The sequence below is a fragment of the Rattus rattus genome, chromosome 4 (genome assembly GCF_011064425.1).
Source record: "Rattus rattus isolate New Zealand chromosome 4, Rrattus_CSIRO_v1, whole genome shotgun sequence".
Classification (NCBI taxonomy): domain Eukaryota; kingdom Metazoa; phylum Chordata; class Mammalia; order Rodentia; family Muridae; genus Rattus; species Rattus rattus.
The window spans coordinates 86864811-86925758 of NC_046157.1; the positions used below are offsets into that span (position 1 = coordinate 86864811).

The window sequence follows — 60948 nt, forward strand, 5'->3', positions numbered from 1 at the left end:
TTGTAAAATTTAAGGGTTAGTAGTATCTAAAAAAAAAAAAGGAAAACTTTTTAATCAATTGTGAAACTACAAGCCACACATTGGCTATCAGTATATGAATTGAAAGCTTGATTTTTTAACATTTTAAAAACAGTGGCTACAGCATGTAATTTAATAGTCTGTGTTGAAGCAGGGGAAACTCAAGAGAATAAACAAGTGATCCAATCATACATGTAGCCTTTTCATTAGATGAACCACCTATAGATACAGTAAGCGCATTTCCTATGGGTTGCATGCACAAATATACAGGAAGTACAAAAGCATGCAAAGAGTAAAATTATCAATTTTGCCTGAAAAATTTGTATATGTAATAGGCCAAATATCAGTATTTTGTAATAACCAATTTGATTGCTGTTTGGAATAAGGTATGTTTCATCAGGTTTCTTTTTAAAATACTTCCATGACTCTAGCCTACAATTCTGTATTAACACAACTGAAGCTTTATCTCCAATGAGGATAACAAAGGCTTAAGTCCTCTGGTAAGGTGAGGTATTTTGGCAATTAACATATCCTCAGAAGCTTAAAATTAGTTTCAAATATTCTTTTCTGGAGTAGTGTAACAGCTACTCCCCAAATATTAAAGCTCATTTTGAGAGCAAAGATTTGTAGTAAAAATTTCCATATACACTGAAAGATTCAAAGTTCTAACTCCTTACATTGAAGAAGCAGCAAAATTACATAATATAAGGCTATTAGCCATTCTTTTGTAAAATTTTTAATGATATCACTTCATGGGCTCTCTAAAATTATAAGCAAGCTCATGAAATGAAAACTCACAATTGCTATGACATAAACAAATTGCATAAAATCAATCCTCTAAATCTGTCTTGAAATGGCAGTTGGAGTAAGGAAACTGGCTGTAATGCTCTCACAAGTTCTAAAACCTCATCAATCCTTTGTAAATCCTGTAACAATCTCTACCTGTTTGATTTTTCCTCAATTATAAATAAGTTTGAGTTAGTCAATGTAACACTGGCAATCCTTAATCAAATCCTTAAGTTCTCCTTGTAACACCAGAGCACAACCACAAGGTCACCTGAGTTCTGAGTAGTGACTAGGCAGCTGTCCTTGGGGCACTGGAATTAGCATTAAAATACAGATAACTTCAGGGCAAACCACAACTTTGGAAAGCAAAACTCAACCTCCAACAAACAATCTAGTCTCCAAAATCCAGTCTCCAAAACGCCGAGTCTATCCCTTCATGCTACAAAGTTTGACTGCCAATTCCTACATATCAACGCATGATGGTGCGGTCTCCAATACCTCAACAAAGAGACATTGTCCTAAATTCTTTTAGAAGCCTGGTTTCTAGGATAAGAGTTCCATAAAAATATTATCTCAATTTAGACCTGTTTCCCTAGGTTGGCTCATGCCACATGTTGTCTAGAATGACTTCATCCAAATTACAATTTTAAGCCACCTTTCTGTTACCAATGTTACACCTTTTTAACCATATCTAATAACTTAAAAGCCAATAGTACATAACCAAGGCGTGTAGAGCATATTTATAGTTCTGACTGGTCCCAGTGTAAAATACAACTCTGAAGACAAAAGTTTAGAATTGAGATATCCTTTTGTTTGATTCTCCTGAATAAATTTTTCAGGCGGTCTACCTCTATCAAATCTGATCAGTATGACCCTGTGAAATTTCCAGAGCCTAATCACACCTTTTACAAGCACAAAGACAAAAATTTTCTCCCAAAATACTGTGTTCCTTTTATCTCCTCCCTTTTTCTCTCCCAGGGCGTCCTTTCCCTTCTCTCGCTTCCTCGGATCTAAAGTCCTTGGAAGGGCCTTTTTCTTAGGTGCACCTTTTCTCTTTGAGCTCTTTAATCTTTCATTCCACTCTGTTTCTGACATGCTGTCCTGTAACTCCCCTAGTGCTCCCTTTCTTGCTATTACTGTTGGAAGGCATTTCTCATCTTCTAGGCACGATTTGTGACTGTGCCTAGAGGCAGCCACAAAATCAAAAACCAAAAGAGAAAGAATGAGCGCTGCCAAAACAATAACAAAAGCTTCCACCGCATCTTTTAATGGGGGAGAGAGATGAGAGAGATCAAGACCAAACATGTCTCTCAGAGCTTACCTTTCGACCTGCAGTTCTGGACCCTCTCCGCAAACGGAGGCTCTCCTCGGCGCCGGCGATGGTGAGGCGTTTGTCCCAGATTTCGGCACCAAATGTCGCGCGCCCAACGTCTCGCCAGCAAGAACGACGCGCAGACATCAGGATCCTTCTGCAGCAAAGCGTTTATTGCATCTTGAAGAGGAGAGAGGAGAGACCGGGGCCCAGAAAGGCGCTGCTTATAAAACCCTAGCACGGCCCGTCCACGCCTGATTGGTCGCTTACCCATGATCTCACTGGCACGCCCCGGGGTGGGCAAAGACTTGGCGTGAACACACTCTTGCACATGCGCACACAGCTAGTTTCCTGAAAGGAAGTCGGGCTGGCGCAGCGGAAGCCAGCGACATCTTGTAATGGCGAATGCTATCACAGCTTTCCACACTGAATGACTTTAATTACTGACCATGGATGCACGCAGGTTTTTTTTTTGTTTCCTAAGACATCGTGATAGAAAGATTTTGCAGAGAACGTTGCCTTTCCTGGGCAAAAGAACTGTTGTTCTCCTCCCAAGCTGAGTACGGTGGGTTGGTGCTATGATCTCTGTGTCATTAATAGTGTTCCCCTTTTTTTGGAAACTAATTAATTGAAAGGTGGGGAAAGTGTGGGTGAATAAAGGGAAAATGTTTTCACAGAGTTGTTCAGTAACTCGGGAAGCACCACCAATCTACTTAGCTCTCCCTGGTCAGAGGAGAAGGCTGGGTTGACTTTCTTTGGACATCCTCCTGCTTCTGAACCCCAAAGGTCTACCACCTACCTCCTCTAGTCACAGTCCTACAGAGCAGGCACCAGGCCTTCTTCATCTGATTTCGAAAGCCTCTCACAAGGCCCGGCACACTACAGGGCCTCGTCACTTGCTTCTTGTGACTGAATCTGTCACTTTCCTTTCCTGTGCCTCATATTCCCCTTCTCTCCTATTATAGCAAGAATCAAACATTGGCATTATTGTCTCTCGATTCTGTCCTACAGTCCCAAAATCAGGTTCATAAATCATCCCCCTCTTCTGTGGCTGCAGGGCACACATGCATGATCTGTTTCTCTCCATTGATGATGTCTCTGAGGTGAACCAGTTGGTTGATTCGCTCTGTAATTATTTCCATCCACATTCCAAGTGGGTCTTTCTTCCTCTTAGCTTTGGAACTGACTGAACTCTAAATGCTAGCCCTTATCCTTCACCTAACCCTAAGCAGGTTAGCTCACCCTGTGTCTCTCAGTTCCTTTCTCTTAACTATATGGCTAATAAGAGATGGTGTCTACTTTACTGCACTGTCAGGAGAACAGGATGATAAGTGGAAAAGTGCTTGAGATACCGTAAACACCCAACAAGCAACGATGACTAGCTAGCGGCCCCTGGCTAGAGTTAGACCCTCTCCCCACAAAGTCAATGTTAAATGACTAATTCACACTTGTGTTAGAAACCAGATTGTCTCGGGCTAATATGTAATATCCAGAATCCTGCTAAAGTTCATAGTTCGGGCCAGTAAGATGCCTCTGCGGGTAAAGGAGCTTGCTGCCTCCTCTGATGGCATGAGTTCAATCCCTGAAACCCACAATACGGAAGGACAGAAATGACTCTGGAACTTGTCCTCTGACACCTTGTGTGGGCTGCAGCACCTGCGCACCTCTCTTCCCCACAGATAAATGACTAAATGCAATACACTGATTTTTTTTTTTAAGTTCAAAGAAGTCAGGCTCAGCATGGTGGCACAGGCATTTATTCCCAGCACTCAGGAGGCAGAGGCTGTCAGATCTGTGAGTTTTAGACCAGCCTTGTCCTAGGCTAGCCGAGGCTGTATAATGAAACACTGCCCTCTTCTCCCCTTTACCTCCCCCTCCCCCCAAAAACATAGAGTTCAAAACTTTGAGAAGTTTTAAAGCAGAACGAGGCAGTCTATTCTGGGGGACTCTCTTATCGGCTGCTAATCCATGGGTCTATTTTTATGAAGATGCCAGATCTTGGGGACTCACTGTGCCCCTCAGAGCTGATGGGTCAGCAGAAAGGTAGCTTTTTAAAGGTCATTCGTAGCAGGGGGAGTATCCCTAAGTGTCTTAGTCAGGGTTTCTATTCCTGTACAAATATCATGACCAAGAAGCAAGTTGGGGAGGATAGGGTTTATTCAGCTTACATTTCCACGTTGCTGTTCATCACCAAAGGAGGTCAGGACTGAAACACACAGGTCAGGAAGCAGGAGCTGATGCAGAGGCCATGGAGGGATGTTACTTACTGGCTTACTTCCCCTGGCTTGCTCAGCTTGCTTTCTTTTAGAATCCATGACTACCAGTCCAGAGACAGCACCACCCACAATGGGCTGGGTCCTCCCCCCTTGATCACTAATTGAGAAAATGCCTTACAGCTGGGACTCATGGAGGCATTTCCACAACTGAGGCTCCTTTTCTGTGATAACTCCAGCTTGTGTCAAGTTGACACACAAAACCAGCCAGTACACGAAGAAAATAACTTAATCTTTAAGATAATCTTGGATGTTTCTATGTCCCCAGAATTTCTTATCCGATTTAAGCTCCTCAGTAAATCAAAATATTTGTTTTAAGGTTGACAGCAAGCTTGGGAGGTTTTGACAGGAAATGGGATCTTAAGTAGATGGAATGAGATGCTTCAGATTATGGGAAACAAAACAAACTGAAAACTAAGCACATCGTCCCCAGGGCTTCGAAACGATAAAATGAGCTGTTATTTGTGTAGATACACAGTGGCTTGCCAAAGGCCACTCAGGGAAGAAAGGGTTTGTTTATTTACATTTATTTATTATTTGTGTGGGGGGAGAGAGAGTTATGTAACCTAGGCTGGCTTCGAACTTACTATGCAGCTGATGCTTCTGCCTCCACCCGCTCGAAATACTAAGAGAGTGGGGACCCAGCTTCACATGAGTCACAAACACAGTCAGACCGTGGCACTCCTGTGTCTTATCTTAGATGTCGATTACCAGCCCTCTAGCCTCCTTTTCTCTCTAAAGAGATGTAGAAAGTGGTTTTCTTATCTTAGCAGATGATGCGGCCATCCATTCAAACCTAAATGTCTATTTCTCCAAGCCAATATGAGGCTTGACTTCTCATTATGAGTAATGATGACAACCTCACCCTGTGCACACATTCATACATATTCGCTGTCTTCTTTAATACACAGAAAATGTGCTTAACTCTGCAATCTTCCTTTGCTTTGTCTTCTAAATCTAGTGCTGGGAATGGAATCCAAAGCCTTGTGCATGTTAAGCAAGTCCCCAACCTCTGTTACATCCCTGGTCTTTTTCCTCCCTCTTTTCTTTTTTTCATTCCATTCTCTCCTGCCTGCCTTCATTTCTTTTTTTCTCCTTTCCTTCATCCCTTCTCGATTCCTCCTCCTTCTTCTCTCCCTTATATTCTTTTTGGTTTGCCTTTTGGAGACAAAGCCGAACTCTGAAGCCCAGGCTGGAATCCACTAGGTAGCCAAGGCTTTCCTGACCTTTCAACAATCCCCCTGCTTCAGTTTTTTAAAGTCCTGGGATTGTAGGTGTACTCTACATGCACAACTCAGATATGCCTTTTAAAAAAAATAATATTTATTGGACTGGAGAGGTGGTTTAGAGGTTAAGAGCATTTGTGTGTCCTTCCAGAGTTCAATTCCCAGGAATCACATGCTGGCTCACAACCATCTATAATAGGATCTAATGCCCCCTTCTGGTATGCAGATGTACAGACAGACAGAGCACCCATATACATAAAATAGATAAATCATCTTTTAAAAATTATTTATTTGCTTTGTCGTGGAGGAGCATTCCTGCAATTGCAATCAAGCTTGTGGAGGTTGGAGCACAAGTCTGTGGAATGGATTCTCTCCCCGCACCTTTACCTAAGCTCCAGGATTAAGCTCAGGTCACTGGGTTTGCACAGCAAACCTTTGCCTGCTGTCTAAGGTACTTTATGTTGCCAACCTGACACAATCTAGAGTTGTCTGGGCAGAGACCTTCACTGAGACACTACCTAGATCACACTGACCTGTGGCTATATCTGCAAGAGATTTTCTTGATTGATGATTGATACGCAAGGGTCAAGGCCACCATGGGCAAGGAGCATCCCTAGGAATTTGGGTGTGCACTGTATACAGGCTGAAGAGATGGCTCAGCAGTTAAGAGCACTGACTGCTCTTCCGGAGGTCCTGAGTTCAATTCCCAGCAACCACATGGTCGCTCACAGCCATCTGTAATGGATCTGATGCCCTCTTCTGGTGTGTCTGAGATTGCTACAGTGTACTACTCATAGACAGAAAATAAAGAGTTCTTTTAAAAAAAATAGAAAGGAAGGAAGGGAGGAAGGAAGGAAGGAAGGAAGGAAGGAAGGAAGGAAGGAAGGAAGGAAGGAAGGAAGCTGGCTGAGTGCGTACTTGAGAACATGCCAATAAGCAGGATTCTTCCACGTGTTCTCCTTCAGCTCCTGCCTATGTTCTTGCCTTGACTTCCCTCAATAATCAAATATGATCTAACAGTATAAGGTGAGGCAAACCCATTGTTCCCATAAGTCACTTATGGCCGTGGTGTTCATCACAGCAACCGCATGGCAAACCAGAATACCCACTGAGCCACATCAGCCCAGATCTTTCTAAGACACAGAACGCATCTCTCCCTGCTCTAGCTCAGAACCCTTTACTTACAGTTCTCTAAATAAATATCGACTTTGGACTCCGAAATGCTCCTTAACCCTGCATATTCCTCACCCCTGCCTTAGCATTCAGACTCCTCCCTCCTTCCTCCCGGCTCACTCCAATAGAAATTGAAGTTTGGTATTTATCACCTCCTTTCGAAACCAGCTGTTAACGCTATTCTCAGTTGTCAACTTGACCCTATCTGGAATGAGCTATGGTCCAGGAATGGAGGGCATCCCCATGACCCAGACTGTGGAGGAAGAAGGTAACATGCCTTCAATCTGGATCTTGAGGCTGGAAGACACAGGTTTTTGATCAAGATCTTGAAAGGGGTTGACACCAGGCCTTTCATCCAGATCCTGAGGCACACCTTCTGCTGGAGGACAAATTAAGGACAATGGAAAGGGAATGTTTGTTCATTTCTTCACCTGCTTGCACTCGCTTGGCTAGTACATCCATTGGAGGGTACGTCAGCCTACTTCTTCAGTACTCCAGCTTATTCAGAAGACCAGTTGAAATACCCAGTCTCATGGGACCGAGCAACCTACTATATTCTGGGACTTTCCATTCACAGATGGCCAGTGTTAGGTTAGTTGGACTCATAAATTCCATAGACAGACAGACAGACAAATTCCATAATTTCTGAGACACTAGAGAATCCTCACTAATATAGCAGTCCAGAATTCTTCAGCCTGAGTTGCTCTTCTCTCCCCACAGCTCGTGGAACCTGCTCGCTCCAGCGCTTACTCAACTCACTCAACCATTCCTACTCAGTCTTCTCCATGCAAGGCAGGTGTTTCCCCACGGGGATCTGTGCCTGGCTTCAACATCATGACATGAGTCCCTAGTACATGTTCTAAAAGGAGAAAGGAAAATCAGTCAGTCATGGTAGCATGTCCCTTTGATTCCAGGTCTCAAGAAGCAGAAGCAACGGGACTTCTGTGAACTCAAGGCCAAGCTGGACTACACGGTCCAGGCCAGCCAAGAACGGTGAGAGCTTGACTCAAGAGAGAAGGCTCAGAGAGAGAGAGAGAGAGAGAGAGAGAGAGAGAGAGAGAGAGAGAGACTGAAAGATGATTCCGTGGTTAAGAGAGCTTGCTGTTCTTCCAGAGGATTCAAGTTCAGTACCCACACCCCAGATCCCTCATCAACCAATTACTGTTGCTAACTCAGGCTGCAAGGTATCCGATACTATCTCTGGTTTCTATGGGTACCCACACACTTGGCAGACTTTCACACAGACACACACTCATACATGTGCATAAAAATAAATCTTAGTGGGGCTAGAGAGATGGCTCAGTGGTTAAGAGTGGTGACTGTTCATCCAGAGAGGTCCTGTGTTCAATTCCCAGCAACAACCATCTGTAATGGGATCTGATGTCCTCTATTGGTGTGCCTGAAAACAGCTACAGTGTACTCATAGGCATTACATAAACACATAAACACATAAATAAATAAGGCTTGCTAGCACATGCCTCTAATCTCAGCTCTCAGAGAAGCAGAGGCAGGCAGATCTCTGTTAAGTTCAGGACTAGTTTGGTTTATAGAGTTCTAGGCCAGCCAGAGCTATACAATGAGACTGTGTCTGAAAATAAACAAACAAACAAACAAACAAAAACAAACAAAACTACTAAATAAATCTTTAAAACAGAAATAAGAGGGGCTGGAGAGATGGTTCAGTGGTTAAGAGCACCGACTGCTCTTCCAGAGGCCCTGAGTTCAAATCCCAACAACCACATGGTGGCTCACAACTATCTGTAATGGGAACCGATGCCCCATGTATCTGAAGACAGCTACAGTGTACTCATGTACGTAAATAAATAAATAAATAAATAAATAAGACAGAAAGAAGAGCAAGCTAAGCCAGCGTTCATCTCTATCTGCTTCCTGACTGCAGATGCCATGTGAAGAGCTGTCTCGAGCTCCCACATAGTTAAAAGCATTTCTGCCACCATGTCTTTTCCCTGCACGGTGGACTGTACTTTAGGACTATGAGTCACAAAAACCCCTTTCTTCCTTCAGATGCCTTTGTCGGATGTTTTGTCAGGAATAAGAAAAGTAAGCAATGTGGGTAAAACCAAGGACAACTAAGAGTTCTGACTGAGGGGAGAAAGGTCATCTTCCAGCACCTCCCGCAGAATGGAGATAGGCTGCTCCCTGCACCAGGGCAAAAGTCTGAGGAGAGAGAGAGCCCTCGGAGTCTCTGTGGAGAGACCATCGTGATGAACTTTGAGATAAATATTAGCAGGCATCGGTTCACAGTGGTTCCATCTTCTCTCCACTTGGGCTTTTTAGCTACATGTGGGCGGCCCTGCAAATGCCCCAGTTAGCAGAGATGTACCTCAAAAGGCAAGAGGGAAACACAGCTCAGCAGAACTTAGCCAGGCTGGTCCAAACTTCTGCTGTCTGACCCTAAGAAGTTTACTGTACGAATATTTAAACACAGTCGCAGTGGTTTGAATATGCTTGACCCAGGGAGTGACACTATTAAGAGGTGTGACCTTGTGGAGTAGGTGTGGCCTTGTTGGAGGCAGTGTGTCACTGTGGGGGTGGGCTTTGAGACCTTTCTCTTAGCTTCCTGGAAGTTAGTCTTCTCCTAGCTACCTTCTTCGAAACAAAAGGTAGAACTCTCAGCTCCTGCAGTGCCATACTTACCTGGATGCTACCATGCTTCCCGCCATGATGATAATGGACTGAACCTCTGAACCTATAAGCCAGCCCCGATTAAATGTTGTCCTTATAAGAGTTGCCTTGGTCATGGTGCCCACAGCAGTAAAACCCCTAACCAAAACAACAGTATAATTTGGGAAGACAAAATTTCCTGATGGAATACAATTCCAGGTGCACAAGGACGCATAATGACATTGAAACTCAACTCAAGTACATGTTACTTCTTCCAAGAAAATGAGTTCTAGAGATAGGCTACACGTATTAGCTTAAGTTCCTAGGGTTGAGTCTGGCATGGTCTCAGTCATGTACATAGCAGAGGTCATTTGAGCTATTAGCCATCTCTGGTCCTGCTTCGGGAAGCCCCTGGTCAGATCTAAAGTAAGAGCCATCTAGACTATAATGCATCTCCAGGTCTGTGACGGTTTGGTTAGGTTTGGTCCATAGATTCATGTGTTTGAGTACGGCACCATTAAGAGGCGTGGCCTTGTTCAAATAGATATGACCTCGATGGAGGAAGTGTTTCACTGAAGGGGTGGGGTTTTAAGTCACCCATGCCCAAACTCTACCCAGTGTGGAATGAGAGCCTCCTCCTGGCTGCCCACAAGAGGCAGTCTCCTGTGGATCCAGATGTACAATTCTCAGCCCCTTCTCCAGCCCCACGACTGCCTGCATGCCGCCATGTTTCCCGCCTTGATGACGAAGGAGCAAACCTTTGAAACTGCCAACCAGCCTCAATTAAATGTCTGCCTCTGTAAGAGTTGCCTTGGTCATGGTGTCTCTTCATAGCAGTGGAAACCCTAACTAAGACAGGGCCCTTGTGTGGGAGCCTTATATGACCTGACCCTTCAGCTAATGCAGATCACCAAACCATTAATCACCTCTACCTCCCAGCCTTCTGGGTGGAAGAACAGGTTTTACAACTTTTTCTTTGAAAACACAACTCCACATGTTTAACATTCCTGGTTGCCCGAGCAATCTGTAGGCACAAGGAAAGGACCTTTGTGCTCCCAACCTCTTGAAAGATAACTTTTCTTTTTTCTTTTCGTTCCTTTTTTCTTCTCTTTTCTTTTTTCTTTTCTTTCCTTTTTTCTTCTCTTTTCTTTTTTCTTTTCTTTTCTTTTTTCTCTTCTTTTTCCCTGACACAGGGTTTTTCTGTGTAATAGCCTTGGTTTCCCAGAACTCACTTTGTGACCAGGCTGGCCTTGAACACACAGAGATACACCAGCCTTTGCTCCTGAGTGTTGGGACTAAAGGCCCGCACCACACCCAGCTGAAAGATAACTTAAGGGCTGCTCTCTTTACTGTTCTACATCACAACTCCCTCTCTTCAAACAAGACATTACCCCTTATTGAATAAGGAAACTCTTAACTCTCTTCTGCTTTCTTCCTCCTAACTCTCCCTGTACCTGCCCTTCCAATTACCATTAACCTCAGCTAGGAGCAGAACTTCCATTCCTCTGTACATAATAAATACGTCTTGCATTTTCCATAGTGACCACAAGATGGCAACACTAACCCAAGACGGTTCTCTTCTTGGCAGGGGAGACCTGGCAGGGAAATAAATCTTCGATTGCTGCTTGACAAGGCGCTACGCTTTCAAGTCAAGCACTCTTAACCCCTGGAGAGAGCAAATTCATACACGTGTAAATGCCTAAGTATCTAAAATAATACAAGCCAAGTCAATAAGTGGAGAGGACAAAACCTTTCAGGGTTTGGTGGCCCAAGTCTGAAATTCCAGCGCAAGTTCAAGGACAGCTTGGTGAACACAGCAAGTTCCATGTTCCACATCTAGCCATGGTTGCATAGTGATTCTCAGTATATGAGAGGAAAAAAGGGATGGAGAGGGGAGGGAGGGAGGAAGAGGCAGAAGAGGGAGAGAGAGAAGAAACAGAAAAAGATCGGCATCCAACACAGAGACTCTTCCCGATGGCTAACGTTAACTTTTATTCTTACAAGGAGGAATTTTCTGATATTTGCATATCATTAGGAAATCGGGGAGGGGACCAGGCTGGAGAAACGGTTCAGCGGTTGAGCGGCAATTCCTGCGCTTGTAAACAACCAGGTTTCATTTCCCAGCACCCGCATGGCAACTCCCAATCTATTCCCAGCACCCGCACGGCAACTCCCAATCTGTAACTACAGTTTCAGAAAAATCTCTTCTCTGGCCTCTGAGGGCTTTGCACATACATGCATACATGCAGGTAAACACTCCTACAACGAATAAATAAGTAAATAAATAAAGTATACCCGGGTGGCTGAAATGACTGTGTGGGTAAAGATGATTGCTTGCCAAGCCTGACAACCTTACCTGCTTCCACCTCTTTGAGCCACAAGAAAGAGAGAAAGTTATTCTTTGCCCTACACACACACACACACACACACACATACACACACACACACACACACACACACACACACACACACACACCCATCGGACGTGTGCGTACATACACTGCACCATAAATAAAAAACTTGTCATTTCAAAATTAATCAGTTTGGGCTGGAGAGATGGCTCAGTGGTTAAGAGCACTGACTGCTCGTTCAGAGGTCCTGAGTTCAAATCCCAGCAACCACATAGTGACTCACAACTATTGTAATGTGATCGGATGCCCTCTTCTGGTGTCTTTGAAGACAGCTACAGTGTAGTTATTTATAATAGATAGATAGATAGATAGATAGATAGATAGATAGATAGATAGATAGATAGACAGATCTTTGAAAAAATTTAGTCAGTTTGGCTTCCAAAGTGACAAACAGTAATGGTGGTGCAATTTTGCTTCAATTCAAAACCACTACCTTTTAAAATGTGTTGTGTTTTGTGAGACAAGATATCTCTGTGTAGCCCAGGCTGGCTTTAAAAGTCACTATGTACCCCAGGCTGCCTTCAGTCTCCCAATGATCGTCCTAACTTGGCCTCCCTAGTGTTGAGATTACAAGCATGAACCAGCATGTCTGCTAAACCATCAGTTTTAAAAGGTTTCCATGGGGCTGGTTCACTTTCAACTTAGCACGCTGTGTCTCCTGTCAAATCCTCCTACTTTTTCAGGTGACAAGAAGGCATTCCTGTCTAAGTCAGAGTGACAGAGTGTAGCTCACGTCACGGAGGCAAGAACAGAAGATGTCTTGGACGAGCGGTTCCTCCCATCACTGAGCCAGAAACCTCGGCCTCCATTGTTCTTTGACTTTTTTTTTAGGTGTCTTTTTAATTGTTTAAATGATGTGTACAGAGGCAGCAGGGGGTAGGGAGTGAGGGGTGAGGGTGGCTCTGTGCATGTGAGTGTAGGTGTATTTTGAGAGAAGGTCACATGTAGCCCAGGTTAGTTTGAACTCACCATGTAGTAGAGGATGGCCTTGAACTTGGGTTCCTCCAGCTTCTACTTCTACTCCAGCAGGTATTACTAGTGTGAGCTTATGCCTGGGTACTTACTCCTTTCTGTAGCAGGAAATGGAGACTTGGGACAAAGCCTGACTGGCAGTTAAGGTGACTCAAAGAGAGGCAGTCCCACAGAAAGCCAATGGGGGGTCTAACACCTGTCACTCAAGATCTGCTTCATCAAGCAACTGCTTTCTCAGCACTGAGGATCAAACCTGGAGTTGCATACATGCTAGGCCAGAGCTGTACTGCTGAGCCACACTCTTGGCCCCTTTGGTTGCTTTACTGTTTGTGCAGCTTTTGAAACAGGGCATCCCTCAGGCATCCCTCTCTGGCCCGTAACTTACTATGTAGAAAAAATGACTTCGAATTCCTAGCACTCCTGTCTCCACCTCCCAAACACTGGAATGACAGGCGTGCAGTGGCTCAAGAAAAACCCTTTCCAATTTAAGTTGCTTAATGCAGTTCCACCTTGAATCTGTATTGCTGCTGCTGTTGAGTGTAATATACCCAGGCAGTTGCTGCAAAGCCTGGGAGCTGTTCTGTGTCCAGCTGCCAGCATCAGGGTCCCTATGGTGAGAAGCACTGGCTTCTTAGGCAAGCATTGTACCAATGGACTATCTCCCCTACCCAACTACTTTGACATCAAATTATTCTTAGTATTGTGGTGGTGGTGGTGGTGGTTGTTGTTGTTATTGTTATTATTATTATTATTATTATTATTATTATTATTATTATTATTATTATTTGTCTTAGTTAGGGGTTTACTGCTATGAACAGACACCATGACCAAGGCAAGTCTTATAAGGACAACATTTAATTGGGGCTGGCTTATAGTTTCAGAGGTTCAGTCCATCATCCTCAAGGTGGGAGCACGGCAGCATCTAGGCAAGCCTGGTGCAGGAGGAGCTGAGAGTTCTACATCATCACCTGAAGGCAGCTAGTGGAAGACTGACCTCCAGGCAGCTAGGATGAGGGTCTTAAGCCCATGCCCAGTGACACACCTACTCTAACAAGGCCACACCTACTCCAACAAGGCCACACCTCCTAATAGTGCCCCTCCCTGGCCTAAGCACATACAAACCATCAGTTATTATTAGGTTTTATTTTTTTTTTCTTTTTTTCAGATCTGGGGACCGAACCCAGGGCCTTGCGCTTGCTAGGCAAGTGTTCTACCACTGAGCTAAATCCCCAACCCCTATTAGGTTTTATTTAATTTGGGCAAGGGCTGTGTGCATGGGCCAAGGCACACATATGGAGATCAGAGGTCAATTTTCCTCCCCTTCCTCAAGATGGGGCTCAGAGATCAAACTCAGATCCTCTGGCTTGACAGGAAGTGCATTTCTCTGTTGAGCCATCTCAACAGCCCATTCCTCGGGTTTCTTGTTTCTATTGATTTAAATATTTATTGGGGAGGAATGGGAAGGTCAGAAGAGAACTTGTAGGAGACGCTTGGTGATCAAACTCAGGTCCTCGTGCCAGGGAGCAGGCCGCCTTTACCCAGTGAGCCACCTCACCAGCCTATTCCTAAGCTCTCACCCATGTAGCATTGGCTGCCCTGGAACTCACTACATGGACGAGGTTGGCCTCAAACTCATCAAGATCCACCTGCCTCTGCCGGGATTAAAATATACGCCTCATATCTAGCTCATTCCTAGATTTTAAAGGAAATTCATGATTCCATTCAATTTTTCTTTCCTTTTAAAAACGATGTATTTCTTTTTTATTTTGTGTGCATGGTGTTTGGCCTGTCTGTATGTCTGTATGAGGGTGTTGGATCCTCTGGAAATGGAGTTATGACAGTTGTTTCGGGTCCATGTGGGTGTTGGGAGTTGAATCTGAAGGAGTAGCCAATGCTTTGAATCACTTGGTTTAATTTTCCTAGTGCTGAAGAAGGAAAGGGCTGGGCATAGGGCCATGCACCTGTAGTCTCAGTCTAGAAGGTGGGGACAGGAGGACCAGAAGTTCAAGGCTGGCAGGTCGTGAATTTCCAGCTAGTCTGTGATATGTGAGACCTTGCCTCAAACGATAAATAAATAAAAAGGAATTCATCCAGCTATCATGTTCTTGGCTCTGGAAGTTATTGGGTCGTTACTTTCAGTCAAGAAATGCTTTGAGTCTGAATAAACTGGGAAAATCCTGTTTACCATGGGTAAATATTAACCAGCCTATCGAACCTTAGCCATTAGTAACTAAGATCATGTGGAGTTTCCCTTCGCCATTCTCAGTAAGAAACGGGGGGCCTGGGGCAGGGGGAGGAGGACAATTTAAGAACAAATTCATTTCTTCTGATTTTCTAAACACAGGATAGCTTCCCCTTTTCTAGTTTTTCCTCAAGAAATAAATCACCACTACATAAGTACTAAGTTAATTTCAAATATAATAAAGTTCCTTTAGGGGTTGGGGATTTGGCTCAGTGGTAGAGCGCTTGCCTAGCAAGCGCAAGGCCCTGGGTTCGGTCCCAGCTCCAAAAAAAAAGAGAGAGAGCTTAATGCTCTTCCAGAGACCCAATTTGGATTCTCAGCACCCATATGAGGTCTTCTGGTATCTTCAGGCACCTACACATGCACATACCCCCTCCCTCTCTCTCTCTCACACACACACACACACACACACACACACACACACACACACACACACACACACACACACACACACACACACACACACACACACATCATCCTAGATATTCTCTCCTGCAGATGACTGGCAACTGAATGAAAAACCAGAAGGACTCAAAGATGACAAGACATGTGTTTGGAAGTGTTTGGTTGCTAGATACATTATATATCTAAATGTTTAGCCATGTTGACAAAATTCCCTATTACGTGACCTCCTAACTGGGTGGACCTCAGTATCTTCTGCTTTGATCTGGGCAAATATTTTGTCAACAAGACAAACCAAACAGTATCTCTCTCTCTCTTTCTTTGCCTTCCTCCTTTGAATTCTGTTCTCCATCCTATCCTAAGAACAAGCAGGTGAGGGGTTGGGGATTTGGCTCAGTGGTAGAGTGCTTGCCTAGGAAGCGCAAGGCCCTGGGTTGGGTCCCCAGCTCCGAAAAAAAAAAGAATTCAAAAAAAAAAAAAAAAAAAAAGAACAAGCAGGTGAGATTCCTGACTCCTCTCTTCTCACCCTCCACCAACTCCATACCTGGTGGGCAGCCAGGAAGCAACATAGTTTGCAATCAATCAGTGATAGTATCAGAGTTAAAGTATGCCCAGAGAGCAGCTATGGGTGGTTGGTCCAGGGACCTTCGGAATTCTGAGTCACCTCCCTGGAATGGAATCGAGAGTAAATACGTCCACACCCACCTAATTTCTGTCAGCCTCTGGAAAGAATCTTGAGTTGAGTGGGCATTTCACTGCACAGGCTTTGCCTTCCTGAAAACAGCCTTCCTTGGGGCAAAATCAGGTGCCTTTGCTAAGGATCCTAAACCACTAGATTGAACAATGGTTCTGAACCTTCCTAATGCTGCAACCCTTTAATACGGTTCCCCGTATTGGGATCCCAGTCATAAAATTATTTTGATGATATGTCATATCTGTCATTTTGCTGCTGTTATGAATCATAATGTAAATATCTGATATAGGATCACCAAAGGGGTCTCAGACACACAGGTTGAGAATCACTGACCAAGACCCTTTAAAACCAGGCTTGAACCTCTGGGCTCCCCACATAAAAGATGTAGCTACTCTCCTTAACTATAAAACTAAAAGGCAGTGCTATGTTTTTGTTGAGGAATTGACATGTTGGCCTCTGGCACTGAGAGGATCAGTTCAATCTTTCAGTTCAAAACCCACTCTGAACTTTCCACATCAGCCCTTGTCATGTCATCTCTCTATGGCTTTGTTTATAGACCTAATGTTGTTTAAGTTACTAAGTGCTCAAGGGATAAAAATGTGTGATAATGTTAATATGGTATCGACCCTAATGGCCCAGGATTAATAAAAGAAGGAAGAGTCAAGGCATCTTCAGCCCTGGATACCTTAGATGAGGACTGCAGAAGTTGGCTCCCTCCCTCCCTCGGGCACCATAAAATCTGCTGACCACCATCAACCCTAGTAAGAATTTACTGACCTGACAGTTTCAGACTTCACTCCTTGTTTGCTCATAAAAGGTTCCCACACCCCCCCTCCCAACCCCTAATTATGCAGATGAAGTATCTTCCCACACTCCTGCTCTGGCCAATTGTACATGGATGGCCACACAAATCTTGCCCCCGTGACCCTGCCCACCTCCCCAGGGGTGTAAATACTCCCTTTCCTCTCAATAAACTGAACAGTTCTCCAAAGCTGTTCCCACTTAGGTTCTTTACCCTCGACCTCACCACCAGTCAAGATCCTGCCTGCATCTACCAGCCCCAGTTAAGCCTCCTGTCCAGCCCAGTGTGCAAAGGGGCTAGGCTACTTTGAGGGGAGAAGCAGTCAAGGGTAGGCAATATGGGTGAGTGGTATAATAATTACCAAGATAGATATAGCTAGATAGAGTCATTGTTCTAGAATTGCTTCGTGAATTAAATGTATTGTCTGTTTAAATATAATACATACATGAATATATACATATATGCACAAATATACGGGGATACAATGTTTATTACTTGTTACTTTTAGTTTAACCTAACTGTCATAGTCCTAAAAGATAGTTTAAGGAGAAAAAGAAGAAGCCATGGGAAGATGAAGGGGGTCAGCAGGGAGGGGAGGGGACAAGAGAGGGGAGCAGCAGGGTGAGTGTGGCTAACTTACATCATTACATACTTGCAAGAAAATGGCAAGATGAACCCCATTGTATAGAATAGTAATAAATAAATAAAATAGTAATAAAAATAAATAAAGATCAGCAAGATGGCTCAATGGGAATAATGGTTTCCGCCATGATGGGCAGAGTTCAACCCCTGGAACTCATATAAAAAAGATAAATTAGGGGCTGGTCAAGAGTTTACATTGTCCTCTCAGATGACCTGAGTCTGATTCCTGGCATCCACGTTGGGCATCACACAACAGTTTATAACTTCAGCCCCAGTGGATCTGATCTGGTCTTTGAAGGAAACTTCACTCACACGCACATAGGCACACAGAGGCATAAAAAATAGAGAGCTAGAGAGGTAGCTCAGAGGTTAAGAACACTAGCTGCTTTTGCATAGGACCCAGGTTTGATTCCCAGCAACCACCCAAGCTCACAGTTATCTGTAACTGCAGTCCCAGGGGTTCCAACCGCCTCTTCAGGCTTCCTTGGGCACCAGGCATACAAGGGGTACACAGACATACATGCAGGCAAATCATCTAGCCACATAAAATAAAATAAAAATAAATTTTAAAACATTAAAATTATCTGTTTCTAAAAACTGGACGCAGTGGTAGACACCTGTAATTCTAACACTCCTGAGATCACCCCAGAAACCCACAAGCCAGCTAGCCTTGAGCTTGCTGCATGGCCAAATCAAGAGAGAAACTCCAACTCAACAAGATAAAAGAGATTGACTCCACACCTGTGCTCACACACATATACATCATAAACACACTTGTGTTGTACACACACACACACACACACACACACACACACACACGATCATTCTCCAGGATCTAGCCTGATGAATGGATCGAACTAAAAAGCTTCATATTGAGTGAGGTGATCCAGATTCAGAAAGACAAACGTCCAATGTTCTCTCCCAGATGAGGCTCCTAGTTCCAAATCTTCTTATGTGACTACATAACTGGGAGTGACTACAGAAACTAGGAGAGTAAGAAGGGACGTTTGGGGGCGTGGGAGGTGGGGAAAGCCATAGAGGGTAGAATAGCAAGTTACAAGTGATCGGATGGGGCAAATGGGAAAACCTGGGAGGGGTCTCTAATTAGGAATGGGGGGTGGATAAACATGGAAGAAGGAAGAAGATAAAATAACAGTAAGAATATCGGAAAGAGTTATAAGGTACCTTACAATTAACTATCTATCTAAAAGTACGTATAGTACATACAAGTTAGCGCATACATCTAAATATACAGTTTAAATGAAATTTCCCTATCTGACTTGACAATACTCCCTCCAGAAGCCAAAGACTGTTTTACAAAAGCTCAATACCTGTCATGAGAGGCTCCCTTTTTTTTTTTTTTTTTTTTGAGAGGCTCCCTTTTGAGGTGTTGGTTAGGGTTGTCCAAGAGACTCCCAAAACATTATAGGTTATTGTTACTGACTCTGCATGCCCCGCCTCCCAGACATAGAAGGTAAGTCCCTGTTGTTGAACACGCCGTGTATTTCAGACACAGAGCCCAGAGGACCCTGAGCTAGAATGACCTGAAGGCTTTTTGCCTGAGGACTAATTTCCGTGGCGTCAGAAGGCACCAGCAAGCTCCCGAAAGAAGAAGGAAGTAACCAAGAGTCCTACCCAGCCACAGAGCCTATGAACCACAACAGCCAGCATGGCTCAATGACCGGAGAGGGCAGTACGGCGCGTACGTCTTGATCGTAACCAAAAGCTCTCTGATTGGACTTTAGACCCACTCACTGGAAACCTAGTCAACTGCTTAGAGCTAGTGAAGTAAGTCACAGATCTTGGAGGAGAACCTGCAACTGCCACGTTACTAGCCCAGCACAATCCCTAACTACATTCTAAATGCTTGTCTTTACACCCACAGAAAAGGGTGGGCCTCGTGCTCGTCAAGTAACCTTATCTTTACAACAGATGGTGACCATTGCGGGCTACGACCCAACAAAACCCCGAGTTCCGGAGCATAGTCCCAACCGATACATATACATCTACAACGTAACTTCTGTACCTAAGTCTCAGGTATGATTACAGAAAAGGAGGTGGAAAAATGGTTAGAGCCAGAGAGGCAGGAAGTTTGTTGGGAGATTGTATGGGCCAGAAGCCACGCCCATAAAGTCTCACCAACAGGACTGCCTAAGCATGAGCTTAAGGAGGATGTCACTAAGGACTGGGATGGGAAGGAGATTATGGGGCCTTAGCCATTCACAAAGAATTAAGGGGCTCAAGTAACACACAGGCTACAAACCAAGCTTGTGGTATTTACGTGCTTAGGCATGATATAAATATATGTATGTTTATGTATGACATTTACATGTATATGCATGTAATATCAGTTATTAAAAAAAAAGGCCGGGCTGGAGAGATGGCTCAGTGGTTAAGAGCACTGACTGCTCTTCCAGAGGTCCTGAGTTCAATTCCCAGCAACCACATGATGGCTCACAACCATCTGTAATAGGATCCAGTGCCCTCTTCTGGTGTGAATGAAGAGAGTGATAGTGTACTCACATACATAAAATAAATAAATTAAAAAAAAAAAAAAAAAGAGGCCATGACATTTGAAATAGAGCAGGTAGGGATGCATGGGAACTTTTGGAAGGAAGAAATGATGCAATAATGTTGTAATCTTTTAAAAAAAGTAAAAAGAGGGGTTGGGAATTTAGCTCAGTGGTAGAGCGCTTGCCTAGCAAGCACAAGGCCCTGGGTTCGGTCCCCAGCTCCGAAAAAAAGAAAAAGGAAAAAAAAAAGTAAAAAGAAATAATTTTTCTTTAAGAAAACCAAAAAGGAGGAAGAGGGAGCCAGGCACAAAGGTATCTGTAATCACAGTCACTAAAGTCACTGGGGTTCTCTCAGTCCCACATGTGTTCTGGTAACCCTGACGTGGTAGGTTTTTTTTGCAACGTCATCTGAAAGACTGTCAAGAGCATGAAATCTCTTCCTGGAAAGTGAGCTCATCTCCTGGCTGTCAGCCAGCTTCATACCCAGTATGAGATCCCCAGGGTAACTCCAGTTTCGCGAGGACTGCTGTGTCGATGGTCCCACAGTCAAGGGAAGAGGTATAAAGGTCTCACTTTAGAGTCTCTTCTCACAGTTGCACTGGGGAGCGTGAAGCCACGGGAAGTGGACGTTCAAGTTCCACCCTAGATCACATAAGTGGACTCTATCTGTAAAGCAGAAACCATGAAACCATTACACGGTTAGGGGGACAGGGCCTCTTGCATTAGAGTACAAATTCCTTTCAAGATTTGGTTCAAATCAAAAGAATCTGTTATCTAAAAGAAAATCGCCCCACTCGAAGGGCAGTTAAGGCTTCACTGTCTGAATATTTGTGCTGATTAGCTTCAAATAGTCAACTTGACAGGTCTTGGAACAGCCTGGGAAGTGTGTCTCAGTGAGGAATTAATTATCCAGCTCAGGGCGGGCTGTGGGCACGACTGTGACTATTCTGCTTGTGACTTTGGATGGGATGTGATGAGCTGCCAGGGCTCACACCCTGACTTCCCAGAAATCACAGACTTGGGAGTTAGAAGCCAAATAAACCCTTTCCTCCCCTACGTCGCGCGTCCCCACCACCCCTGCCCCGTATCATGCTCTACCATGTCAGGTGGCTAGCTACTTAGATATTATCTGTCTGAGAGATCATTACCATAATCATCTGGGAGGCCCTAATGTTGCCAGACCTGTTCTGCTGCCTCCGGTGTTCCTGGTAATGTGTTAGGCTTGAGGGTGGCAGAAGTGTTACAATTTTCCCCTCAGCTTTGAGCTGAATATTATTTATGGGAAAGGTTAGCTCTCAGCTAAACATAAAAAAGGCTTTATGGGAGGGAACAGGACTTTGTTGAGGACCACTAAAGGAAAGATGTTTCCTCCTGGTACCCAATGCTACTTTTATAAATTATAATTTTTTTCTTTAATTTTCTTTTTTCTGTCTTTATTGTTTCTTTTCTTCTTTCTTCTTTCTTCTTTCTTCTTTCTACTTTCTTCCTTCTCCTTCTCCTCCTCCTCCTCTTCCTCCTTCTCCTGCTTCTCCTTCTGCTGCTCTTCCTCCTCCTCCTCCTCTTCCTCCTCCTCCTCCTTCTTCTTCTTCGGCTGCCATTATGTAGCCTTGATTGTCCTGAAACTCCCTATGTCAGGCAAATTGACCTGAAACTCACAGAGACCATCTCTGCTTCTGGGATGCTGAGCTATATGCCAACATGTCCAGCTTTTTTTTAAGATGTATATTTGTTTATGAAATTATATGTGTGTGTGTGTGTGTGTGCACGCGCGCACGCGCGCGCGCGTGCGTGAATACAGGTGCCCAGAAGAGGTGGAAAGATTCCCTGAAGCTGGAGGCAGAGGCAGTGTGGAGCTGTCCCATTATGAGTATAGGGTACCCTACTCTGCAGGAGCAGAACTAACTCTTAACCATTGAGTTTTCTATCCAACACCATCTCTCTAAGGTTCTTCTAATCTGCTCTGGTACATATTTATTTTTTTTTATCAAAAGAATAAAATCTGAGTTTTATCTCAGGCCCCGGGTGGAGACGGCCAGGAACATTTTGTGATTACTCTTAAGCAGGAGGATTCCTGGTGAGGAACAAAGACATATGGTTGTGCCTTTGGGAGTCCATCCCATGGCCCTGTCAATCACCTCAGAAAAGTCTGTGGGACCCAGACCCTTGAGGAAGTAGCATGAAGCTGCCTTAACATACAGCTCTGCCCGGTGGTCTTTCTAGCCACTGTTCATTTTCTCCCTTGAGAATACAGCCTCATGATGGTCCCTAAGGCCCCCATCCTCTCTCGCCATTACTCTGTAACAAATCTTATGTGTCTCCTACATTGAGCTTTGTGTGTCTTATCTGAATCTTTTCCACTGAGATCACAAGAACCGGGGAGCCACGGGGAATCAAGAGCAAGGTCCTTGTATCACAAACAGTGTGCTATTATGTCTCTGTATCTGATAGCCCCGTGTGGTTCACTTCGCGCATTCGGGAGTTTCCATTTATGTCTTCATAAGGGAAGGCTAATGACCATCCTGCTCAGTACTGTATTCAGTTACCACAGAGCTGCTTGTGAGGCAGGGTTGTCTGATGTAAGTCCATCACATTCTGGAAAGGTTCTCATCCTTGGGCCCTCCTCACTAGGTATAAACTGGCCTTAAACTGACTTTGCCAGGAAATGTTTCTCAAAACGGTCAGCCTTCCAAACACAACACTAGGAAGAGAGACCCTGCCTTACCTAGGAACCTGTCAGAGCCATTCTGAGAAGTCCCTGGGCCTCTCTCTGTTCTGTACTGGGATGAAAATGTATCTGCTGTCTTTCTAGTTTGAAGCGACAGTGGAGAAGTGACTCAGGCAAGTGTATGGGCAGCTCTTGTAGAAGACCCAAGTTCAGTGTTCAGATCCCAACATCCTACATGGGCAGCTTACAACTGCCTATAATTACAGCTCTAGGGGATCCAATGTTTTCTTCTGTATGGGTACCTGCACGCATGTTCTCTCTCTCTCTCTCTCTCTCTCTCTCTCTCTCTCTCTCTGTGTGTGTGTGTGTGTGTGTGTGTGTGTGTCTGTCTGTCTGTCTGTTTCCCTCCCTCTTCTCTTACACACACACACACACACACACACACACACACACACACACACACACACAATACCTTTAAAACATTAACACACATAAACCCTAACTCCTTATCTCTCTTGGCCCCTGATAAGTACTCCTTTGCCCTCTCTAAATGCTGCCCTCGTTTAACTTTCCTAGTATACATGACTGCACTATTCAGTGACCAACTGGAATCCTCCACCACAACCAGCAAGCTCACAGGGTTGGGGAACTTCCCCCACTCCCACCCCCTTTAAAGAAAGGGCCTCACAGCCCTGCATAGTCACGTGCACCTTTAATCCCTGTACTTGGGAGGCAGGGACAGGCATATCTCTGAGTTTGAGGTCAGTTTGATCTATATAGCAAGTTCCAGAACAGCTAGAGCTATATAGTGAGACCCTGTGTCAAAAACAGTAATTAAGTAAGTAAATAAATAAATAAATAAGAACAGGGTCTTCTCCTAGGCTAATTTCCAACTTGCTGTGTAATTTAGCATCCATAATTAAAAAAATATATTGCATATATTTATTGGTTGGGGGAGGGTGCACATTGCCACGGTACACATGAGGAGGTCAGAGGACAGCTTACCTGGGCTGGCTCTCTCCTTTTAGACACCTGAGAACTAAACTCAAGTCATCAGACTTGGTGGCCAGCACTCCACTGGCTGGGCCATCTTGTCCTTGAACTTCTGAATATTCCACCACAACTTCCCAGGTGCTGAAATTACAGTCATATGATATTTGTGCTGTTTTGGATCAAATGTAGCATGTTGAGGTCAGTTTGGTCTATAGAGCTGAGCTACAATCCCAGGCCTGCGTTTGCCTTTTTAATGTCATATTTATCTTCCCTTTCATTTCCTTTTGAACTGCTCAAAGCACAACCTTCATTTTGCTTATTGAAATAGACTCCCGTTTTTTTTTTTTTTGCCTCCGTTTCTCTTTTTTGCTTTATCACATTTGGATCACTTTCAAGAACACTGCATAAAAACCCCATCCACTGTTGGGACCAGGCTGTACCCTGTCTTGAGTTACTCCATATTGTGCTCTTTTGAGCCTGTGCCTTGCTCTGGGCCACTTTTTTACTATTTAAAAATTTTACACACACACACACACACACACACACACACACACACACACACAGAGCCAGGTGGTAGAGGCTCACACTTTTAATCTCAGCACTTGGGAGGCAGAGGCAGGTAGGTCTCTGAGTTTGAGGTCAGTCAGAGTGAGTTCTAGGACAGCCAGGGCTATACAGAGAAAGCCTGTCCAAAACAAATAAACAAACAAACCTACCATACATTCATATAATGTGTCTTGATAAATCCATCTCTCATTCTCTCCCCCTCTAATTCCTCCTCTATCTTCATTACTTTTTTCTCACAGCATTACGTATGTTATCTCCTCCTCCACCTTCTTCTTCTTCTTCGTCGTCTTCTTCTTCTTCTTCTTCTTCTTCTTCTTCTTCTTCTTCTTCTTCTTCTTCTTCTTCTTCTTCTTCTTCTTCTTCTTCTTCTTCCCTCCCTCCCACTGAGCCCTTTTACTACTGGCTATAGATATGTAGGACCATCTGCTGGCATCTGGGCCATCTATCAGGACTAAATTACTTTTTGTTAAATTTATTTATCTTATATATCTGAGTCCACTGTCGCTGTCTTCAGACACACCAGAAGAGGGCATCGGATCCCATGACAGATGGTTGCGAGCCATCCTGTTGTTGCTGGGAATTGAACTCAGGACCTCTGGAAGAGCAGTCAGTGCTCTTAACCTCTGAGCCATCCCTCTAGTCCCTCAAATTCCTAAAGAAAACCAACTCCCCACAGGAGCCATCAACTGCCAAGAGCCCTTTGGACAGGAGTGGGCCTTTGTGAGCACCTTCCCCACCCATGCAGGGGTTTTGGCTGCTTGGATCTTACACAGGTCTTGGACATGTAGTCGCAGCTGCCCCTAGTTGCTGTGTGCAAGGGTATTGTCATCTCTGGTAAAGACTGCTTTGCTGCAGACGCTCGAGACTCCGGTTAACAAGCAGGGTTTCTTTTTGCTTTTTGTTTGTTTTGCTCTGTTTTTTATTCCATTTTGAGGGTGGATGGCTCTGTGCCATGGTGAACATGTGAGTGTCCCCGTTTGACCCACGGCCACACAGCACAGACTGATAAATGACTCCTTTTCTAAGTAGAAAGGGTGCCATCCAATATACTGTTTAGGGTGAATTGAAACTGGAGGAATACATGAGTGTATTAAAAATTATATCAGAAAAACCAGACCCCAGAATTTCAGCCACAGCAGACTGAGGGCCATATAAAGAGGGGACAGCCAGTGCTGTGATGAGTAGGACCTCCGCTGACCTGCCATCTGACAACTCCGTACGTGTGTCAAGGGAGCAGCAGGCAGAGAACAACCAGTCTCCACTTGGTCACTGCTGTTGACGTAACCTACAGTAACTGTTGTCTTTCCTCCCTCCTCTTCATCCATCTGGACCTATCATCCATCTATTCAGCCAGTCATCTATGAAGCCAGCCAGCAGTCTAGCCATCCAGCCAGCAATCCATTCATCTATCCAGCCAGCCACCAGCCAGCCTGCCAGATAGACAGACAAACAGCCGTCTAGCCAGCCAGCTACCTAGACCTGGTTCTTCCTTCACAGTCCCACACCTTACCTCTGCAGCTGGATCAATGATTAGCTCCTTTCAAACCTGTGCCGAGGCAGTCTCTCTAGATGTCCTCCAGCCAAAGGCTCTCTTCCCATCTCCATCAGCTTCCCTTCATCTCCAGCCTCTAAAATCACTTGAGTTTAACCCCTTTATAACCATTCTGTAAATACACACACACACACACACACACACACACACACACACAGAGAGAGAGAGAGAGAGAGAGAGAGAGAGAGAGAGAGAGAGAGAGAGAGAACAAAATTAACTAGGTGGTGTGAAATGTGCTGAGAATTGATATTAATAATTAAAATGGGGGATTGGGAATTTAACTCAGCGGTAGAGCGCTTGCCTAGCAAGCACAAGGCCCTGGGTTCGGTCCCCAGTTCCGGAAAAAAAGAAAAAAAAATAATTAAAACGGGAACAAAAGGGGCTGGGGGTGTAGCTCAGTTGTTAGAGCGCTTGCCTACCATGCATGAACCCCTGGGTTCAATCGCCAATAGCATACACACTGAGCATGGTGACATACTCTGTAATCAAAGCACTTGGGAGTTAGAGGCAGGGGGATCAGGAGTTCAAGATTATCCAGGACCTACGTAGAGATTTAGAAGCTAGCCTAGGTCATGTCATTCTCTATTTCAAATAAATAAAAAGACTGGAATAAAAGGACCCAGGTTTGCTTCTGCCAGGGCTATCAAGAGAAATAGAACCACCTGACAAACTGCTGCCAACAGAAGCCACCATATATCGTAAATTCATTTTATTCAAAAAAGTCAGACATTGTAGAAAGACACAAATGGTTTCGACATAGTGAGTTCCCAACATCCATTCAGGAACAGACCTGCCCCAAGACAAATCAGTTAACATGTGATCAATTTTAAGATACACACATATGTCAGTAAATAAATAAATAAATAAATGGGTAAGACATCTATCTCAGTCGTAAATTAGGTACCTAACCCGTGAGGGGTTAGTTCCAATTGTCAAGTTGAGACGATCTAGAATCATCTGGGAAGAGAGTCTCAGTGAGGTACTGTCTAGATGAGGTTGACCTGTGGGCTTGTGTTGGGGACATAGTCTTGACTACATTATTTGATGTAGGAAAACCCAGTCAACTGCAGGCAGCAGCATTCTCTAAGCTGGAGAAAGAGTAAGAGTGCACACATTGGTTTTTCCCTGCTCTTTACTATGGATGTGATGTGACTAGCTGTTTTCAGATGCTGTCGCCTTGACTTCTGTGGACTCTAACCTGGGCCAATGAAATAAACTTTTCTGCTCTAAGTTGGTTTGCTTTTGGCTGGGGTATCACAGCATCAGGCATCAAGCTAAGACATCCCGGGTTTCATTTCCAATAGCACTACATAAATAAATGAGTGAATATATTTTAACGTCACGTGTACATGAAACATTTAGCACTGAGACGCCTAAAACATAAACCATTCATGGACTAGCTGTTCTGTGACTGTAACAAGGAGTCTGAGGCTGCTTTGGTTAAAAAGCATTAATGATTTGAGTTGGCAGATGTCCAGTGGGTAAGTACAAGACTAGGCACTATCTAGTGTTCTAATGGAGGGCCTTCCAGCGGGTAACTCACAACAGATGGGAGCTTGGTGTGTCCGTTCAGTTTACATGCATCACCTCTTCTAGCTTTAACTTGGGATCTGTTCCTGCTCGGCTGTGCACATAGAGATGTTCGTCACTTAAGGAGCCTTCCTCAGTGTCTGTGGCTCAGACAGAGACTGAGGCACAGCTCCACTGTCATCTGAATCAGTCTGAGGTGGTTTCTTGATTCATGTAAAAATCGGGGTCTTGGCTTTGACATGGAAAGTAATTTTGAGAGCAGTCTTGAAGTATGAGGTTGAGTTGGAGTTTGTTAAAAGTTATCTTAATAAAGGACTAGCAAGGCGGCTTAGAGGATAAAGGTACTTGTTGCCACATGTAACTGCTTGTTAGGACTCTCACAAGTAGTCCTCTAACTACCAAATGCTACACCACACACACACACACACACACACACACACACACACACACACACACACACACAAAAGTAAGCTATATTCTTAATATAAAGTTTTAATCACATGGAGAGAGAGAGAGAGAGAGAGAGAGAGAGAGAGAGAGAGAGAGAGAGAGAGAGAGAGAGACTCCAGAAGAAAGTAAGAGAGACTCTAGAGCACAGATATGAGCTTCTCTGAGAGGGTCATGCAGTCTCTTTAATGTTCCTATATAGGATTTGGGTTTTGAAGCTGTTGCCTTCAAAGAGTTGCTAAGAAGTGTAAGTAGGATTGTAGAGAGTAGTTCCAGGGAGGAGTGGGGCGGGGGGGGGGTACCTGATAAGGCTACAACTGAAAAGATCACAGGAATTCCAGAAGATGAAATAGCTTTGCTGTGAACCAAGTCTTCCCAAGCAAAAATGTCTGGGAAAAGGAGTGAGGCCCTTCCAAGGTCATAGACACACACACACACACACACACACACACACACACACACACACACAGACGTCTCTCATGTAATCAGGGTGTGTAAGCCTGGGCGGGTCATTGTTATCTCGACATGAAATATTTATTGATTAAAGGTCTATGACCTATTTGATGACACCCTTCACAGAAAATGTTAATTGTGTGATGTTCCAATGCCTGCTTTTTAGCCCATGGGAAACTCTACCAGACTCTAGAGAGATGGGTCCTTCCCCTTTCTACATCGCCATGATTTTCCTTGTCTTTCCTCTCTCATGTTGACATCACAATGGGCAGATTATGGGGCACCACCTTCTACAGGGTTTAATTCCAGGCTGCTGGGATGCTGTCTAGAACCTCTAATTGCTGTTCTACACCTTACCTGACTCCATGCTGCCTTTCAGACTTGTCCTTCCTGAGTTCTCTCTTGCAGTCACTTTGAAGGAACAGCAACGTAAGCAGCGACAGGTTCAATAAAAGCCTTGCAAAACTAACCTTAGTCAAAACTAACCCCAGGCAGCAATGGCTTTCCTGTTGTTTCTGTTGGGGCTGTTGGCAGTGGTGGCAGCTTAAGTGATCTTACTGTATATCCCACACTAAGCCCAAACTCTCAATCCGCCTGCCTCCACCACCATGTGCAGCTGCAGCAATTTCCTTCTTGACAAGTCTATGACGAGGTCCGAGATATTGACCATCAGACATATACCCTGTATTGGTTACTTTCCTGTTGCTGTTATAACATAGCACGCTCAAAAGCAACGCAAGGAAGAAAGGGTTGGTTTTTAGCTTACAGTGGTAGAGAGATAAAGCTTAGAATAGCAGGAAAAGTGTGGCAGCCGGAGCAGGAAGTGGAAAGATTTCACTTCATCCATGGACAGGAAACAAAGAGAAGGAACAGGAAGTAGGATGAGTCTATAAAAATCTCAAAGCCCGCCCCCACTTTCACCTTCACTTCCTTCACCAAGGCTCCTCCTTCTAAAGGTTCTCTATCATCTACAAATAATGGACAACTGGGGACCAAGTATTCAACTACTGTACCCTGTAGGGACATTTCACTGTACAACCCAGCTGAAATCAATTCCAGATATTTCAGGCGCCCTTTCCTTGTTCTGGTTGCTTCTCTACATAACTCATCAACTATAATCATCGGCTTAAAGAATTCTGGATCTCTCTTCCTTTCCATACGGAATGAATTCTCTTCACCCATTTACTTCGACTTGTCTCAGATTCTATTAATTGGAGTAAGTGTCCAGCCATACTTTGCTGAGACATCTGTAGTCAGGCCCCTGACCTGGGACTCCCACAACAGAGGTTTAGAACTATTCTATGTCCATGGCTTAGCTAACTGAAGTTTTGGGTTTTCTTTGTAGCATAACGGTATCCCCTCTGATCTCCTGAATATGAGTTTTGCAAAGTTGAAGATGATATTAGTCATTAAAATAGTATAGAACCCGTCTAGGTTTCAGTGTCTCTTGTTCTAATTGTTTTAGACATATTTTACAGATTTAACACATGTGTTGCTGTTATTTTCAGACAAAATCTCACTATGTTATCCTGGCTCTCCTAGAACTTACTGTGTAGTCCAGGTAGGTCTCAAATTTCACGATGGGTTCAGCATCCTGGGTTTTGAAAGTACAGGCAGCATGCTGGCTTGCTTCATGTATTTTAGCAACTCACTTCCAAGGATACCCACACACACACACACAGTGTGTGTGTGTGTGTGTGTGTGTGTGTGTGTGTGTGTGTGTGTGTATGTGTTACATGTGCAAGCACCCTCCTACTTTTCTTTTTACTGTTGCTCCAGAGATGCATTTTATAAGAGTGTATGGACAGTGTGGCCTCTCTCATAAACAATGCATACAAAGACATAGTAGTTCATTTGAGGTTTTCTTCTTGTCTGTGTTTCCAACCTTTTCGTTATGTTCACATCACCTGTAAAAAAAAAATATTTAATTACAAAGTACCCGAAACTTCTTTTTCTATGTCATATTTTTATTGATTCTTTGGTAGCTTCTCATCATACACCTGTTGTAAAAATATAAAAAATAAAATGTTGTCTTTTATCCCCCACTGGGTCTACACCACAGTGCCCCAAGATATCTGCTAAATATCTGATTTGAATCAGCAAAGCGTCTCACCCGCTCTGCTCCATCCCATATCACACTGCCGAAGGCCCCTGTCTGAGCCTGGCAGCCATCTCTCTACCTCTCTAGTTCCCAAGGCAGGTTTCCATGCCAGAAACACACATCCCAACTCCACGGCAGCTCAGTGTCTCCAGCCGCCGCACACTTTCCTACACTCAAACCGTCACATACAAGAACACACAACACATAAGATATAATTGCCCACCTAAACATACAAAGCCCAGTACACATGCATCCCTTAAGAACATTGATAACAACCTGTAAATACTCAGAGTGGAATCCTAACGTCAGCTTCCATTTTCTCTCCACCCCGGCTGCCCTCTCTGTCCCTCCTGTCCCTTCCTCTTTCCGGTCCAGTCTCCTCCTCTTCCTTCAAACTTTTCTCCTGCCCATCCTTCCTTCTTGTCCAATGGCAGGCCTCCTTTTATCCTGTACCTGCCGTCACCTGCATTTTACACTTTGAATGGGAAGAAAGTTCTGGTGAAGTCACCTGAGTCCTGAGTATGTGACCCTCCTTGGGGCAGTGGAATTAGCATCAAAATACAGGTAACTCCAGGGCAAATCACAACATACATCACACTCATTTCCCAAAGGATTTTCTGTTGTTTAAAGGCAGGGTCTCTCTCTGCAGTCCCTCTGTCTCTCATACCCTGGGATTAAAAGTGGGTGTCGCCATCCCCATATACACTACGCACCTTTAGCCCTTCCCCCCTTTAGTTCTGTGGTTTTATTGTATTAGTTTGCGTGGTGCTAATTAAATCTGTCAAAGTTTGGGCTGAGATTCGGGTAAGCACATTCCTCCATGTCTTCTCCACTCAATGCAGCTACAGGATTCCGACAGAACTCCCGGAGCACCTATTTTCAAAGTAGATAATGGCAAGGTGATGAAGAAAGGGTTAAACCCAGAATCTAAAGGATGGGTGGTGAAATTTCAATCTTCTTGTTTTGGGGTTTTGTTTCCTCTGGTTATCAAAAGATTTGGCCCTGAAGGTGGACACACCCTAGAAGTTTGTAGTTCAGCAGTATAAGTAGAGCCCTGCGCTAGTTAGGTTTTTCTATAACTGTAGTAAAAGCGACTCGGGGAGGAAAGGATCTATTTGGCTTACATCTCCCAATCACAGTCTATCACTGAGTGACATCGGAACAAGAACTCAAGCGGAACAGGAACCCAGAAGCAGAAACGGAAGCAGAGGCCAGAGGAGAATGCTGTTTGCTGATTTGCTCCGTGTGACTAGCTCTGTTTGCTTCCTTGGATACCCTAAGGATCACCTAAGGATCACCCATCGTGGGCTGAACCCACCCACCAACTCCAATAGGATGGAGGCATTTCCCCAACTGAGGGTCCTTCTTCCCAGGTAACTGTAACTTATGTTAAGCTGAAAAAAAAGTGGGAATTGGGCCAGAGACATGGCTCAGTGGGTAAGGGTGCTTGTTGCCAACCTAGCCATACGATTTCTGGCCCAGGAACCCACATAGTTGAAGGAGAAACTGATTCACAGAGAAGTTCATACAGATATGCACACATTAAATACATACATACATACATACATACATACATACATACATGCATAAAATGAATCAAAGAGGAGCTGAGATATAACTTAGTGATTAAAGCATGTTTCAGCTCTTGCAGAAGACCTGAGTCCAGTTCCCAGGTTGTGACAGCTCAGAGCTGCCTCTAACACCAAACAGCAGCTCCAGGGTATCTGACACCCTCTTCGGCATCCATATTTATACACGCACACATATAAATATTATACATGTGTGTTAGATATGTGTTAAATTATGTATGCATACATAATTTAAGAAAAAGGAAAAAATTCAAGAACTCAGAAGGTACCAGAAGGTCTAAAGGAAAGAAGAGCTTTAAAGATTTATTTATGTATGTGAGTACACTGTCGCTGTCTTCAGACACACCAGAAGAGGGCATCAGATCCCATGACAGATGGTTGTGAGCCACCATGTGGTTGCTGGGAATTGAACTCAGGACCTCTGGAAAGCAGCCAGTGCTCTTAACTGCTGAGCCATATCTCCAGTCCACGAAGAGCTTTAAAAAGTGACTCTATAATGTTATTAGTGAAACCCAGATGAGGTGCTACATCGCCGTGACCCATAAGTTCAAGGCAAGCTTGTATTGTACATTGAGGGCCTGTCTGAAAATGTTATTTATAAATGCTAAGTTCACTTTAATACTATATACACATGGACCTTGCCCCATCTGAAACTGTTGACAGCCGTTCTATTTACAATAGTCATAAACTGGAAACAGTCCAGCTGCCCTTCAGTAGGTGATGGGTGAGCGCACAAGCTGTGGCATGTCCCTGTGATATGGCTCTAGAAGACTTAAGAATGTACCAGATACGCTAGCTGCCCCACTGTCATGTTGGCCATTGAGTAGTACACACAGGACAGGTCTGACAACATTACAAAGGCTTCAAGAACCGACTTGCTACTTGACAATAGAACCAAGTGTGCATTGAAAAGCATTAACTGGATTTTCCTTAGTTTGCTGTCTGCTGCTGGGATAAAGACCAGGAACAAAAGCAAGAGGCAGAGAAGGGTTCCTCTGTTACAAATCCCAGGCCACTGGCCAATGAGTGAAGTCAAGGCAAGAACTCAAGGCAGCAACTGAAGCACAAATCATGAAGGAATGATATTTGTTTATACCATCGTCTCCCTAGCTTGCTGGTTCTACATTTTAATACCATCAGGATCACAAGCTCAGGGGTGGCACCACCCACAGAGGGTTTTCTTGGTCTCTAACATCAGTCATTAATCAAGAAAATACCCTTCATACTGGGCATGGTGGCATATACTTTTAATCTCAGTACTTCAGAGGCAGAAGCAGGGGGATTTTGTGAGTTCAAGACCAGCCCAGTCTACAAATCAAGTTCCAGGCCAGGCATAGGGGGAAAAAAGGAATGAAGAAGGAAAAGGAGAGAGAGAGAGAGAGAGAGAGAGAGAGAGAGAGAGAGAGAGAGAGAATGTCCTACAAATGTTCCTATAGGCCAAGGTGGCATTTTCTCAGTTGAGGCTACTTCTCCTCAGATGACTATAGCTTATGTAACCTTGTGCCACGTTCACAAAGACTATTCAGCACAGAACCCGACTTTAAAGAAAAAGAGCAGTATTTGATGAGGGTGCTGGCACATGCCCTTGATCCTAACACTTGAGAGACATTGGGAGGCAGACCTCTGTATGAGGCCAGTCAGGGCTACATACTGAGGATTTTAAAAATATGATTTTATGTTTATGCGTGTCTGTGTGGCCCTGTGGAGGCCAGAAGAAGGATCTAGAGTCTTCCCAAACATCACCACCCAAATGAAGAACAAATATTTAAATGTGTGAGCCCTCCAGGGACTAAACCACTACCCAAAGACTATACATAGACTGACCCTGGACTCTGACCTCATAGGTAGCAATGAATATCCTAGTAAGAGCACCAGTGGAAGGGGAAGCCCTGGGTCCTGCTAAGACTGAACCCCCAGTGAACGTGATTGTTGGGGGGAGGGCGGCAATGGGGGGAGGATGGGGAGGGGAACACTCATATAGAAGGCAAGGGGAAGGGTTAGGGGGATGTTGGCCTGGAAACCGGGAAAGGGAATAAAAATTGAAATGTAAATAAGAAATACTCAAGTTAATAAAGATGAAAAAGAAATTAATACACACACACACACACATACACACACACACACACACAAAGAAAGAAAGAAAAAGGAAAAAAATGTGTGAGCCCATGGGGAAACATACTTGAAAAATAAAAACATAAATAAATTCTGAAAAGAACCTTCTGAACCAGGTTGTGGTAGCACATGCTTTTAATCCCAGCATCTGGGAAGCAGAGGCAGGTGGATCTCTGAGGCTCAGGAAACATCAAGAAGGAGGGGCAGGAAGACTGTAAGAAGCAGAAGATGACTGGAGACCATTGGAGAAGGCTTCCTCCTGGATATTCCATGGCCATTGATTGCACCATCTTAGTCTCATGAGTGGTGGGTTTCAGCAGAAGAGTGGGCTCATCGCTCTTCTGTCCCAGTGTGCAGAGGGGATCACAAGAACCCATCCCTCCCTGAGGCTCTCAAGGCAATCAATGGTTGCTAGCGGAAGAAGGAATAATTTCTTCAGTCGCACAGCCTCTGATCGTGTGCTGTGTGTTTGTAAATAACCCCTCACCCGTGTTCCATAAGCATCCCTAATTAAACTTTGGGATCATAAAAAACAGACAAGGGGCACTGGTTGGGAAGAGGAGCGGGATCAAAGGTAAGTTCCAGATCAGCAGGGGCTATAGGGTGAGTTCCAGGCCACTCTGGGCTACCCAGTGAATTTGTGGCCAGCCTGAGCTACAGGATGTGTTCTAGGCCAGCCTAAGTTACACAGTAAGGTCTTGACTTGGAAGGAAAGAAGGGAGGAAGGGCAGGAGGGAGGGAGCGAGGGAGGGAGGGAGGAAACAAAAGAATGGATGCCCTATATTCCCCACAAAAGGTTCTGGGGGTAAATGTGCCCAAAATACAATACATGCATATATGAAAATGTTAAGTGAAACCAATTATTGCATATAATTAATAAATGCTAACAAAAACTAAAATAAATAAAATATTTTAATGATTTGAATTCTGTAGGTCAAAAGCCTCCATATAAATCCACTTCATGCTGGGCTGGGTGGCACACATCTTTAATCCCAGCACTGAAATGGGGGTGGGGGGTTTGGGGGGCAGAGACAGGCAGATCTCTTTTCCAGGCCAGCTTGGTCTACATCACTGTTTCTCAACCTGTGGATCTGGACCCCTTCAAAGTCAAACATCAGCTATCACATTATGGTTCATAACAGTAGCAAAATTAGTTATGAAGTAACAACAAAGATAATTTTATGGTCGGGGGAGGGGGGGTCACCACACCTGAGGAACTGTATTAAAAGGTCAGCAGCATTAGAAAGGTTGAGAACCATGCTGGTCTACATAGTGAGTTCCAGAACAGCCAAGACTACACAGTATTAAAAAAAAGACAAATACCCTTCCTCTTTCTGTCCAGTGCTAAAAGTCAGCAGCAACACCGTTTCTTAAACATGAACTTCCCATGAAGTGTTTCGAATTCTTTCCTAGTTTACAGTTTCCACTTCTTCCTCCCTGGGGTCATTAAGTGTGATGACCTCTGTCACCTTCCTGCGTCAGGCCATTTGGATGGTGCTTCTTTAACCGAGGCCACTAAAGAGCACAGCCTTCTCCAATAACCGGCCTGCCCTGACTCAGCTCTCCTTTCTCTGTTCTCTGAGGGAGCCTCTTCTAGTTTCCCCATGGGACACGCATGACAGGGTAGCTCTGTGGCTCCCCTAAATGTTCACACGTGCTCAGGAACTTGCTTTTAATCTTATCTGACTTAGCTTTGTTTATTTTATCCTTTTATTTTTGAAGCAGAGTCTCATGTAGTCCAGGCTGGACATGAACTCCCTATGTGGCCAAGGATGGAGTTGAACTCCTGAACACACTGCTTTCAGCTCTGAAGGGCTGAAATTGTGGGTCTGTACAGCATGTGCAGTGTATGAGTTGCCAGGGATCAAACCCACATCTTTATGCATCGGGAGAAGGCATCCCTCCACCAGCAGAGCTGCATCCCCATCCCAGGGGAAGTCATTTGTTTAAAACGGTTTTCTTGAGGCAGAATTCTTGGGATCTTTTGAGACAGTTTGTAGCACAAAATGCCTATCCTAAAAAACTAGTTAATTCTGACCTCAGAGTATCCCCCATCTATCCCTTCTGTTCTCAAAGAAATAAAAGACGACTCCTTTTTAAAAAATTATTATTTTATATATATGAGTACACTGTAGCTGTGTTCAGACACACCAGAAGAGGGCATCAGACCCCATTGCAGATGGTTGTGAGCCACCATGTGGTTGCTGGGAATTGAACTCAAGACCTCTGGAAGAGCAGTCAGTGCTCTTAACACTGGAGTGAGTGCCTTCTCTCCAGCCCAGACCCTTTTTAAAATTAACAATCCTGCATCCTGAAATCCACTCCCTTCTCACAGCGCAAAGTTCCTCTCTCAATTCTTTTCTTGCCCAATGGAACAAACAAAGGTCCTCATTTTGCTTCTTGTTTGTTTGATTGATTTTGTTTCTTTTGTTTGTTTGCTTGTTTGCTTACTTGAGACAGGGTTTTTCTGTGTATCCCCGGCTACTCCAGAACTCACTTTGTGAACCAGGCTGGCCTTGAACTCATGAAATCTTCCTGCCTCTGCCCCTGAGTGCTAGAATTAAAGACATGTGCCACCATTGTCTGGATGATCTCAAACTCTGTGTAGCTAAAGATGGCCTTAAACTTTTATTTTAATGGTTAAGTGTGTGTGTGTGCGTGTGTGTGTGTGTGTGTGTGTGTGTGTGTGTGTGTGTGCGTGTGCTCGTGCTGATGTGTTCATACCATGCTATGTGTCACTTGGAAAGGTCAACTTGCAGGCATGCATCTTCTCCTCCTATTATGTAAGTTCTGTCCACAGAACTCACAGTGTCAGGCTTACAAGGCAAGTGATCTTCTCCACTGAGCCATCTTACCTGCCCAACCTTGAACTCTGACCCTGTAGCTCAGGCTAGCCTGGAACTCACTGTATAGCCCAGGCTGGTGTTCAAGTCTCAGCTCACAGCAATGTTCAAGTCTCAGCCTCCCAAGTACTAGAATTATAGACACGAGCCGCTGGGCCCTGCCTCCTGTGCTCAGAACTAGATGTTTTATATGGAAATATCTTTGGATCAGGACAAACTAATTGCAACAGTGCAGTCTCCTGGAATATGCATGGGGGGGCATTTAATTTCTTCATTGAGACCCTGATTGTTCATATAGATATATATATATATAGGTATTCCACTTTTGCTGCCAGACCCTACTTGCCCTTTAGGATTGGAGGTGAGATGGTACAGACTCCAGGGGCAGGTGATGAACAGCAAGCTCATCAGAACAATGCTGCAAGTTCCTTTAATGCCCTCCACCCACGCCACACTGGTCCCAAGAAAGCGTCTCTTCTAAACAGTAGTTCCTGATTGGCTGGCATTGTCTGTGTCAGTATTCCTTGGTCTCTCCTACAGGTCCTCCCAACACACACACACACACACACACACACACACACACACACACACACACACACACACACTGTGTTTACACAAAAGTGGCCCTGTTGTTCCTGACACACACTTTCCTAGTTTATTTCCTTACGTAATTCCCACCTCTGCTTTATGTTACTTTTGCTGTGTTGGGAATCGAACCCAAAGCCTTATACAAGGCAGGCAAGCACTCTGACCTGGTTCCTTCCACAGGACAAGCCTTCCTACTTTTACCTCCAGAACACTCTGTACTCTCTTCTCATTATTGCCTCTTAAGAGAGTCCTTCTTAGATACTTTTCCCCCTAACTGGCCCACCTTAACATGACCATGTTGTTGATAAAGTTTGTTTATGTAATGTGCATTTCCCTATCGTTTTCTGTTGTTTTTATCTTAATGTTTTATATATATATGAGTATTTTGTGTGCATCTATGCTTGGGTATTCATCCTGTGTGTGCCTGCTGCCTTCAAAGGTCAGATGTTGGGCCCTTGGAACTGGAGCCATAGATTCTGAGCTACCCTGTGGATGCTGGGAACCAAACCCCCGGGAGCATCTGCACAAACAGCAAGTGTCCTTAACCTCTGGACACTGATGTTTCTTTGTTTTACACCTAGAAAGGTAAAGATTTTTGCCTCCTAGGAACCAATGTTTGTCTTGTCAGGATGATAGTATTTCAGTTAAAAGTACGTGTTTCGGAGGAAAGAAAAGTGATAAACAAATAAGTAAAAAATAACTGAGATAAATGATAACTCCAAGAGGGGCTAAAACTGAGAAATGGAGTGTTGTTGTAAAATTAAAAAAATAAAATAAAAGGTTGTCTTTATCCCTGACTAGATACAGCGCCACAATGCCCCAAGATATCTGATATCTTATTCCCAGTCAGCAAAACCTCTCACCCGCTCTGCTCCACCCCATATCACACTGCCGCAGGCCTCTCTCTGAGCCTGGCAACAATCTATCCATCCATCCAGTTCCCAAGGCAGGCTGCCACCATGGCAGAAATATACATCCTAATTCCATAGCAGCTCAGTGTCCCAGCTGCCACACACTCTCGTAAACTTAAATCACCACATGAAGGAACACACAACACAATAACCTCTGATCCAATTGATAAGATATAATTGCCCACCTAAACATACAAAGCCCTGTGCACATCCATCCCTTAAGAATATTCATGACAGGGATTAGGGATTTAGCTCAGTGGTAGGGTGCTTGCCTAGCAAGCGAAAGGCCCTGGGTTCGGTCCCCAGCTCCAAAAAAAAAAAAAAAAAAAAAAAGAATATTCATGACAGGGGGCTAGAGAGATGGCTCAATGGTTAAGAGCACTGACTGCTCTTCCAGAGGTCCTGAGTTCAAATCTCAGCAACCATATGGTGGCTCACAACCATCTGTAAATGAGATCTGATGCCCTCTTCTGGTGTGTCTGAAGACAGCTACAGTGTAGTCATATATAATAAATAAATCTTTAAAGAAAAGAATATTCATAACAGCCTGTAAATACACAGAGAGGAATCTTAACGTCAGCCTCCATGTTCTCTCTGTGACTACTCTCCTAGTCTCCTCCTTTCTCTTCCTCCTTTCCATTCCAGTCCCCTCCCCTTCCCTCAAACTTTTCTCCCTCCCATACTACCTTCTCGTTCAATGACAGGCCTCGTTCTATCCTGTACCGGCCCTTACCTGTATGACATCCTACAATGGAGGGAGGTCTTTAGAGAGAGATAGCCACTTGCTTCTGTTTACTAAAATAGAGAGAGGGTACAGTTAACCCAGAGCCTCTTCTCGATACTTCTCCACTGCCTGCCTTAGCTCCTGTGTTACTCTGTGTAGGCTGGGGAAGGAGACCCCTTGATTTCACATCATTTGCCCCGAGCCCTAGGTCATAAGTCTCACAACTGACACTTGAAAAGCAAAGAAAGTTAAATTTTCACTGTCTTAGCTAGGGTTACTATTGCTGTGATGAAACGCGGTGGCCATAGCAACCTGGGGAGGAAAGGGTTTATTGGGCTTAGGTTTCTACATCACAGTTCATCAGCAGAGGAAGTCAGGACAGGACCTCACGCAGGGCGGGCGGTACCGGGAGGCAGGAGCCTATGCAGTGGCTGTGGAGATGTTGCTTTACTAACTTGCTCCCCACGGCTTTCTCAGCCTCTCTTAGCACCCAGGACCACCAACCCAAGGATGGAATAACCCATAATGGGCTGGGCCCTCTTCCATAAACGGCTAATTAAGAAAATGCCTTACAGCTGGAACTTTATAGAGACGTTTCCTCGGTTTCCGCTCCCTCCTCTCTGAGGACTCCAGCTTGTATCAAGTTGATATAAAACCAGCCAGTACAGTCAGTGACTGCATGCAAATCTTTTCTTTCTTCTTGTTTCTCAAACAAACTCAAGGTGAAGATGCTCCGTCCTTCAACCAGCTGCTTACCCCAAACAGTATAGCAACCCCAAGCTAAACATCTGAGGGGATGCATCCTATTGGGTCTGACTTTACAATTTTTTGATTAAAAAATAATAATAAAAAGATGATTTGTTCTTATTTTTAGATTGCATTTAAAGATTCGTTTTATTTATTTATTTATTTATTTTTTTTTGGGTTCTTTTTTTCGGAGCTGGGGACCAAACCCAGGGCCTTGCGCTTCCTAGGCAAGCGCTCTACCACTGAGCTAAATCCCCAACCCCTCGTTTTATTTTTAATTATGTGTATTATATATGTGTCTCTCTGAATGAACGTGCATATGCGTACAAGTGCCTGTGGAGATCAGTGGCATCAAGTCCCCTGGAGCTAAAGTTACAGGCAGCTCTGAGCTGGGAATTGAACTTGGGTCCTCTGCAAGAGCCGTACATAGTCCTAAGTGCTGAACCAGGTCTCCAGCACCAAACTACATGTGTTTACTCTATGTGTGTACACTTATGCCATAGCAAAGGAAAACTTGAAAGAGTCAGTTCTCTCCTGCTATGTGGATTCCACGGATCAAATTCCGGCTTAGCAGCCAGTGCCTTTGCCCCCTGGGTCAACTTGCTGGCCCAGAAAGACACCTTATCTTCTTTATAATTGGTCAGTTGATCATGTGTGTGTATGTGTGTGTGTGTGTGTGTGTGTGTGTGTGTGTGTGTGTGTGATCTGCTCACACATTCACACATATGTTTTGTTTTGAAACAAGGTCTCACTTTGCAGTCCACGCTGGTCTGAAACTCACTAGTAGTCCAGGTTAGCCTTGAACCTGTGGTGATCCCCCTGCCTCACCCTCCTGAACGCTAGTAATATAGGTGTAAGCCACCCTTTGCTATAACTTAGAAAAAATGTATTGCGAGTCATGGCTTAGATTGTGTTGCAAGTCTAATGTGTGTAAGTAGAGAGGACAAAGTTGTTGCAATGCTATTCTTTTGAATATTTTATAGACTCTAAGACATTTTATCTTATCGTGTTTTAGACAGAATCTCATGTATATCAAGCTGTCCTCAAACTCACCATTTAGCTGAGGGTGATCTCGAACTCCTGCTTCTGCGACACAAGTGTTAGGATTACAGCCATGTAATCCTACACCACTGCTGGCATATTCCACGTTGGGGATCAAACCCAGCATTACGCATGCTATATAAATGCTTTACTCATTGAGCAACATCTCCTGAAAATTAGGACATATCTAGGTCTCCCTGGGCCATGAGGAACTACCAAAATGCAGGTCCTTGGCACTTTAGATCGCTGAGATTTGTCCTTTCTCCATCCCCATTCACTCTTCTGTTTCACCAGTAAGACAGACACAGTCACTGGCCTGAGCGTGGGAAGAAACGACTTAGTAACATCGGCCCTTGTAACCTACAGAGAATAGTAAGAGGCACCATACTTTCTGGAGCATAACAGTTGCACTTTCTAGTGTTGAGCAGAGCTCTCAGGATGTGGACCTGGTTCTAAGGCATCTGGGTCCTGACTCTTGTGCCCACTGCCCCAAGAACTGTTATTAAATCCACATGACTTTGAACGAACTAAAGTCGTTTCTGCCTGCCGCTGTCGGTTTTCAACAGTCAGTGTGGGGAGTGTGCTCTATGGAAGGCTGGGTTCGTGGCTCCTTGTGTCTCCCTGAAGCGAGGGACTAAACAAAGAATGGGAAAGCGAATCAAAGTAGAAGATGTGGGAGAAAGACTAGTCCCAAAACACCAGGAAAGGCAAGAATGAAGGTCAAATACAGGAGCCCAGCTTAGGGCGATTGAGCCAGGAATCGGGACAAACCAAGGGAGATAAACACTGAGGGTGGAGGAGAGTGATGCAGGGATGTAAGTCGGGCACTTGGGAGGTGGAGGCGGGGCGCGGGGCGCGGTGGGTGGGGGAGCGGGGGTCTGAAATCCAGTCATCTTTGACCCTATCATACACACCAGAAACAAAACAAGAGAAAACAAAAACAAACAGACAAAACAAAACAAACAGACAAAAAACAATCATGAAACAAATAGGGTTGAGAGATGGTTCCCCGGTTAAAAGCGCGTGCTGCTTTTACAGAGGACCCGGCTCACAATTTGCAAATCGAGTTCTAGAATACAGCCTCTTCAGGCATCCATGGTCACCAGACGCAAACATGGTGCACGGACAAAACACGCATACGCATAATAAACAAACAAACAGGCCAGGTACAAGGGCACATGCCTTTAATTCCAGCACTGGGTTAGCAGAGGCAGGCAGATCTCTGAATTTGAGGCCAGCCTTGTCTACAGAGTGAGCTCCAGGACAGCCTGGGGCTATGTAGAGAGATTCTGTCATAAAAATACAATACAATTAAAAAACAAAATAAAATGGGGGCACTTTGCTGGTCCTGTCTGGTATAAGTCATTGTGTTAGTATCTAGCACATCTAATTCTCACTGTTTTCCCACTCAAATGAGAATTTCTTCCTCGGTTGCAATAGTTTCTCCAAGAGCGCACGCGCTCCCATCTCATGTTACCCAGCATGACCCAGCAAGAAATCAGAGGCTCATGTTGGACAAAATTCTTGGCATATTGCCTAATACATTAAATGTACTGAAGTGAAGCAATGATCAGGACGTATTTTCTTGCAGGACCGGAAGTAGACGAAGGTCAAGCCCAAAACGGCGCAAGGACCAGACCAAAAGTGCGATTGTGATCGTCACTGATTGAGAACCTTTGGACATATCACGCTGTACGAGTGTTTTTCCTGTTGCTTGATCAAACACCACAATCAGGCCAAAGCAACTTATAGAAAGAAGAGTTTTATTTGAGTTTACAGTTCCAGAGTCCACAGTGGCAGGAGGCTCAACGCCGTAAGTCAAGCATGCTGCCCGAAGCAGGAAGCTGAGACATCAGGGAAAGCAAGAAACGGAGACATCAAACGCTAAACTGGCTCCCACTGAAGAACTTCATTCAGCAAGATGGCACTTCTTTTTCTGTTTTGTTTGCTTTATTGAGACAGGCTGCAGTCTGAGACCTGCAGGCTGGCCTCAGAGACCTGTCTGCCTCTGCACCTCACCCCACCCTCCAGTGCTGGGAGTAAAGGCCAACCTGGGGCCAAGTGACCGACCAAAGCTCCTCCTAGACTTTGCACTCAGGGTGGGGGATGGGAGTGGCAGGCAGGTGTGGGTGTGGGGGACTCATTTCTTTTTTTTTTTTTTTGGGGGGATGTAATAAGCAAAGGCGAGGTTTATTACGGAGATCTATTACGGGGATCTCTGGGCCGACACGTATGCCATGCAGGAGACAGAGGTGTCGACCTCATTTCTTATTTAAACCACTTCTTACCCTAATCACACAGAAAGGCTAGGGAAGGAGAGATACTTACAGCCCAGAGTTATTCTGACAATTAGGTTCTTGTCTACCAGGCAGAGAGCAGAAGCCATCTGAGTGAGTGAGTGATTTGTTTTTTTAGAATGATCGTTTATTATTCTCTTGTTTTAATTAAATATCATTAGTAGCACTACTAAAAAAAAGATTTAGTAATTAACATTTTTAAACATTTTGGCTTTTTTTTTTTTAATATTATAGTATGAATGTTTTGCTGGTGTGTAATGTCTATGCATTACGTGTGCTCTTGATGCCTCTGGAGACCAGAAGAGAGTGTTGGGTCCCCTGCAAACTGGAGTTACAGACGATGTTGACTCACCTTCTGGGAGCTGGGAATCAAACCTGGGTCCTCGGCAAGAGCAGCCGGCACTATCTGTTCAGTTCTCTTAATCGCTGGGCCATGTTCAATCTTTTTCTTTCATTTCTTTCTCTTTTTTTAAAGATTTATTTATTTAATCTGTAGGGCATCGGATCCAATTACAGATGGTTATGATCCACCATGTTTCCTGGGGATTGAACTCATGACCTCTGGAAGAGCAGATAAGGCTCTTAACCACTGAGCCATCTCTCCAGCCTACACCCCCTCCTTTTTTTTTTTTTTTTTTTTTTTTTTTTTTTTTTTGAGACAGCATCTCATTAGGGGAGGCCTGGATAGTCTAGAACTCACTGTGTAGACAAGATGGTTTTAAACTCTCAGAAACCCACCTGCCTCTGCCACAGCCTCACTAGAAGTGTGCACCAACAACATACCTGGCTCAGTTTTGAGTTTTAGAATATTTAAGGGGGGAAAAAAAAAAAAGATGGAAGGCTGGCGGTTGTAGTTCAGTTGGTAGAGTCCTTGCCTGGCACGCATGAAAACCTGGATTTGATCTCCAGCATCGAGTAAAACCAGGGGTCACAACAAAACAATGTCACGCCAGCCCTCAGGAGGATCAGAAATTTAAGGTCACCCTCTATGGGTTATTACGTTTGAGAGAAGCCTGACTGCTGGGGTTAAAAGAAAGGGGTGGGGGTGGGGACTCTGGAGTAGTGGGAGGAGCCTAAGTAATAACACAGACATTCTCGGTTCTCTTACTTAATTGCAAAATAAACACCTCCCACAGTGTTCTGTCCTGCAGACCAGCAGCTGTGGCTGTGCGAAGCCAAAAGGATGGCTTTGGCAAAAAGCCTCTGTCAATCACAGCCTCACATATAATTAAGCATCTACATACTAAGTAATTAAATTATAGTACTATATTTTTATAGACGTGGCCTTAAGGGAAAAGAAAAGAGGGGGATGCACTCTCACTTTTAATTAAACATCAACAGCCATCAATAGCCCCCGTGTTAAAAAAAAAAAAAAAAAGCCTTTAGCAACTCAAAAAAAAAAAAAATCAACGAATCTGAAGCTTCTCTCTTTTTTTTTTTATTGTTTGTTTTTGTTGTTGTTGAGAACATGTAAGCAAAACAAGGTAAGACAAAAAGGTTTCTAAGAAAAATGTTTTGTTTTGTTTTGAGACATTGTAGCCACTTTGTAGCCAATGCTGGTCCTTTTAACAATTCTCCTGTCTCAGCCTCCCAAGTGCTGGGCTTGCAAGCAAGGACCACTACACCTCGCAAATCAAATATCTGAGCAATTGGCCCAGTGCAGGAGCGGTGACTGCTGTTTGTCTTTAGGAAGCTACGGGAAATATTCTTGGACCCCTTCTATTTCCTCTTATCAAATAGACTAAATATATGTTTACCCTGAAATTCATAATGTTGACATCCTAACCTCAATGTCCTTTGGGAAGTCGGTAGGGTGCCAGGGAGCTCCCTCATGTATGGTTGTTCATGGCCATGTATGGTGATGGAAGCACTGGGCGGGGGAGCCTACCTGGTCTACATAGCAAACCAGGGCTCCGTAATGAGACCCTGTGTAAAAGTGGGATGTACCATAGAACTAACTGCTCTTTGTCTCTGTGTTTAGACTCACCAAGACAATGGCTCTCTGAAAACCTATTAATGGAACACACCAAGAACTTGACCATACTTGCCTTCCAAACTCAGCTTCTAGCTTTCGGCACTGAAAAATAAATGTTTATATTATAAAGCCTATAGCTTTTGTTGTTAACACTTTTATTCTTAATTTATCTATTTTGTGTGGGTGGGGCACCCACGCTCTTTGTTTTGTTTGTTTTCAGTTGGCCTGGAACTCTTGCTGATCTAAGTACTTGGGAGGTGAAAGCAGGAAGCTTGGGAGTTTAAGGCCAGCCTCTGCTCCAATGCTCCCTCCCCCTCCCTCTCCCTCCTCCACCCCTCTCTCCCTCTCTCAACAAAACAAATTTGAATCAATTGTCCTAACTATTATAATATTAATTTTAAAATTTTGAAATATTGTCAATGATTTGGGGGAGAAAAAGGAAAGAAAGACATATTCCTCTTTCCAGTGATTGATGGTGCATATGTAATTAATTGCACATAGTTGGTGGTGATATTAGGCTGTAACAAAGAGTACAAGGATTTTATGCATAGTGCGCCTTGCTTGCCCCACCCTCTCCTCCTCTTCCTCCTTCTCTTCCGTTTAGCCCAGGCTGACCTTAAATATCCTCCTGGACCTGTTTCCTCCAGCCTCTGATTTCTGCATTTACAGGGGTGTTAACACTGAACCTGGCAGCATTTCCCTCCTCTCTGTTTCCAGGAAGGCCAAAGTAAAGAGAACTAGGTATTGGGAAAGGAGAAAAAAAAATCTGAAAACTAAACATACATATTAGTAAACCTATATTCTAACCTTTCCTTCTAGCCTTATCTTAAATTGTTCTTTTCTTAAACACACACACATACACTATATGTATGTACAGTATAATTATATATCATTTTTGTATAACACATACACATATATACTTATACATAATGTGTTTGGGTGGGCATGCATGTCAGAGAACAATTTGTGTTAGTCAGTTCTCTCCTTCCAACCCATAGGTTCCAGGAATTAAACTCGGATCATCAGGCTTGGGACCAAGCACCTTAATCATTGAACCATTCCACCCACCCTTCATTTCTTTCCTTTGTACCCCTGCTTGTGAAGCTCAAAGCTCCTGGCTGCTCCACACCTTCCCATGCCCCTCCACCCAGCTTTGAATGCCAGAGTGCTGATATTTATATATATATAATCACCCGTTGCCAGTAATTTGCGATTGCACTTCCTAAACCGCTTCCACATTCTTAAATTACTTAGGGCATGTTTTATGAGAACATAGGCTATGTTTCTTCCTTAAATAGAAAATCTGTGTTCACCATTTGGAGAAGTGGGACTTTCACAAATAGCTTGCAGCTTTAGACCTCCTGGCAAGCATCAAATCATTGTCTCAATTTCGTTGCTTAAAAATATAGTGTTGGGCTGGAGAGATGGCTCAGTGGTTAAGAGCACTGACTGTTCTTCCAGAGGTCCTGAGTTCGAATCCCAGCAACCACATGGTGGCTCACAACCATCTGAAATGAGATCTGATGCCTTCTTCTGGTGTGTCTGAAGACAGCTACATGTGTACTCATATACAATAAATAAATAAATCTTTAAAAAAAAATATATGGTGTTGTTGCAACCACCTGAGGCCAAGTTGATGCCCTAGGGGCCAGGATGGTGCTTGGGACGATAGTGGAATCCTTAGCCAGGGTTGCCACAGAGTCCATGCTGATGTCCTTGGCTAGTGCTGCCCCCAGGACCATAATGGTGTTCCTGGCCTGTGCAACAGCCGAGGGCCCTGTGGTGCCTGTGGTCTGTACTGCCACAGGAGACCATGTAGATTGCCTTGTCTGTGCTGTTGCCAGAAGCCCATGATCTGTGCTCCCACTGCCTGTAAAGGGCAAAAATGCTACCCTTTCAGCGGCATCAATGACTGCAGACTCACAGCTGAGAAAAAGGGACATAGAAAGGCTTCTCTGACAACCCCTACTCCACCCCCCACCCCCAAAGTAACAGCCTAGACAGAAAGCCATTGAAGAGAACTCTTCAAAATTGTGGTAAGGATGCTGAAGAATAGCTCTTGACAACTGATTGCTTCTGTGGGGTTGGGGGTGGGGGTAGGGAAGGACTCAGTTTTCTTTAAGGGGCTGATCACTAGGAGTTTGACTTTGCTCCAGTGCTCTTCTTCCTCCTCCTCTTCCTCCTCCCCCCCTCTTTTTTTCCCCCTTTTCGCCTCCCCCTCCTCCTCCTTCTTTTTGGGGAGGAAGGTCACGAGGGTGGTGTGATAAACTTAAGAGGACTGGGAAGTGAGCATAATAAGGGTGCATGATGTCAACAAAAATAGTGTGCATATGTTTGTGCGTGTGTGTGTGTGTGTGTGTGTGTGTGTGTGTGTGTGTGTGTGTGTGTGTGTGTGTGTGTACCAGGTATGGTGGTGCATGCCTTTAATCCCAGTACCTGGGAAGTAGAGGCAAGTGGGTCTCTGTGAGTTTGAGGCCAGCCTAGTCTACGTAGTCACCTATCAGACTAAGCATAGTAGCAAATGACTTTAATCCCAGCACTCAGATAGCAGAAGTAGTCAGTTCTGAATTAAGGTTAGCATGACCCACATAGTTCATTCCAGGCCAGAAAGGCTGCATAGTGAGACCCTTTCTCACAAAAATAAAAACAAAACAAAACAAACAAATGGAACAAAACAAGGTGTCCCCTGGGGTCAGTTTAATACTGAATGTTCTGTAGGTGGATATGGTGGTACATGACTTCAATTCTAGTACTCAGAGTCTGAAAGCATTTGTGAGCTTGTACACAGCAAGTTCTAGGCCAGCCAAGGCTCTGTGCTGAGATTCCCAACTCAATAAACAATGAGCAGAGCTGGAGGGTTGGCTCGGGGGTTATGAGCACTGTTGCTCCTGTGGAGGACCAGGGTTCAATTCCCAGCACCCATATGACCACTGACAACCTCTGTAACTCCAGTCCCAGGGGATCTAGTGCCTTCTTCTGACCTGAAGAAGCATCAGGCTCACATGTGGTGTATATATATATATATATTCCTGCGTTTGAGTTTATGCCATGACTCCCCTCAGTGATGGACAATGACTTGAACATCTAAGCCAAATAAAGCCTTTCCTCCCCAACTTGCTTTTGACCAGATTGTTTTTATCATAGCACTAGAATGAAAACTAGGACACCACAAAAGGGGAGAAGAAAAGAAGCAACTCCAGTAAGTTTTTTTCTGCCCTCCACATGTGCACCATGGTGCAACACACACACACACACACACACACACACACACACACACACACACACACACACACACACACACACACCAAAGAAAGATAAATAAAATTTAAAATAATAATGATTCCAAGATGAAAATATTCTCTTCCTCTTCGAGGGAGGCAAGAAGACAGTGAGCAGTGACATGGTTCATCTAAGTTGCCACGCCCCTTTCACAGTAGCACGCCCATGTTTTCATTCATGGTTTCCTGTATTCCAGGCAGGCCTTAAACTCTCGATGGAGTTGAAAGCTCTTGGCTCTCTTATCCTCTTTGTACACAGCAGGCAAGTATTTTACTCACTGAGCAACATTCCCAGCCCTAGGTCTATCAACTTTGTCACCCTTTTGCAGGCTGTGACTCAGATCAGTAAAAGCAATCTGGTCAGAGAAAGAAAGGAAGCGCATTCCAGTTTGCATGCACCAAGTTCAGTTACACAGCACTGGCTCGCTCTCCCCTGCCCTAATCTGCTGCTTCGGCACAAAGGTTTGGAAGCGAAACTAACTAACCAGAGTGCACTGTGCTTGGAAAGTCTAGCTAGCCAGGATTTTTGAAAGTCTACCACTTGGCGCTGATGTAATAATGTTCTAATGTCTCCCTTTCCCTGGGTGCTGGCACGGTGAGGTAAATTTCATCTCATAGCCCCATTTACAGCTGTGGGAGACAAGCCACTGTCAGGTCACTGTGTCCATGGAATCATTTCCTGGTTAAACTGCACACTAAGCAACATATTTTATTTTTACTTCAACTTGTTTTGTTTCAGAGACAAGATTTCACTATGTAGTCTAGGCTGGCCTGGAACTCACAGATGTCAACCTGGGATTAAAGGTGTCTGCCACTACACCAGCCAATAATGATTTTGAGTCACACTGCCTTTCAATCTCTCCTCTAAATCCCAGAGGGTGTGAGGTCATTTACAGTATACTTATGCAAACACATACTTACTTCCTTTCACGTGTAAGAAGCACACAGACATTTCCTGAGCAGAGTCTACTAGTCTGAACCGATAGATAAGATAAACGATTCCTTCCGTCAGCCAATGTTCTCTGATTCCTTTCTCCCAGCTTTCTGTCAGCACCTGTTATTTGGGTACCAATCTTTAGCCCCTGGTGTCTATTTACCCAGAACCATGGCTTTCCAAGCTTCCCAAAACTTCAATAATGTATCAGTGGATGCTGTGTTTTTATGTAGCAAACAGGTGCCTTTGGAGAAATCAGCAGCCTTTGCTGATGTTAATGATGGTATTTTGTGTCCACCCGGTACCTAAAATGAAACAAAGAAACAAGCAGATTGTAGGCTGTAGTGTGTTCGGTGGGTTGAGGACTTTAAAATTGTTCTATTATGCCTTCCTTTTACTTTGTGATTTGGAATTCTGCAGCTTTGGAAGGTGTCTTAGTTAGGGTGTTTATTGCTAGAACAAAATACCATGGCTGAAAACCAGGTAGGGGAGGAAAGGATTTATTCAGCTTATACTTTTACGTTGCTGTTCAGGACCAAAGGAACCTCTCTGATGATTGCTATGTCAAGCTGACACACAAAACTAGCCAGTACCAGTACAGAAGGGATCCTGGAGTTTCCTTTGATATACACTGTCACCACCAGCAGCAGCAACAACAGAAGCATGGGAACCAGATAGGAAGTTTGAATCCTTACCTCCTTCTCTCCAGCTCCATGGAGAATCTCAACATTTTAGCGAGGCAAGATAGTGGATGCTGGTAATTCCATCACTTGTGAAGCAGAGGCAGGAGGATCTGTATGAACTTAGATCAGCCTGGTATACAAAGAAAGATCCAGGCTGGCTACGGATGGCCTATCTTGAGATAAATAGATGAACCAACCAGATTTTGGTGTGCTACACAGGATGACTCACCTCAGAAACAATAGTCTTAAATTCATTATTGCTGTTGGCTGCCATCTTTGGAGGTTGTTATGGACTCTACCCAGGGCCATGCATATGCTAGACAAGTACTGTACCACAGACTTGAGTCTCCCGATCTTGGTGTTTGAGACGATACATTTTTTTTTTATGTGTACTAGGGATTCAAATTCAGGTCTTGAAGCTTGCACAAAAAAATCACTCTTTAGCTCTCTCCCTAACCCTATTATGATTTTTGGAAACAGTGTTTCACTTAGTCTGACTGTGCCCTGGCTTGGCAGCAGTGACTGACCTTTAGGCCCCTGATCCTCCTGTAACGACCTCCCTGAGGTGCTGGGATTACAGGCATGTATCACCGCAAAGGATAAAGGGAGTTTTCTTCTACCTTTAAATTGTATGTTTCACATTAATTGGTTTATTGTGTGAGGGCCGGATGCTCATGCCACGGTATTCAAGGGGATGTCAGAAGGCAACTTCCAGAATTGTCTCTCCTTCTACCGTGTGAGTTCTGAGCACTCCACTCAGGTCAGTAAGTCATCAGACTTGGAGGCAAGAAACTTTACCCACTAGGTCAGCTAGCTGGCCCTGAAGGGAGATGTCTTGACCAGGCAAAATTGTTATGACAGACATTACAGGGTTAGGAAAATCACCAGCAGCCAACATTCCTGCAGTCAGTCTGAGGCAAGCCTGAGTCACTGAGAGCCTGGACTTTCTGCCCAGGGCTGGTCATTCTTCTCCTGGCTCTGCCCTACCCGCCCCACCCCCACTCCTTGTCTCTGGAGGTGTGTGTATCTAATGCAGCGTCTGGCAGTATAGCCTTTGTTGGAGTCAGGTCTCTGGTCAGTCATAGGTCAGATCACTACTTGAAGTTAAGTCGTTTCTTCCTCCACACCCAGTGAATTCTTGGTGGAATCGCTGGGGCGTATGCTAGCTTCCACAGGTAGCCGTGGGTATTAGTGAGAACAGGAAATGTTGCTTACCTGGTTCCAGTCAATGATTAACTTTAGCAAGTGACTAGTTTTCTACAGTGTGTGTGTGTGTGTGTGTGTGTGTGTGTGTGTGTGTGTGCTACCGCATCTCCAAAACTTTCTCTGGCTCAGTTACAAAGGGTTGTCATTCTCACTGACACAGTAAGAAAGGAAAAAAAGGCTGTCTCCTATCCCCACCCATTGAGGCGTCTCTCCCTTGCTAGAAAAGGGAAATCCACAAATGTGTGCCCATGCACTGTGCTCTCCTCACCTAGGCTGGGACTTTCCTGCTTGGTTCTTTTAATCTATGGGAGTCCAGAGGTTCAACCTGTGACATGGGTTTATAAGGGACGGCAACTGCAGGTGAGTCTCAAGAGCACTGCTGAGGGAAGAACTCCAGAATGCTCTTCTTACTACCTCCCACTAGAGACGACAGAATGTGCTTTGATTTATGGCCAAGCTTGCCCAGGGGAAGAGCTGTCTAATAAAGATTTGATAGGTGTCTGTAGTTACTGTGCATGTGCCTGGTGTTATTATTTTCTTCTCCTCTCTAAAGTTTGATTCCTTAAATGACTTTTTCTATTTCTACTGGGGGACTATCTCCAGGACGAATTGACCGCTACCAAATCCCAACATTTGGGAGATGGAGACAGAGACTCAGGAGTTCAAGATCATCCCCAGAGACATAGACTTTGACAGCAGCCTGACAACGTGAAAGGCTTTCTCTAAATAAATAGATAGGTAGATAGGTAGATAGGTAGGTAGGTAGGTAGATAGATAGATAGATAGACAGACAGACAGACAGACAGACTGACTGACTGACAATTTCTAAGCTGGTTAGTTTTTGTTAGCTAGACATTTTGTTAGCAAAGACACATTCTTCAGGAAAAGGGAATTTCAATTAAGAAACTGTTTCCCTATGGCCCACAGGCAAGTCTGTAGGGCATTTTCTTGATTAATGATTGATGTGGGGACAATGCCACCCCTGGGCTAGTGACCCTGGGTTGTATTGGAAAGCAGGTTGAATAAGGCAGGGTTGTAAACTAGTAAGCACTGTCATCTCTATGGCCTCTGCTTCAGTTCCTGCCTTGACTTCCATTCAGGGAGAACTGTAAGCAGTGAAATAAAAGAAACCCTCTGCTCCCCAAATGGCTTTTGGACATTTGTGTTTATCACAGCTATAGAAACCTAAAACAGGGGCTGGAGAGGTGGCTCAGTGGTTAAGAACACTGACTACTCTTCCAGAGGTCCTGAGATCAAATCCCAGCAACCATATGGTGGCTCACAACCATCTGTAATGAGATCTGATGCCCTCTTCTGGTGTGTCTGAAGACAGCTACAGTGTACTTATATATAATAAATAAATATAGACTAAAAAAAGATGAATAAAAAATTTCAAAAAAAAAAAGAAAAAACAAAAATTCTCTTGTTTTGAATAACCAGTACACATATAAGGTTACAGACTTCAATAGTTATAAATGAAAGGCTATAAAGTGAAAATAAAATATCCCTCTACTTATTCTAAAGTCCCTCTGGTTGTGTCCACCACACTGGTATCTTACATGTTCCTCCATAAAGATGCAGTCCTACTGCTACAGGATATTTAAACCTGTTCTAGTTAGGGCATGGCTCAGCTCTTAGCATGCACCTTTAATCCCTCTGGCTGGAATACAGACACACCCTTAGTACTCACCCTGATCCCAAACAGTGAAGGTAAAGTTAATTTGTAGAAGGAAGCACCCATGTTTGAAAGGGATGTCTAATTGAGTGGCAGACCTTTGTGAATCAGAGAAAGATTTGACAGAATAGAATATGCTCAACCCTCATGAGAAGAGAGAGCAGAGGGAAGCTACTTAAGAAGATTGCTAGAGTTAGTTTGAGGCCAAGCAGAGACATTCAGAGTCCTAGAGAAAAGCCAGATTGAACAAGTCAGCTGGGAGAGGAGTTTGACCAGAACAACTGAGCTGAACCAACCAAACAGGGTTCAAAAAGAACAAGAAAGCGTGGGCTTTTTTTCAGTTGCAAGTCTCAGAGGGGCCTGGATTAGATTGTATGGAAGCTAGAAGCTTCCAGGCCTAGGCCTAGGTTAGCAGAAGGAGGCAGTAAGCCTCCCAGACAAAATTGCAACAGGAGAATAAAAGTTACTTTTACAACCTACTACCTAGTAGGTATCTTGTTTACTGTCTGGCATCTGTCCCTACTTCCTTCTGCTTTGCAGAGGCTAAAAATATAAATCCAAGACAATATTAGAATCCGATTTCTTGAGGAGGCAGAGGCAGGCAGACTTTTTAATTTGCGGCCTGCCTGATGCATGGAGTAAGGGATTTCCAGGACAACCTCAGCCACGCAGAGATGCTCGCTCACCCCCGCCACTAAAACATAATCTAAATTCCTGGTGTGCTTTGGTGTTCTCTATTGGAATTCAATGGACTCACACTTGCTTTTGAAACTGAGCTAAAAGAGGAGAGTCGGACACCGGGTGTTGCTTCTATCAGTGTGGGTTTCACATGGTTCACCAGTATCTTTCTGTTTTGGAGATGAGTCTCCCTGTGTTGCCCAGGTTGGCCTCCAATTCACCCTCCTCCTGCCTCAGCCTTCTGCCTATCAAGACTGCGTATCCTATTCCAAGCAGGAGCGCTTTGATAGTAGTGGAGGCGGCGTGGCTGCTGTACCTGGATGCTTGCCGCACAAGCTAAAAATTCCAGTGATTATAGTGAAAGAGTCACCTCTGGTCACACAGTTCTGCACTGCATTCCTTGGGAGTGACTGTGGGAAGCTTTAGTTAATTAGTCAGCCAACAGTTCCAAGGCCACTGGAATAAATTCTCTGCTTAACGCAGAGTAGGCTACGTTCTTTACTACCGAATCCTAATAATCTTGATCTACAATCTTCATAATATATATTATGGCATGATAGGCAGAGTAATGCTTCCCGCTGTCTGTCCATATCCTAATGTCTGGAAGTCTAGACTATGACACATTACACGGCCAATGGGGATTAAGATGGAATTAATGTTGCTAATTTGAAGATCCTGAATTATTCTGATGGGCCTAAAGTAATCAGTTGCAAGCATCTTTTTTTTTTTTTTTTTTCTTTTTTTCGGAGCTGGGGACGGAACCCAGGGCCTTGCGCTTCCTAGGCAAGCGCTCTACCACTGAGCTAAATCCCCAACCCCTTGCAAGCATCTTTAAAAGCAGCAGGAAGAGGCAGCCACTATGATGATACATGCCTGTAATGCCACTCAGGAAGCTAAGGTAAGTAAATAGTAAGTTTAAGGCCATCCAGGGACTGGGAAGCTAAATTAGTCAGTAAAGAGCTTGCTACACAGGCATGAGGACCTAAACTGGATCCCCATCTCCCACATAAAGAGCTAGGCTAGTGGTCCAGCTACTTGTAATTTCAACAGAGGAGAGTCAGACACTGGAAGGTCCCACCAAGAGAATATATGTCAAAAGCCAAGGTGACAGTGACATCTAATGCTGACCTCTGACTTCCACATGCATGGACAGGAACCATCTCCTCCATACATGGAAGTGGAGGAAGGAGGTCAGAGGTAGATTGATGCTTGACAAGAGAGGCAAAGTTGATGGTTCTAAGGATACAAAAAGGAGACAGAAGCCATGGAACGTGGACAAACTCTACAGGTCAGAAAGTGCAGTGAACTCCATTCAGAGTAAAGCGGACTATTGACAAAGAGTTTAGGAAGAACACTCTGTCCTTTCCAAGTCGATAAATGTTCATGAAGGTTTTACTTTTCATTTATTCAGATATTTAAAATTTTTAAATTTTTATTAATTAAATTTATTACATATTAATACACTAAAATTTTTATTTGTAATATCATGTATATTATATTTATATATTGTTTATAACTATAATTTTATAAATTTTAAAAAGTTAATAAATTTAAATTTATTAATTTAGTTAATAGTTCTAGAAATAACAGTATGGCTTGGAAATTAGGTGTGTGTGGCAACATATACCTGTCGTGCCCACATTCTGGAGGCAGAAGCAGGAAGATGCAAAATTCTGGAATATATAATCAAGAGAGTTTGGTCTCAAAAAGGAGAAAGGATGTTCTGACAAGTCAATATACTTTACAAGACAGGTTCTTGTCAGTTTTCACTGGGCAAACAAGGAGACTCATAACATTGGTAGTAAACATTACAGGAGCACCCTACCAGGCAAGGGTATTCAAAAACTGAATCCTGATCATCATGGGCCACTGTTAAAGTAAGCGTATATGCATAGATACATTACAGTGGTTATAGGAGAGTTGGAGCAGGCAAGTTGATGAGAAACTGTGATTTACTCTATAATGCCCGCCAAGAACTTTTGACTTCTAAAATTGATTTGTTATTTTTGTCTTATTTATTATTACTGTGTGTTTGGTTTCCAGATGGAGACAAGGGACTGAGGTGCATATTTTACATATCAAAACAGACCTGACCCTCAGGTTCTCCCTGAATTCCTCAGTCCCTACCTGGCATACCAGGCCTCCAATTCTGAACCATTATATAGAGTATGTAGAGGTTTCTCCCTATATAATGAAGACATTTTCCTCTCTCTCTCTCTCTCTCTCTCTCTCTCTCTCTCTCTCTCTCTCTCTCTCTCCCTCCATCTTCTCTTTTCTCTTTGCTTGCAGGCCTTTTTTCTCTTTCTGCCCCATCCCCTCATGATGATTCCCCTAGCCTCAATCCTTGGGGTCAGTGAACTTACCAGCGAGAGGCTTCCCAATAAACCTGCCTTTCCTATAATCTAACGTGGCTTGAATTGGCTCATTTCACCGGCAGATAAATAACGTATCACTGTGTACAGTGTATACATACACTAACAATGTGTGTGTGTGAATGTAGGTGCATGCCCACCACAGTGCACATGTGGGGCATTGGAAGACAACCCGTGGAGTTGGTTCTCTCCTTCCACCCTGTAGGGTTTGATGTTCAAACCCAGATTGTCAACCCGGGCAAGAGCTACATCCCTACCTCCTACTTGTTCATTTCCTGTATGTGTGCGTTCGTGTATGTGTAAGGTGCCAAGTGTGCGTATACACATGACGAGGCACAGACACATGTGTGGAAGCCAGAGGTTTCTGCCGCAGTCACTTCCCTACCTTGTTTTCTGAGATGGGTGTCTCTGATTAAGTCTGGAGCTCACTGACTCTGGGATGCTCCCTGGCCATAGAACCCATGTGATCCTTCTGTCTTTCCTCCTCAGCAAAGGGCTTGCAGGTTTCACTGCTGAAGCATCTTTCTCATGTGAGTGCCAAAGACCCAAAGAGAGTCTGCATGGGTGCGCGACTAGCGTTTTATGAACCAAGCCGTTTCCTAAAATTTAAATAATAAAACTGGAGCGATACTTTTTCATAACAAAATCGTCTTTCCTCTAATGCCACAGGGTTTTGATCTATGATTCTGACATCCAGCAACGATCATTTTCTGCTACCCCTTGATTTTAGCACTCCATCTGGAGTTTAGCCAAGTGTGCATTTAGCAAGCTTACGGCACTCAGCCAGGCTATTTCTATACTGAACCTAAGTCAGGACCTGGCTCATCTGGCAATAGGAGGAAACATCAGCTCAGCATTAGAGGAGAGGTTTACTACCTGTTTTGACGAATTGTTTCTTGTGGGGTGGGGGCAAGAACCTTCTGCTATTCTAAACACTTAAAGCAATTTACATTCTGAAGGCCAGCCATCAGTTAGAGGAGGTGCCTAATGCAATTGTGCATTACACTTTAAGGGAAGGTGAGGCTGGGTGTGTTGGTTCCTCTTTGCAATCCTAGCATTCAAGAGGCTGAAGGCAGGAGGATTGCTGTGAATCCCAGGCCAATTTGGAATGCATAATGAGATGTATTGAAACATAAATATAGGGAAAGATAGAGCCGTAAAACTGAAGCAACTCCATCTTTGAAGCTCCAGCGGCTAGACTCCAATTCCAGAAGGAAACCACAAAGTCTACTTGAGCAAACATCTTATGGCAACGTCCCCCACTCCCTGCCTGTCCCCCCCAAGCAACGCCCAGTCAGACTACAAGAGCAGGGGCAAGGTGAGAAGGCTAGGCTGATTCCATGACAGATTTCAAATGGGCAGGTCAGGAGACTATGCCTAAGAACTGGTTAAGTCCAGACAAGCCAGGAAGAACCCCAGGCTTCAGGCAGCTAGTCAGAAATTGCCGTGCCATCAGAAGCTGCCCTGCCACCTGGCCAGAAGCAAGGACAATGGGTCAGCAGCAGTTTCCAGACTTCCCCGGCAACAGTTTAGAGCCCCCATTCCCTGGTAATGGCTCTGGAATGTGCCTAGAATTGAACTCAAGAGATTAAGATAGAGGCCACCTAGTCCGGAATTCTCCTAATGTATTTTAAATCAGGCCTGGGAGCTCAGTTCAGGGTCTTTCTATCTTGGTAATGGGAGACCCCAGCATGCTGGACTTCTGCAGAATAAAATAGTCTTTGCATTTACATACTATTTGTGTCTGGGGTATCAATCTTCATCGAATCACGGACCGTTACAAAGGTACATATAGATAACTTTTTTTTTTTTTTTTTTTTTTTTTTTTTTTTTTTCGGAGCTGGGGACCCGAACCCAGGGCCTTTTGCGCCCTAGGCAAGCGCTCTACCACTGAGCTAAATCCCCAACCCACATATAGATAACTTAAGGCATCCTTTGCTCCTGGCAGTTTCTCCTGGCCGTGTGCTTCCTCCTCCTCCTCTGTCCTTCCTCCTCCTCCTCTGTCCTTCCTCCTCCTCCTCTGTCCTTCCTCCTCCTCCTCTGTCCTTCCTCCTCCTCCTCTGTCCTTCCTCCTCCTCCTCTGTCCTTCCTCCTCCTTCTCTTTCTCCTCCTTCCTGCCCCCACTTTCTAGGACCTCTCACCCCACCTTTTCCTTCCACTGACCAATCATAAGCTCTAGCCTTTATTTGACCAGTTAAAATGGGGAAAAGATTCCCATGAGATCACCTGAGTACATGATTGGCTGGCTGTGTGGGTTGGGGTGAGGGGGGAGGCAATCCCTCTTGCGGAAGCCTTGAGAATTAACATTGGCATGGGGCAACGCGACATCACAACATAGCTAGACTAAGAGGTGTTCGTGATCTCTGGGTGAGAGGGGAGACTCAGCCTCAGTGGATAAAACGTTAAGTTATCAAGGGTGACTCTACATGCCAGCTTCTGAGCTCCACATGCATGTGCATGTATGTATGCCCACACATAAGTGAACACACGCACACATGAACACTCATGTCACACACACACAAACACGTGCAAAAAAGATTCAAAGCCTTTGTAAATGTATTGAAAAATATAGCTACATGCAATTTAGTATTTTTCCTTTGTTTTTCATTTTTGAGACAGGTTCTTCATGAAGCCCAACCTAAAACCTTCATAGTTTTATAAAGCAAGGGTAGCTTCGTGCTCTGGATCCTCCTGCTTCTCTACCTCCTACCGGCTAGGATTAGAGCTATGTGCTACCATGCCAGGCTAAATTTTCTATTTGGCATAAAACCACCAAGGAATCTCAGAAACCAACCAAACAAACCCAAACATTAAGCATCACACAAGCCATACTTGACTGAATAATCAGGTAAGGTTCAACCAGGAAAAGAAAGACTACTCCAAGTACGGCAGCAGACACAATCAAATATAAGAATTGTCATCAGAAAAGTCGGAAAGCCAGCGAGGTCTAGTGAGTACAATGATGTACAGCTTCATCACACCTAGACTGGAAGGACAAAAGAAGATGTGCTATCTCAGATCAGCCAGCTGAGCCCAAACGCCAGAGGCTCCGTCCATGAGAGTGTCAGTCAGAAGCAACACAGCGTGGTCACCCTGAGAGGCAACCCTTGGTGTAGTGTTTTGCCTCAGCTCAGAGAACTTGACTCCCCAAAATTATTCTCTTCTGACTTCCACATGAGTGCACACACACACACACACACAAACATACATGCACACATACATGCATATGTGTATAAATATAAAAAAGAAAAAAAAAGAAATGAGTTCTTTGGAACTTTGATGTTTTTGGAACATTGCCCTCTTACCTTTTTCTGGAGCCTGAGTGAGTTTTGTTCAACAAGCAAATTCTTTTTAAGATTTAATTTCTTCCTTATGAATATATATTTGTATGTCTGTGTGAATGTGTGTGTGTGTGTGTGTGTGTATGTGTGTATGTGTGTGTGTGTATGTGTGTGTGTGTGTGTGTGTGTATGTGTGTATGTGTGTGTGTATGTGTGTGTGTGTGTGTGTGTGTGTGTATGTGTGTGTGTATGTGTGGTATGTGTGTGTGTGTGTGTGTGTGTATGTGTGTGTGTGTGTGTGTGTGTGTGTGTGTATGTGTGTGTGTGTGTGTGTGTGTGTATGTGTGTGTATGTGTGTATGTGTGTGTATGTGTGTGTATATGTGTGTGTATGTGTGTATATGTGTGTGTATGTGTGTGTATGTGTGTGTATATGTGTGTGTATGTGTGTGTGTGTGTGCCTGGGGAGGTCAGAAGAGGGTGTTGGATCTCTAGGAGCTGGACTTAGAAGCCACTGTGAGCCTCTGATGTGGGCACAGTAACTAAACTCTGGTCCTCTGGAAGAGCAGAGGAGCCTTATATTGCTGGGGCATTTCTCTAGACACTCTTTTTCTTTTTTGGTTCTTTTTTTTTTTTTTTTTTTTTTTTGGAGCTGGGACCGAACCCAGGACCTTGCACTTCCTAGGCAAGTGCTCTACCACTGAGCTAAATCCCCAACCCCCTCTAGACACTCAAGAAGCAAGTTTTGCACTATCAGAAGGGTATGAAACAGCTATAGCACTGTGGTGCATGGCTGGGTGGTACAGTGTGCACGTAGCATGCATGAGGCTTCTCAGGAAATAAAAACTCTGAGCTTTGCAGGTGCCGCTGTTGATTTGTGCTGCTTTGGCAGCCACAGTCAACCCCAGAGTTGTACTTGGACATCATGGCCGATGGCGAGCCCTTGGCCTGTGTCTCTTTCTTGCTGTTTGTAAACAAAGTTCCAAAGACAGGAGAAAAGGATTTGGCTACCAGGATTCCTCCTTTCACAGAATTATTCCAGGATTCATGTACCAGGGTGGTGACTTCACCACCATAATGGCACTGGTGGCAGGTCCATCTATGGAGGGAAATTTGAGAGTGAGAATGTCTTCCTGAAGCATACAGGTCTTGACATCTTGTCCATGGCAAATGCTGGACCAGTGGCGCTAAGGTTTTATCTGCACTGCCAAGACTGGGTAGCTCAATGGCAAGCATGTGGTCTTTGGGAAAGGGAGAGAAGGAATGACCATTGTGGAAGCCATGGGGTGTTTGGGGTCCAGGAATGGCAAGACCAGCAAAAAGATCACCATTTCTGCCTGTGGACAACTCTGATTTCTTTTGACTTGCAGGGATTTTACCCATCAAACCATTCCCCCACTCCATCTGCTTACAATTTCTGCTCTCACTGAAGTTCTTTGGGTTCCATATTTTCCTCATTCTCCTTGAAGTCGAGCTGGATTGCAAAGTTAAATTTATGATTATGAATAAGAGCTAAATAAGAAAAAAAAGAAAACAAAACTTTCCTCAAGTGAATGAATGAATGAATGAATGAATGAAAGTGATTTTTCTCTCAGGACTGTATTTGACTGACATTT

General features: G+C 44.2%; 1 pseudogene; it reads left to right on the top strand.

Moving 5' to 3' along the window:
* The first annotated feature begins 19027 nt into the window (after positions 1-19027).
* LOC116898409 lies at positions 19028-60685 on the top strand (annotated as a pseudogene).
* Positions 60686-60948: the final 263 nt, after the last annotated feature.